At 38.5% G+C, this 61,336-nt stretch overlaps 1 protein-coding gene across 2 annotated transcripts; it reads right to left on the bottom strand.

The window, feature by feature from the left end:
* Positions 1-3,723: 3,723 nt before the first annotated feature.
* On the bottom strand, positions 3,724-54,271 carry SLC15A2 (solute carrier family 15 member 2). Of its 2 annotated transcripts, none has more exons than XM_046001986.1 (23): positions 54,235-54,271; positions 52,380-52,554; positions 50,273-50,360; positions 49,558-49,699; positions 35,699-35,791; positions 34,481-34,580; positions 32,623-32,713; positions 32,241-32,318; positions 27,034-27,116; positions 26,508-26,594; positions 26,251-26,340; positions 26,114-26,158; positions 24,725-24,757; positions 23,919-24,007; positions 22,601-22,682; positions 21,909-22,043; positions 20,380-20,544; positions 19,999-20,045; positions 18,366-18,476; positions 17,801-17,897; positions 5,695-5,841; positions 4,997-5,101; positions 3,724-4,654 (listed from the first exon to the last, which is right to left on the bottom strand). In XM_046001986.1, the coding sequence occupies exons 2-23, from the start codon at positions 52,515-52,517 to the stop codon at positions 4,478-4,480; spliced, it is 2,223 nt and encodes a 740-aa protein (XP_045857942.1). In that variant the 5' UTR covers positions 52,518-52,554; positions 54,235-54,271; the 3' UTR covers positions 3,724-4,477. The 2 variants fall into 2 exon arrangements, with proteins under 2 accessions (XP_045857942.1, XP_045857943.1); XM_046001987.1 differs by having other exon boundaries at positions 52,380-52,469; positions 54,235-54,269.
* Between the last annotated feature and the right edge of the window lie 7,065 nt (positions 54,272-61,336).

Below are 61,336 nucleotides of genomic sequence, written 5' to 3'. Positions count from 1 at the left end.
TTAAGCCACTGCCTTCGGCTCAGGTCATGATCTCAGGGTCCTGGGATCGAGCTCCGCATCGGGCTCTCTGCTCCGCAGGAAGCCTGCTTCCTCCTCTCTCTCTGCCTCTCTCTCTGCCTGCGTCTCTGCCTACTTGTGATCTCTCTCTCTGTCAAATAAATAAATAAAATCTAAAAAAAAAAACCAAAAAAAAAAAACAACAAAACCAGCTCTGGTCTCAATTCTGTTGAGTAAAATGTTATGCTTCTTGGGGGTAATTTCATGGAGGACAAAGTTCATTTTAAGTTCAGCTACATCAAGATATGAACTAGCCATAAGAGACTCAATCTCAGGAAACAAACTGAGGGTTGCTGTGGGGGAGGGATAGAGTGACTGGGTTATTGACGTTGGGGAGGGTATGTGCTATGGTGAGTGCTGTGAATTGTGCAAGACTGATGAATCACCGACCTGTACGCCAGAAGCAAATAATATATTATATGTTAATAAAAAAAGATATGAACTAGCCAGTCCTTCCCTCCTCACCACTTCCACCGATTGCTCAAACTCTCCTTCTAATAAATAAAATCTTTAAAAAAAGGAACCTCAAATTTACATATTTTATTTCTTATAGATGAGATATATTAGTTTGTTTAGGTAAATGTATATTTTATCATTTTAACATTTATTTTACAATCATAATTCTCATAATTAGCTTTGGTTTTTTATTTAATGCAGGTTCTCCATTCCCAAGTTATTTTTATTCATCTTTTCTTATCAGGACTTCATCATTGCATCGCTTTTGCAAGAGGTTCTCATAAAGGCAATTTTACTTGAGTTTGTTCATGTTTATAAAAGCTGTCAGGCCCCTACAATTTCAACCACATCGTGGTATAATTTTTTCTTTAGAATACGGTAGCAGTTGCCCCATTATCATTTGGTATTGAATTCTGATGTGGAAAAGACTGAAGACAGTCTGTGGGAATATTTTTTCTCTTCTCTGTAAATCAGTGGCTCTTAAAATATGGTCCCAGATCAGTAGCATCAACATCATATGGGATTTTGTTAAAATGCAAATTACTAAACCCCATTTTATGGCTACTGAATTAGGAACTTTGGTATAGAGTCCAGAAATGTTTTTAAAAACCATCCAGATGTTTCTCATGCCTACTAATGTTTGAGAACTATTTCTTCTTTTCTGCCTAGATACTTGAAGATATCTTACCTTGAAATTCAATGACCTACTCCACTAATCCAGGATATTTTAGAACTGAGAGTTCTCTGTCAAAATTTCCTGAATTCCTTTCAGTGTGCACTCTGACTGATCAAGGATACAAAGCAAACAAATTAATCACTTGGCTGCTATGACCAAGTGACTATACATCTCAGGTTAGTTTTAATTTATGCCTATTGTCCCAGTGTATTTACGACTAGGGCCTCCTTTCATTTTCAAGACTGTCCTAGTTTGGATGATAGATTATATGGTCATCCTATTTATGACCATTGAGCCCAGTGGCTTGCAACATATCTATGATCAAATGCATTATGATCTCTGGGAAGCTCTGAGAGGAGATTCAGCATACAGGCCCATAGTTTTGGAGCAAAAAGCTCTTTGCTTGCTATTGGGCTATGGTGGAGACTGAATACTCATTTACTATGGATCACCATTGCCCCACATGAATTGAGTGTTTTATCTACCAAGCCATAGAATCAGCCATTTCCAGCAATACTCCTTTATCATGTAGTATATTTGGGACTGGGCTTGAGCAATTGTAAATAGGATGAGCTGGTGGCTCTTAATCCTGGTGTGTCTATTCCCATTGCACTGCTATCCTGCTCTCATTCTTGACTTTAGCCACATGCAGTGTTCTTGATGGCCAGAAAAAATCTGAGTCTGTTTTGCAGAGGGTTTTGCATGACAGTTGGTGATGACTTCTGCAATGCAGCAGCCCCACCAAGTTTGTGACCCTGCAAAAAAAGAAAGGTAATTCCATCCAGTGGGCAGAACCCAAAACATGACATCTCATTGCTCATTTAGTCCAAAGGAAAGCTGGCCTGAGGAGAAGCTCTATCGTAATATATGAATAGAAGGCTAATGATTTGGCAGCACAGTCAGGGACATGAAAGGAACAATATGAGAATTGAGGGTGCCTGGGTGGCTCAGTTGGTTAAGTGTCTGCCTTCTGCTCATGTCATGATCCCAGGGTCCTCCTGGACTTTTCAAGGCATCTGCTTCTCCCTCTGACCCTCCCCCAATGTGTTCTCTCAACCTCTCACTCACTCTCTCTCTCAAATAAATAAATAAAATCTTTAGAGAATTGATAACAAGTTGGTCTGGAGAAAAAGGTATGTGAAGGGATCTCTCAGAATGAATTCAGAGTATTAGATTGTTTGTGTCCTATATAAATGCCCACCAAAGGGCCTTTACTCCATAGATTTTCTTTGCCTAGGTAAACATGATGACCTCCCTATTTCAGCACTAGGGACCCTATAATCAATTATTTAATTCCAAATATTCCTGTGAATCGAACCATTATGATTGTCCCACCAGCACTTCTGCCTAGTAAAGTAACCAGCTCAAGTTGTTCTTCTGATAATTTGGCACTACTTACTAGTCTCTGCCACCCTGAGATATCATATTCCTTACTGAAATCATAGAACCCATTTCAATATCAGTATTTGCCACCTTTGTCTCTGACCTACAGAAGCCAGCCACTATGGTTCTTTTCAAATATTTTGGTACTACCTTCATTAATGCAGTTCTCAATGTTATTGTGACTGGCATGTCCTCAGGGCTGGGATGGCTGAGTTGGTAGTACATGAGAGAGATCCAGTCTAATATACTTATCTCCCTAAATCTTTTTTTTTCTTTTAAAGATTCATTCATTTACCTCAGAGAGAGAGAGAGCATGTGAGTGAGAAGTGGGAAAAGGGCCAATGAAGAAGGTGAGAATCTCCAGCAGACTCCTCACTGCCAGGGAGCCTGATGCTGAGCTCAATTCCACGACTCTGAGACCATGACCTAAGCAGAAACCAACGGACAGAGCCACCCAGGCACCCCACTCTCTAAATCCTTCTTCTATAGAGGATTTCAGGCATTTCAACTGAGCATAAGCCAGGAATGAATCCAATTTTCTGCCTACCAAAAACAAAAAGAGAAAATAATACTAATATTATACTGTATGTTAACTAACTGGAGGTAAAATAAAAACTTGGAAAAAGAAATTAAATTTACGGTAAAAGTAAAACAGAAAAACTTATCAAAAACAGACCAACTACTTTGAGGCTAAAGAGGATAATAATTAAAAAAGGAAGTTGGATTCATAAAAATATTGTTGTTATTAAACATCTGTTATAATAAACAAGAAATGATGTAATAATAAGAAAAAGCTGACCCAACAACACTGAAAATGCATGGTTGGAAAATTATAATTAGTACCCATATAACTATCCTTAGAAAGGCATAATCCATCTGAAACATTGTAGTCCCTATGAAAAATGTGCACTAAAGAAGACTCAACAGAGGGGCGCCTGGGTGGCTCAGTGGGTTAAGCCTCTGCCTTCAGCTCAGGTCATGATCTCAGGGTCTCTGGGATCGAGCCCCGTATCGGGCTCTCTGCTTGGCAGGGAGCCTGCTTCCTCCCCTCTCTGGCTGCTGCTCTGCCTACTTGTAATCTCTCTCTCTCTCTCTCTCTCTATCTGTAAAAAAGAAAAAAAAAATTAAAAAAAAAAAAAAAAAAAAAAAAAGACTCAACAGAATTTCTACAATTTATACATGTTCTTGTTTTCCAGAACTATGCTTACCACATTTAATTTGGTTTCCAAAGATCTATTAGTATGAAGAAAGGGGGGTTCGGGTTAGTAGATAAAATACTGTAATTATCAGAGCGATATATTTCTTTTTTGTATTAATAAAATGTCATTTGTCTCCTACCACCTGGACTGAAAAATTTACTATGGTCTTATCAAACCTGGATAGCTGAGAGGCCAGGCTCTGTATCAGATCACACCATAAATACCAATTCTTGAAGTCCTAGTGAATAGTACAATTATGTTGCTTATGAAGAAACCTGAAATACCATTTCTGTTATTCTGCAATTTTACCCCTGAATCAATTCCTAAAAATGTGGAGTCATCGGTTCTAAATGGCAAGTAAAGGGATTCCCATATAACTTTACATAATCCCAGAAACTAATTCAATTACACATTTGTGCTTTTAATGGCCATTTAGAGATGCTAGGCCTTCTTCAGGAATACTACACAATGTTTACAGAGTTTAGTAACTGATGGGAAGATATAGAGTCTCAGGGGACTTGCTCTTTAATGTACTGGAATATCCAGTCCTAGAACTGCCTCTATCATGAGAGAAAAGTGGAGGAGCTCTGCTCAGATATGATGCTACTACCCTTCCCTAACAAGTAGGAGAAAAAAAATGCCTTAGGATGGGTGATAACCATGACCAAATCCCAGAACTGGGGTCTGAGAAGAGTCCAGGGAGCCATCAGAGCTTTGTCTTCTTGGTCTCCAGGTTGATCATGTTCCCTTGAGTATAGGGATTCTGCTTATCTGCTGGCTCCTGTAAATCCTCTGGCTTTATAGGAACATAATAGTAGCCCATGATGGAGAAGATCAGGCAGACCACCAGCAGGAGACAGGAAAACAAAATGAATTCAGCCCACTGCAGGAAGAAATGAATATAAGAGAAGAATATGAAGAAACTTTAAATGGATCTTCATAGGATGAGGACTATGGAACAAACTGACTCAGGGTTCCCAACGTAGGCAGAGGTTTGTTAAAAGAAGAATGGCTTCACTGGCCTCTCCTCATATGGTCTATGGTGGCCATTATTGCCACTCTTACATGTCCATTCTCCTGGCAAAGTCTGTTTATATCTTAACCGTCTTACACACAGCACTGAGTGAAGAATGTGGGAGGCAAAAGGGATGGAGGAAGAGGGAGGAAAGGAACTTGGAGGGGAAATCTTGGGTAAACACAAACCCCTGCTTCATCAGATCCATACCTGTACCAGGCCACTGAACTGTGCCACAACAAGCACGATGATATTCCCAACTGCGACTGTCAACAACCACGCTGCCTGGAGTACAGATTTCATACTAGTGGGAGCCTAAAGAAGACACAGGTTTGTGAGTAAACAAACTCCCCAAATCCACCCTATGACTCAAGCATCTATCCAGAAAACTTTTCCCACAAAAGTTTCCAAATTTGAACTCCTCCTCCTCAAACTTTAGCTATCATGTTGATTTAAGGGGTGATAATAATGTGAACAGTAATAATAAGATGGATCTCTTTACTGAATACTTCATTATATCATATAATCTTCATTATACCCTGAGATAAATTCTACCAGTATTCTTACTTTACACATAAAGAAAAATAGCATTAGAGAGATAATTAACTTGCTCAAGTTTACACGATAAGTTGTACAATCAAAATTTGAACATGGGCAATTTGACTCTGCTGTCATTATTCTTAAAATACCCTTTCCTAGATCCCAAACAGCATCAGTTACTATGCTGCACTGCCATGATCCTGGGAGTCAAGATGACTCCCTCTTCAGGGTCATATATAAGAAATCTAAGGCCAAAAAATACAGAGGTCTTGGCCAGGATCACATACTATTTAAAGCAGTGTTATGATTAAAATTCATCTTTCTCCAAGCAATATATCTGCCTCCACTTTTCACTTGCAAAAACCTACCTGAGAATAGGAAAACTCAAGTCCTGTGACAGAGAACATGACCTCCCCAGCTGTAACCAGGGCGTACTGTGGTAGCTGCCATACAATGGAGAGTTTGGTGGTAGGCATGTCTTCCATCTTCCAGGCCTGAGGATCCTGACTGGTGCGCTTAGTGAGGAAAAGAAGAAAGGGGTTCATCAGCAGTCTCAAGTAAATATTTCTGATCTACAGCATTCTATGACCTTATACCCATCCCCTCTTTGTATTTTCATCCTTTAAGAGACTCAGCAAATTCTATAAATTTCAGTTTTTTGAAATTCCTTTTGGTAACACTGCACTCACTTACCTGGGTTCAGTCATTATTGATAGAGTCCCTAAATGGCAGAATATTTTGATATTGTTGTTTGGATTTCCACCTTTTGACCTATAGGTATTCTGATCCTGGCCAACATTTTAAATATAAATGAAACAAGATGGGATTGGGAGGGAGACAAACTATAAATGACTCAATCTCACAAAACAAACTGGGGGTTGCTGGGGGGAGGTGGGATTGGGAGAGGGGGAGGGGGCTATGGACATTGGGGAGGGTATGTGCTATCGTGAGTGCTGTGAAGTGTGTAAACCTGGCGATTCACAGACCTGTACCCCTGGAGATAAAAATACATTATATGTTTATTAAAAAAAAAAAAAGATGGCATCTGAATTATACAAACACAATGAATTTTCAGAAAGCACATTCTCTCTCTTCTTTTTTGAAGATTTCTTTTATTTATTTGACAGAGAAAAACACAGTGAGAGAGGAAACACAAGCAGAGGGAGTGGGAGAGGGAGAAGCAGGCTTCTTGTTGAGCAGGGAGCCCAGTGTGGGTCTGGATTCCAAGATCTGAGCTGAAGGCAGATGCTTAACAACTGAGCTACCCAGGCACCCCCAGAAAGCTTATTCTTGAGAAAAGTTTAATTCCTTGTCCAGTTTTCTATGTTAAGTACAAAGTGTTTTTAACATTTTCCATTATTTTACTAAAATTACTTTTATCAAAATGAATTATTTTCTTGGTAAACATTACATTAAAGATTTTGTTGATCAATTTTGAAAAATCTATATCAAATACTGCCTGCTATTTTAAATTCTATTTATTGGCCATCATTTCTGAACTCAAATCTTACACATTTAAATTATGTCAAAAAGGCAGTTTTTCTGTAGAATTTTAGTCAAAAAGAACTCTTTCAGGGTCAATATTTTTGTTACTAATCTTACCAAATATACATGACTATTTAATCTTTATTTCTTTGTCTAGAAGTACTTTTACTATGCAGGTTTCTAACTATGGTTGGTTTTATTTTATATAGGTTATGTCTACTAATATTTGTTATGAACTGGATAAAAATTCTAAAATTGTATGTATTTCTTTTTTTTATTTTTTATTTATTTATTTATTTTATTTTTTATTTGTTTATTTACAGCATAACAGTGTTCATTGTTTTGGCATCACACCCAGTGCTCCATGCAGTACATGCCCTCCCTATTACCCACCACCTGGTTAAAATTGTATGTATTTCTTAAACTGAAACTATTATTAAGTAGTGGGTATAATATCTAAAATATAATATGATTAAAATGGCAGTTAAAACATCAAGATCAAAAGTCTTGAAATCAAAAGTCTCTAGTATCCAAATGTCCTTGATTCTCTGAGTCATAGGGCCATTGGGTTCAAAATAGTTGATTTATCAGTTGATATTGTGAACAATACATGGGCATATGTTTGCATTTTATTAGGCTAAGGGAAGACCATGACCTGAGCTTCTAAATTAAGGTCACATACTCAAATAGCCATGGGCAGATAATTAAGTAAGTGAAGCAGGCTGAGTGGGAATGATGGGAGCTGTGGTAAAGTGGATAGCACAGGCCCCATCTAAAGTGTAAAGTCTGTACAGCCCCAGTCAACTGACATGGTAATATCTGTTATTAAATCTTCTGATTTTGTTTTTAAGAAATGTTAAGAACCTAGCTTCTTAGGTAAAATCTCCTGAATTTTAAGTATTGTTAATTACTAAAGATTATCATTACTTTTGTCAGTAGTGTGCAGGCCAAACAAAACAGGACTATGGAAAAAACTGGGCCCCCGGGCTCCAATTTATGATCTCTACTCCAAATGATTATTAGATTCGGGCATTCAGAAACAATATATAAGACTTCAATCTTGAGTAGCACACAAAAGACAGAACAAATGATTAGTGGGATAACACCAGGAATACAAGTGTTACGGGTTGCATTGTGTCCCCTTAATATTCATATGTTGAAGTCCTAACCCTAACTGAGTCCTAACTGAGAATGTGACCTTATTTGGATATAGAGTTGTTGCAGATATAATTAGTTGTGTTAAAATGGGGGCATTAGGGTGGGCTCTAATCCAATATAACCAGTATCTTGGTAAAAAAAAGAAGAAAACTGTACTCAGACAAGCATATAAGAAGAATTCCATATGAAGATGAACGCAGAGATTGGGGTGATTCTTCTACATATCAAGGAATACCAAATGTTACCAGAAAACCACTAGAAGTAAGGGGAAAGCATGGAAAATATTCTTCTTCACAACCCTCAGAAGGACCAACACATTGGTCTTGGACTCCTTGCTTTCATGACTGTAAAACAATAAACTCCTGTATTTAAGCCGCTCTACTTGTGGAACCTGGTTACAGCAGCCCTGGAAAACTATCACTAGGTTGTTTTATCATCTGGACATTAATTAAGGTAATATACCATATCAATAGGATAAAGGACAAAAACCATGTAAGTCTCTCAATAGACATAGAACAAGCATTTAAAAAAACTCAACCCCCTTTCATGGTAAAAAACAAACAAACAAAAACCTCAACAAACTAAGAACAGAAGGAAACTTAACCTACTAACTGACTATGGGCATTAAGGAGGGCATGTGATATAACGAGCACTGGGTGTTATATGCAATTGATGAATAATTGAACTCTACATCTGAAACTAATGATATACTACATGTTGAATTTAAATAAAGTAAAAAAATAAGTGGCATCTATGAAAAACCCACAGCTAACATACATAATGATAAAAAACTGATTACTTTCCCACCCAGGAGAATGTCTGTTCTCACTACTTCTAGTTAACATTATATTGGAGCTTCAAATCCCAGCAATCAGTCAAGAAAAAGAGATAAAAGGCATTCATATTGAGAAGGAAGAAATAAAGCTATCTCTAGATAGATGACATAGTCTTGTATGTAAAAAGCCCTAAGGGATCCACTAGAAAAACTATTAAAACTAATAAATGAATTCAGTAAGGTTGCAGGATAAAAGATCAACATACAAAATCAATTGGTTTTTCTACAGGCGGTGTACAATCTGAAAATGAACAATCTGAAATTGAAATTAGAAGAATAACTCCATTAACAACAATATCATGGGGCACCTGGGTGGCTCAGTTGGTTAAGTGTTCAACTCTCAATTTTGGCTCAGGTCATGATCTCAGGGTTGTGAGATCCAGCCCCAAGTATGGCTCTGCATTGGACTGGGCATGGAGCCTGTTTAAGATTCTTTCTCTCTCTCTTTCCCTGCCCCTCCCAACTTCTCTCTCTCTCTCTCTAAAACCAAAACAACCAAAACCCCCAATAGCATCATAAAGAATAAATACTTACAAATATCCTTATGCCCCTCCCACTGCTCTCTCTCTCTCTAAAACAAAAACAACCAAAAAAATCCCAATAGCATCATAAAGAGTAAAATGCTTATGAATAAATTTAACAAAGTAAATGTAAAACTTATACTCTAAAAACTACACTGTTGAAAAAGTTAGATGTTAAGGAAGATCTAAAAAAAAATGGAAAGAGATCTCATGTTCACTGATCAGAAGACTTAATATTGTTAAGATAGCAATATTCCTCAAAATAACCTACAGATTAAATGCAATCCCTATCCAAATCCCAGCTAGCTTCTGATTCTAAACTGATCCAAAACTTTATATGGAAACCTGGGGGGCCCAGAATAGCCAAACCAATCTTGAAAACGAAGTATAAAGTTGGATGACCTATACTTTCTGATTTTAAAATTTTCTACAAAGTAACAACAATCAAAACAGTGTGGTACTGGCACAAGTACAAACATATAGATCAATGAAATAGAATTGAGAATCTAGAAATTAGCCCTCACATCTATGGTCAACTGATTTTTGACAAGAGTACCGAGGCCATTTAATGGGAGAAGAACAGTCTTTTCAACAAATTGTGCTGGGACAACTGAATATTCACATATAAAAGAATAAAGTTAGCCTCCTAATTCTCACCATATGCAAAAATTAACTCAAAATGGATTAAAGATCTAAGTATAAGAGCTAAAACTATAACGCTCTTAGAAGAAAACATAGGCAGGTGTGCCTGGGTGGCTCAGTGGGTTGGGCCCCTGCCTTCAGCTCAGATCATGATCTCAGGGTCCTGGGATCGAGTCCCGCTTTGGACTCTCTATTTGGCGGGGATCCTGCTTCCTCCTCTCTCTCTGCCTGCCTCTCTGCCTACTTGTGATGTCTCTCTGTCAAATAAATGAATAAAATCTTGGAAAAAAAAAGAAGAAAACATAGGCATAAATCCTCATAACTTTGGATTATGCAATGGTTTCTTTGATATGACTTCAAAAGCATAAGCAACCAAAGAAAAAGAGATAAACTGAACATCATAAAAATTCAAAATGCTTGTGCTTCAATGGACAACATCAAGAAGGTTAAAAAACGTACTGAACAGGGAAGTATTTTTAAATCATATATTTGATAACAGACATATCTAAAATATATAAAGAATGCTTACAACTCAATAATGAAGAACCTAATTAGAAATTTGACAAAGGATCTAAATAGACATTTCTCCAAATCAGGTATGCAAATCTCCAATAAGCACATGAAAAGATGCTCAGCAAGAGTAGCCACTAAGAAAATACATATCAAAACTACAATGAGGGGCGCCTAGGTGGCTCAGTGGGTTAAAGCCTCTGCCTTTGGCTCAGGTCATGATCCCAGGATTCTGGGATCGAGTCCTACATCAGGCTCTGTGCTTAGCAGAGAGCCTGCTTCCCCCTCTCTCTCTGTCTGTAGCTCTGCCTACTTGTGATCTCTCTCTGTCAAATGAATAAATAAAATATAAAAAAAAACTACAATGAGCTACCATTTCACACCTATGATAGCCTACTAGGATGGCTATAAAAAAAAAATGGGGAGGGAGGAGTCAAGATGGCGGAGAAGTAGCAGGCTAAGACTACATCAGGTACCAGGAGATCAGCTCGATAGCTTATCTAAACATTGCAAACACCTACAAATCCAATGGGAGATCGAAGAGAAGAAGAACAGCAATTCTAGAAACAGAAAATCAACCACTATCGGAAAGGCAGGACTGGCGGAGAAGTGAATCCAAAATGACTGGAAGATAGACCATGGGGGGGGGGGGCCGGTTCCCGGCAAGTGGCGGAGCAACGGAGCACAAAATCAGGACTTTTAAACGTCTGTTCCACTGAGAGACATTGCTCCAGAGGCTAAACCAGGGTGAAGCCCACGCGGGGTCAGCGTGGCCCCAGGTCCCGCAGGGTCACAGAAGGATCGGGGGTGTCGGAGTGTCGCAGAGCTTGCAGGTATTAGAATGGGGAAGCCGGCTACAGAGACAGAGCCGAGGACTGAGCTCTCAATTCGGGGTTACCTTGAACTGGTCGCAAGCTGGGTGAGCTTGGAGTGCGGCTGGAGGCCGGGGATACGGGAGTGATTGGGCGCTGTTCTCTGGGGGCGCACTGAGGAGTGGGGCCCCAGACTCTCGGCTCCTCTGGGCCAGAGACAGGGAGGCCGCCATTTTCATTCCCATCCTCCGGAACTCTATGGAAAGTGTTCAGGGAACAAAAGCTCCTGAAAGCGAACCCAAGTGGTTACTTAGTCCGGCCCCCGGTAAGGGCGGTGCAATAACGCCTCGGGCAAAGACACTTGAGAGTCACTACAACAGGCCCTCCCCAGAAGATCAACAAAAAATCCAGCCTGGACGAAGTTCATCTACCAAGGAAAGCAGGTTCAATACCTAGGCTAGCAGCGGAATTCCAGAGGAAGAGAAAGCAAAGCACGGAACTCATGGCTTTCTCCACATGATTCTTTTTTTTTTTTTAAGATTTTATTTATTTATTTGACAGAGAGAGATCACAAGTAGATAGGCAGGCAGAGAGAGAGAGAGAGAGAGGGAAAGAGGCTCCTTGCTGAGCAGAGAGCCCGACTCGGGACTCGATCCCGGACCCCGAGATCATGATCTCAGCCACCCAGGCGCCCCCTCCCCATGATTCTTTAGTCTTGTGGTTAATTTAATTTTTTTTCTTTCTTTTTTCTTCTTCTGCTAAATTTTTTAAAACTTTTACCCTTTTCTTTTTTAACTAGTTTATCTTATATATATTTTTTCTTTCTTTTTTATATTTTTTATTTGTTTTCTTTTTTAAAATTTTTTCTTTTTTTTTCTGAACCTCTTTTTATCCCCTTCCCCCCCCCCACGACTTGGGGTCTCTTCTGATTTGGTTAAAGTGCATTTTTAGGGGGTCTTTGCCACCCTTTTAGTATTTTACTTGCTCCTTCATGTACTTTTATCTGGACAAAATGACAAGGTGGAAAAAATCACCACAAAAAAAAAGAACAAGAGGCAGTACCGAAGGCTAGGGACCTAATCAATACAGACATTGGTAATATGTCAGATCTAGAGTTCAGAATGACAATTCTGAAGGTTCTAGCCAGGCTTGAGAAAGGCATGGAAGATATTAGAGAAACCCTCTCTGGAGATATAAAAGCCCTTTCTGGAGAAATAAAAGAACTAAAATCTAACCAAGTTGAAATCAAAAAAGCTATTAATGAGGTGCAATCAGAAATGGAGGCTCTCACTGCTAGGATAAATGAGGCAGAAGAAAGAATTAGTGATATAGAAGACCAAATGACAGAGAATAAAGAAGCTGAGCAAAAGAGGGACAAACAGCTACTGGACCATGAGGGGAGAATTCGAGAGATAAGTGACACCATAAGACGAAACAACATTAGAATAATTGGGATTCCAGAAGAAGAAGAAACAGAGAGGGGAGCAGAAGGTCTATTGGAGAGAATTATTGGAGAGAATTTCCCTAATATGGCAAAGGGAACAAGCATCAAAATCCAGGAGGTGCAGAGAACCCCCCTCAAAATCAACAAGAATAGGTCCACACCCCGTCACCTAATAGTAAAATTGACAAGTCTTAGTGACAAAGAGAAAATCCTGAAAGCAGCCCGGGAAAAGAAGTCTGCAACATACAATGGTAAAAATATTAGATTGGCAGCAGTCTTATCAACAGAGACCTGGCAGGCCAGAAAGAGCTGGCATGATATATTCAGAGCACTAAACGAGAAAAACATGCAGCCAAGAATACTCTATCCAGCTAGGCTATCATTGAAAATAGAAGGAGAGATAAAAAGCTTCCAGGACAAACAAAAACTGAAAGAATTTGCAAACACCAAACCAGCTCTACAGGAAATATTGAAAGGGGTCCTCTAAGCAAAGAGAGAGCCTAAAAGTAGTAGATCAGAAAGGTACAGAGACAATATACAGTAACAGTCACCTTACAGGCTAATAATGGCACTAAATTCATATCTCTCAATAGTTACCCTGAATGTTAATGGGCTAAATGCCCCAATCAAAAGACACAGGGTATCAGAATGGATAAAAAAAAAAAAAACCATCTATATGTTGCCTACAAGAAACTCATCTTAGACGCGAAGACACCTCCAGATTTAAAGTGGGGGAGGGAAACAATTTACCATGCTAATGGACATCAGAAGAAAGCTGGGGTGGCAATCCTTATATCAGATCAATTAGATTTTAAGCCAAAGACTATAATAAGAGATGAGGAAGGACACTATATCCTACTCAAAGGGTCTGTCCAACAAGAAGATCTAACAATTTTAAATATCTATGCCCCTAACGTGGGAGCAGCCAACTATATCAACCAATTAATAACAAAATCAAAGAAACACATCAATAATAATACAGTAATAGTAGGGGACTTAAACACTCCCCTCACTGAAATGGACAGATCATCCAAGCAAAAGATCAACAAGGAAATAAAGGCCTTAAATGACACACTGGACCAGATGGACATCACAGATATATTCAGAACATTTCATCCCAAAGCAACAGAATACACATTCTTCTCAAATGCACATGGAACATTCTCCAGAATAGATCACATCCTGGGTCACAAATCAGGTCTCAACCGGTATCAAAAGATTGGGATCATTCCCTGCATATTTTCAGACCACAATGCTCTGAGCTAGAACTCAATCACAAGAGGAAATTTGGAAAGAACCCAAATACATGGAGACTAAACAGCATCCTTCTAAAGAATGAATGGGTCAACCAGGAAATTAAAGAAGAATTGAAAAAATTAATGGAAACAAATGATAATGAAAACACAACAATTCAAAATCTGTGGGACACAACAAAGGCAGTCCTGAGAGGAAAATATATAGCAGTACAGGCCTTTCTCAAGAAACAAGAAAGGTCTCAAGTACACAACCTAACCCTAACCTAACTCCTCCTAAAGGAGCTAGAGAAAGAACAAGAAAGATACCCTAAACCCAGCAGGGGAAGAGAAATTATAAAGATCAGAGCAGAAATCAATGAAATAGAAACCAAAAAAAAAAAAAAAAAAAAATAGAACAAATCAACGAAACTAGGAGCTGGTTCTTTGAAAGAATTGATAAGATTGATAAACCCCTGGCCAGACTTATCAAAAAGAAAAGAGAAAGGACTCAAAGAAAAACTTCCAAACTCCTTTTATGAGGCCAGCATCATCTTGATCCCAAAACCAGATAAGGACCCCACCAAAAAAGAGAACTACAGACCAATATCCTTGATGAATACAGATGCAAAAATTCTCACCAAAATACTAGCCAATAGGATTCAACAGTACATTAAAAGGATTATTCACCACAACCAAGTGGGATTTATTCCAGGGCTGCAAGGTTTGGTTCAACATCTCCAAATCAATCAATGTGATACAACACATTAATAAAAGAAAGAATAAGAACCATATGATACTCTCAATAGATGCTGAGAAAGCATTTGACAAAGTACAGCATCCCTTCCTGATCAAAACTCTTCAAAGGGTAGGGATAGAGGGCACATACCTCAATATTATCAAAGCCATCTATGAAAAACCCACCACAAATATCATTCTTAATGCAGAAAAACTAAAAGTTTTTCCGTTAAGGTCAGGAACACGGCAGGGATGTCCATTATCACCACTGCTATTCAACATAGTACTAGAAGTCCTAGCCTCAGCAATCAGACAACAAAAAGAAATTAAAGGCATCCAAATCAGCAAAGAAGAAGTCAAACTATCACTCTTCGCAGATGATATGATACTATATGTGGAAAACCCAAAAGACTCCACTCCAAAACTGCTAGAACTTGTCCAGGAATTCAGTAAAGTGTCAGGATATAAAATCAATGCACAGAAATCAGTTGCATTTCTGTACACCAACAACAAGACAGAAGAAAGAGAAATTAAGGAGTCAATCCCATTTACAATTGCACCCAAAACTATAAGATACCTAGGAATAAACCTAACCAAAGAGGCTAAGAATCTATATGCAGAAAACTATAAAGTACTCATGAAAGAAATTGAGGAAGACACAAAGAAATGGGAAAATGTTCCATGCTCCTGGATTGGAAGAATAAATATCGTGAAAATGTCTATGCTACCTAAAGCAATCTACACATTTAATGCAATTCCTATCAAAATACCATCCATTTTTTTTTCAAAGAAATGGAACCAATAATCCTAAAATTTATATGGAACCAGAAAAGACCTTGAATAACCAAAGGCATATTGAAAAAGAAAGCCAAAGTGGGTGGCATCACAATTCTGGACTTCAAGCTCTATTACAAAGCTGTCATCATCAAGACAGCATGGTACTGGCACAAAAACAGACACATAGATCAATGGAACAGAATAGAGAGCCCAGAAATAGACCCTCAACTCTATGGTCAACTAATCTTCGACAAAGCAGGAAAGAATGTCCAATGGAAAAAAGACAGCCTCTTCAATAAATGGTGCTGGGAAAATTGGACAGCCACATGCAGAAAAATGAAATTGGACCACTTCCTTACACCACACATGAAAATAGACTCCAAATGGATGAAGGACCTCAATGTGAGAAAGGAATCCATCAAAATCCTTGAGGAGAACGCAGGCAGCACCCTCTTCGACCTCAGCTGCAGTAACATCTTCCTAGGAACATCGGCAAAGGCAAGGGAAGCAAGGGCAAAAATGAACTATTGGGACTTCATCAAGATCAAAAGCTTTTGCACAGCAAAGGAAACAGTTAACAAAACCAAAAGACAACTGACAGAATGGGAGAAGATATTTGCAAACAACATATTAGATAAAGGGCTAGTGTCCAAAATCTATAAGGAACATAGCAAACTCAACACCCAAAGAACAAACAATCCAATCAAGAAATGGGCAGAGGACATGAACAGACATTTCTGCAAAGAAGACATCCAGATGGCCAACAGACACATGAAAAAGTGCTCCACATCGCTTGGCATCAGGGAAATACAAATCAAAACCACAATGAGATATCACCTCACACCAGTCAGAATGGCTAAAATTAACAAGTCAGGAAATGACAGATGCTGGCGAGGATGCGGAGAAAGGGGAACCCTCCTCCACTGTTGGTGGGAATGCAAGCTGGTACAACCACTCTGGAAAACAGCATGGAGGTTCCTCAAAATGTTGAAAATTGATCTACCCTATGACCCAGCAATTGCACTACTGGGTATTTACCCTAAATATACAAACGTAGTGATCCAAAGGGGCACATGCACCCGAATGTTTATAGCAGCAATGTCTACAATAGCCAAACTATGGAAAGAACCTAGATGTCCATCAATAGATGAATGGATAAAGAAGAGGTGGTATATATACACAATGGAATACTATGCAGCCATCAAAAGAAATGAAATCATGCCATTTGCGACGACGTGGATGGAACTGGAGGGTATCATGCTTAGTGAAATAAGTCAATCGGAGAAAGACAACTATCATATGATCTCCCTGATATGAGGACGTGGAGATGCAACATGGGGGGTTAGGGGGATAGGAGAAGAAGAAATGAAACAAGATGGGATTGGGAGTGAGATAAACCATAAGTGACTCTTAATCTCACAAAACAAACTGAGGGTTGCCGGGGGGAGGTGGGATTGGGAGAGGGGGAGGGGGATTATGGACATTGGGGAGGGTATGTGCTATGGAAAGTTCTGTGAAGTTGTAAACCTAGCTATTCACAGACCTGTACCCCTGGGGATAAAAATACATTATATGTTTATAAAAAAATAAGAAATAAATAAAAAATTAAAAAAAAAGATTAACTATAAACAAATAAAAATAAAAAGAACACACACACACACATACACACACAAAACGGAAAAACAAGTATTGATGAAGAAGTGGAAAAATTGCAACCCTCATACACTATTGGTGGGAATGTAAAATGGAATTCATTATGGAAAATTTCCCAGTGGTTCCTCAAATGTTTAAACATGGAACCACTATGTGACCCAGCAATTCCACTCCCAGATATATACCCAAGAGATGTGAAAATATATGGCACACAAAAAGTTGTACATGATGTTCCTAACATCATTATTTATAATAGTGAAAAGGTAGGAAAAACCCAAATGTCCATTAACTGATGAACTGACAAATAAAATGTGTTACATCTATACAGTGGGATATTATTTGGTACTAACAAGAAATGAAGCACTGATACATGTCCCAATATGAATGAACCCTGAAAAATATGCCAAATGAAAGAATCCAGACACAAAGGGCCACATATTATATCATTCTGTATTTCTATTATATGCATGCTACCAAAGTTATCTCTTTTAACATCCCTTCTGGAGACCTTAGTAGGTTTTCTAAAGTCATGATAGAACCTATCACTTTACACTAGAAATAAGTATGTGATTGCAGGATAAATGCAGATCCAGACATAGATATATAGATACAAATATAGATACAGTTATATGAAAGGAGAGAGTAGCGGTGGCCATCAGCTACTTACATTAATAATAACAAACAGATAAGCTGCACCAGGGTCTAGTAGACCCATATTCAGTGAAAAGTTCTTATCTTCTGTTCTACAATGCACCGCAGGGTATCTGGAACAGGACAATTTTAGTTAGAACAAACACCACAGCCTAGAAAAGCACTCCCATCTCCAGGGGAAAGACTGATCTCATCTCTCTACTCAGGGTGAGTCAAGCAGAAAAGCCACCATTTTCTTTGAAGGCAAGTCTCTAGGAGTGAAATATTTCTATGCCAGGTTCTTCAGCCATTGATCTGAGCTCTTCATTCCTACCAGGTATTTTTTTTTTTAAACTTTACACCTAAGTAAAGAAAGCACAAACATCTTCTTTTGTGGGTTTCAGGCCCTGAGGTTTCTCACTGAATTCTTGTGAATTTTTCTCCTCCAAGACTTATGAATTAGTGGAACAGTGCAAAACGGTAAACCTGAGTATACTCAAAATTAGCTGAGATATATCTAATCCCCTCACATATATGCAAAGAAATCACTTAAAAAACAGCTGTTGATAAAAATAAAATGTCCACAAGGGTAATGCTCTTACTCTCCACTTTGTAGAGTTGTATAAGCAGACACACCATAGTCTTCACCAACAGTGAGGGAGATACCTGTACCCAGGGAGATGTTGACCTCTTTACGTAAAGTATTAACAAACCTAAGGGTAGAGACATTGTTACACATAAGACAAACCCTCACAAACAGGGACACCTGTTTACCACTATGTCCCCAGTGCCTAGAATAGTTTTTGGCACAAAAGGCCCTTGTTATGTATTATTAGGTGGATAAATAAATGAACTCACATGTAAGAAATAATCAATAGTCTTAGTTATCCTTAACTTTATCTTTCCTGAGGTATTAGTTTTCCATCTGTCACATTCTTACATCATCTCTAGCTGGGATGGACACAATCATGATCACCTATGGCAGTCTGAGTTGCCTCACTAACCCAGTTTAGGCGCATCCAATTTCTTTCCCTCTTATAATGGTGAGATTCATCAGTTGAGACTCCACTAAGAAAAATTAGTGGCTATATGTACACTAGAATATATATATATATCAATATTTATGTAAAACTGATACTGTATCTTTTTATAAATGAAGTCTGATTTGACTATACAAAACTCAGACTCCCAGGCATTAGTAGATTGAGCTTTCATTTTGGAATCTGCAGATAATCCTGGACCCTTCCAGAATGATCTTTTTAGTGTCCTGAACCTGGATTCCTAAACCGTTTCCTTAGTATGGGTTTTGGTATTTTGATAGCTTTTATACTAATCTCTGGCCCACCAGGTAAGAAGGGCAGTTTCCTCTAGAACCCCTATGTTGATTCCTGCACTGATCTAGAAATTTCCTTTTACCCCTTCTGGAGGTTCCCATGGCTCTCTCTCCCAGGGAAGTCCTATCCTCACTATCATCTTACTTATTTTGAGTTGTTTACTTTTTATAAAGCATATTCAAAAGGAAATTATTATGACGTTCCACCCTTCAGCAAAGTTCAGACATTTCATTACAAGTTCTCCTCTAAAGTGCTAGTCTCAACAGCAGCCACCTAATCTTGATGGACATAGGCATGTGCATCTGTCTATTTCATGCCTGATTTCCTGCTGCAGAGACAGGTGACCTCTTGGGTACTCCATTTCTGTAACTTTCATTGGCTGTCTGACATGATTTTTGGGCTTATCTGGATTCAAAAACAAGTCTTTTGACTCCAACGGTATTACCTTTACTCCACCGTCGTGCCTTTACAGGCTTATAATAAAACTATACTTTGCTTTAAAAACAAAGTAACAATAAGAGATATTCAACTACCAACCATGAAGAGAGGATTATTTGCTCACTCCTGAATTTTTTCTGGTGATCACAGAGATGAAAGTACTTAATTATTTTCCTGAGAGCAAAATAAGTAGATAAAATTCAACAGAAAGGGATGTATGCACCAGAGCACAGGGGGCACATACAGATACAGGGTCATTTTTTTAATACCACATGGAAAAGCAAGCTTATCTGCCTCTTATTGTTTTGGAAGATGTCTTTGAGACCAATGCCCTTGATATTATAGGACAGAGAATCCATGTACAAGACAAGTAAAATGTGAGGATGCTTTATCTGAAGCCCCATAGATCAGAAGAAACCAAGATTCAACACAGAGGGGCCTTGGGTCTCCTTGACAACCAAACCTTACAGCTGTCATCCCATTGGTTGTTTTGTTTTCTTCAACCTTCACCTATAATAGAGGGAAGTAAAAATCAGTTACGGCTGACAACAAGGAACTGATAATCAGAAAATCGGATCATACGACTTATCTTTGGTAAGACTTTTTTTTTTTCCCATTTTATTTATTTTTTCAGCGTAACAGTATTCATTGTTTTTGCACAACACCCAGTGCTCCATGCAAAACGTGCCCTCCCCATTACCCACCACCTGTTCCCCCAACCTCCCACCCCTGACCCTTCAAAACCCTCAGGTTGTTTTCCAGAGTTCATAGTCTCTTATGGTTCTCCTCCCCTTCCAAATATACTCTGATAACAATTTGGAACCTAAGCTACTCCTCAACTTACCATCATGCTGGAAATGTTTTTTCCATCTTCTAGAATGATCAGACTGTACCAGTTCTTCTCCTCCATAGAATGCTTAGTGTAGACAGACAGATTGTGATAGTTTAGGTAGAGATGGAAATCCTGGCTTTTTGCCTTTAGGTGGAGCTGGACATAGTGTGGCATCTTCTGTAGAATGAAGAAACTGTCACATTCACTTTATACCCTATCATAGGCATCACAATCTCATAATATCACAGGGTGGGTGAGCTCATCAAATACTTTCAACTTTGCCCTTTAACCTAGTAATTCTATCTTTAGGAAAATGTCATATGAGAGTAATTAGAGACATGCATAAGGATTTACGAGTAAGGATGTTCTTTGTAGAATTATGTATGTTACTTTTTTAAAAAGATTTTATTTATTTATTTGACAGAGAGAGATCACAAGTAGGCAGAGAGGCAAGCAGAGAGTGAGAGAGGAGGAAGCAGGCTCCCCGCTGAGTAGAAAGCCCAATGCGAGACTCAGTCTCAGGACCCTGAGATCATGACCTGAGCCGAAGGCAGAGGCTTAACCCACTGAGCCATCCAGGTGCCCCACAATTATGTATATTAATAATAAAAACTTAAATGCCTACAAGGGAATACTTTAATAAACTATGATATATCTATAAAATGGAATATCATGTGTCCATTAAAATCATATTCTCAAATTATCTAAGAATACAGAAGCCTGCTTATGACATGATTAATGTTAATAAAAAAATCAATGTTCAATACTATAGAGTTTGACTACCTTTTAGAAATTAGTTTATTTGTGTATACCAATATGCTGATTGATCATCTCTGGGTGATGCAATTATAGATGGTTTTTATGTCTTTCTATATACCCTCCAGTTTTCAATAATAGGTGTATATTAATTTCATTATTAAAAAGTAATATTTTAAAATAAATATTTCAGAGGCACCTGGGTAGTGCAATCGGTTAAGCAACTGATTCTTGCTTTCAGCTCAGGCTGTGACCTCAGGGTTGTGAGACTGAGCCCCGCATCAGGGTCTGCACTCGGCATGGAGTCTGCTTGAGATTCTCTCTCCCTCTCCCTCTGCCCCTCCCACTTGTGCTCTTGCTCTCTAAAATAAATAAATCAATCTTTAAAAAATATATTTCAGAATATGTATAGTAGTACTGGTGAAAATACGCAAGCCAAATCCTTCCAGAGGATGTGATATTAGGAGGCAGCTTGAAATAACAGTACAAATTACAACCTACTGAGACCTTACAATGTCCCTGACACTATGCTAAGTGCTTCACGTATAATACTTATCCTTACAACAGCTCATGGCACAAAAATTATTGCCATTTTATAGGTGCTGAAACTGAGGTTTAGAGATAAAATAACTTGTTCAGGGTCTTATAGCTAGGGAATGGCAGAACCAGGAATTGGACTGGGGACAGTTTGCCTCTACAAGTGCATGCTTCTAACTACTGTATCATGCTGTCACCTTGTTGCATCACCTGAATGTGTTTCTAATGTATTCCAGTCTATATCTTACCTGAAAGGATTTAATGGACTCTTCCAACAGAGGATTGTTTTCATCTCCCAGTACTGTCACCTTCACCTCATCATCCGCCAGATTCAAGGCTTGCAGGAAAATCTTTCGGGGACTGGGCTGCGGTGGGGTCATTCTCTTAGGACAGAGAACACAGGTCAGAATTACCAACAACCCTTGGAGGCACTTCTCAGTCCTACCTCCAACATCCTTTTCCATCCAGTCAGGAGGATGCAGTTTTCTCCCTATGGAGGGCATTTGGCTTAGAAAACTTTGAAGGCAGTCTGGAGGGGAGAAACACCAGCTCAGTACAGCAAGCACTGATGCTACATGACAAACTCCATGCTTTTTGACTCAGTTGTGACCTCATATGTCATTCTCCAATAATGGCTATTTGATCGGCCAACTATACAAAAGCCTGTCTTCCCAAAGAGATGAGAAGATAACTTGGATATTAGTGTTGGGGATTTCCTTGACAACATACTCTGAATCACTCAGGTGGGAGGAGGGCCTTGTTTCACATTGCTCTTCTACCCGTATCTACTCATTTACCACAGATAGTTATGATGCATCTTCTCCAAAACAGGTTCTGTGCTAGGTCCCGGGCAATCAGGATTGAACAAGTCAGAAGAGTGAACAACGATATGTTTGACTCAGTTTGACTCCTCATGGAGCTTAAAATTTATTGAACTCACATCAATTTTTATCTCCACAGCTGCTGCAACTGCAAATGCCAGGCTTGCTAGGATCATACCAACAGCCATTTTCCTAAGCGATCTGCAGAAGGAAGGGATAGACAATTACATGGAAACTTTAGACTCAAAAGGCTAAAATTGAAACCCTCTAAACCTACCATTAAAGACCTTTCCTGATTTGGTCTCGGCTACCTCTCCTCTTCACACAGCTTTCTTCCTCTACTCATCACACTGAATAGTTTTCTATTCAATCCATTTCCTCACCTCAACTTTTGTTTATGATGGCCTTTCTATTCATTATGTCATCATACCAAAAAATAATAGTAACGCAGCCAAATTTATTGGACATTTACCATATGCCAAGCACGATACATTATTATCCCATTTTCTTTTCCTCCACAAGTATTTCTTGACTCTAGCAGCAAGGACTCTCTCTTTTCTCCATAACTCCCTGGCACTTTGCTTCCCTTCTTACTGAACTTCATATATTTCACGTCGGGTAATAATTATCCTTGCATATGTTCTACCTCCCTTACTAAACAGGGAAATCTTTTAGCATTCATTTGTGCTGTTATATTTGCATGGCATTCATGCTTAACTCAGTAATATCTGCTCAACTAATGAGTAAATGACAAAAGGCCATTTGAATATTATAATGTGGTCATCAAAAAGAAATTGCTATTAAATCAGGAATTAGAGGAGACTTGAAACCCTCCTCTGTCAAATTTACAAAAAATAACACTTCTTTTTAAGCTTTTATTTATATTCCAGTTAGTTAGCATAGTGTAATATTAGTTTCAGGTGTATACTGAATCACATTATAGTGATTCAACAGTTCCATACAACATCTGATGTTTCTATTTAGAATGGGAGAAAAGCAGTAATTAGGGACAACCTATTTCGGCTCTTACCAGGTCCCTGCTTTGTTTCATATGGACTATAAAAGACTTAAAGGGATTAATTATCATCACAGGACTTAGACTTCTTTGAAGAGGCAACATTCAAGAACAAAGCAACAAGTTGCTTTAGGAGCCTATTCTCACATAATTTTGACTTTCTGTGAAGCTTAGATCTACCCCTTCAACATCATGCAGTTAAGTGTGCAGGAATGGCCTGGACTCTCTATAATGAAAATTAGCTAGATCTAATTCCCATCCTCCAGTACCAATAGGCATTTAGTTTAACTTAGGTACACAGAAACAGAAAAATGATATGCCAAAACAAATCATACTAAGTAGAAAGTACTGACATTGAATATTTTTTTAAGCTGAGCAAATATTAAGTCAGTTTGAGCAATAAAGGCATCGTGAGCACTTACGAGAAATTAATTCCACATTTGGAAACCAGACGATAAATGACAAGGTCAAACAATGGGATGAAGATAAGAACCAGGAGGGGATTTAGTACCTGTAATACCATGGTAAAAAGGATAGTTACAAAGTGTTCTTCGGTCTTGAGTGTAAGCATGTGTTCTCATTTGCTTGTGTGCACTCTTCCTAACATCCAAACATACTTTTATCATACTAAGTACAGAATGATTCCACATCTCTCAGTCACATTACACCAAGGACTCTAATTTCTCTCGCATAGCACCTCAGCTTCTAAACATCCTACAGAATCAGTTTCACTCTGAACCTGTTTTTCTGTCAATCAGTTAGGATTTCTTCCCTCTCATTTTCACTTATCTTCTCTGTTTCACAGCTGAAGGGAAAATGTCATGGAGAAAAGAAGAGAAGGAAGACTTGGGTATTAAACAAGGGTTAAAAAAAGAAATGGGAGTCACCGGTAAACTGAGATTCTGACTTTGTTACTCGCACAAAGCCTTATACTTTCTTGGACAATATTTCCAAGGTACTACCTTAACAGGGGAAAAAAATCCAATGCTTATATATCTCCTGTGAGCTCAAAATTCCCACTCCTTGGAGCTGGGCAGCACCTGCTTACTTAAAAGAGGATGTGAAAGAGAAGTGTGAGGCTTAAGGAAAGTATTTTCATCCTTATCTTTAAACCTCCTCAGCATATAAGGAAACAAATGTCTAGTTACAGTTGGTAATTCCATTACTTCAGATAGAAGTATGGATGAGGAAAGCCATAAATCCCCATGAGTATACAGAAATCTCCTACCTGCATCTGGTCTGGCTGAAGCACAAAAAAACCCTGAAACATTATAACAAATTACATTTATACAGTGGCAAAAGACAAGAAAAGCTTAGATCAAAAATACTGTTAATTATCTGCAATGAGGGTGGAGCCTGCTTGAGATTCTCTTTCTCCTTTTCCCTCTGCCCCGCCCCACCACTTCTGTTCTCTCTCTTAAAACAGAAAAAAATTTTAATTAGCAGGTGAGACACAAAAGATAAAATCTACCAAGTCATTAATTCAGGGCCACATGGTACTTTTAAGAGTATTTGGGGAAACAGACTGGGAATGGCTTCAGGCTATGTTTACTGAAGGCAAGTAGGCATAAGAGAGAATATTCTTTTTCTTGTGAGAGAATAGTGTCAGTGTGTTTTTGTTAATTTCAGTCACTGCAGTTGTATATGGTAATGTGCAGCACAAGACATCATGGTTAGGGTGAAGACTTCCACTAATGCATAGTGTTTCCAGAGTTGTTCTAGAGGGGTCAATAACAGAACAACCATAGTGAATCCTGGGCAATAAGAGAAGGGAGGGGCACCTGGGTGGCTCAGTGGGTCAAAGTCTCTGCCTTTGGCTCAGGTCATGGTCCCAGGGTCCTGGGATCCAGCCCTGCATCGAGCTCTCTGCTAAGCATGGAGCCTGCTTCCTCCTCTCTCTCTGCCTGCCTCTCTGCCTACTTGTGATCTCTATCCTTCAAATAAATAGATAAAATCTTTTAAAAAAGAGAGAGAGGGAGAGAAAGGGAAAATGTAACTTGTGTTTGACAGGCTCCAAAAAGACTGGTTAATGAAATCCTAGCATCATTCTCTCCTGCCTCCTTTACCACGGAGATGGTAGAAAAACATTATAATAATCTAAGCAGAACAATTGAGAGCACAGATGAAACTTTGAGTTGGCCAAAGAATGGAGAATAGAAAAACAGAAAATAATATTTGCAACTTTCTCATTCCTTATCCATGTACAAAATACTGCACTTCCAAGTCCTCCACATGATCTCAGCCCAGACACTGGGCTACATGTGCAGTAGCACCAGTCAAACCTGAGCCTGCTGTGCCCCAGGAAGGCTGAGAGGGGAGCAAACAATCTCTATCCCACATCTGGATCAGTTCATTGATTATCTTCTCAGTACTTCCCTGTACACACTGAAACCTTTCCATCCTTAGATCCCTGATTTCTAAAAATAAGATTCTGCTTTTTATTTCTAGAGTAGCTTTTTAAAATTTTGTGTACTCAGTACCTTCATGTTAAAGATAACCCTCGTCTGATCTTAAGTCAGTTTTCAGGCAAAAAATCCAAAGAAATCATTTTTCTTAAAAAAGGAAATTTATTTATTATGAAGAAAAGAATAGATTTCTCTGGAAAATCTTTTCTCACCAAATTCCCATTCATCCTGGTGGCTTGCAAGGTCCATCGTGAGCCCTAGGGCAGACAGATGTGATTATGAGAAATCTCTTTCTTGTGGGAGCAAAAGGGCTGGAAGAAGGGGTAGCTTTCAAAAGAACTATTCTTACCTGCTGATCCAAAAGAGTCCAGAACATGGGCAATGGGATGTAAAGGAATAGTACCCTGGTCAGTGCCTTCACATCCATAATGAGCTGCTTCTGCAAGAAAGAAGAAGAAGGAACAGGCTGAATTGCTAAATTTGGTTGTCTTGCTTAGAGTAAAAATGTGCCAGAACAGTAAGAGGAGAGGCCAAATGCAGCCTGAGGGAATCAGTTTGGACTTAGGAAAATCTCCATGGAGGCATATTTCCTCAGTTCCAACTTACAGGGTATTTCTCAGCTGCCCAGTCCAGCCAGTGTTGTCGCTTTGGAATGTCCCCAGAGCGGTTGTTGAAACGGTTGGAAATAGCAAACTAGGGCAGAGCATAGATAGCACATGAGAGACAAAAAGAAACCATTCCAATTCATTATCTCTTCCTCAGACATACATACTTTAAGTGACTTCCACCCTTTGCTTTCATCAGACATTGAATTTCAGAATATTTCCAATATAATTTTATCTATCCCTACATCCTGTTGGCAACATATATAACATACACATTTCAGATGATTTTTGCCAATTTAAAAAATGGTAACATCATCGTTGTTGTTGTTGTTGTTATATTATTATTACTTTACTTAATGGTTGAGTAGAGGTACAGAGGAAAATGGATTAATCTCAGCTTGCCAAAAGGTACAGAGGTAAAACAGCAGTCATTGGGGAAAATAAATACCTGTGTTTAAAGGCCTTTAAGCTCAGCATATAATTTTTTTCCCTTGATTGAAAAAGGCAGGTAAACAAGTCAGACTTACCCAGATACATTTGGCAACTTGAGTTACTATGTTTCCTTCAGGAGGTGGTTTTCTGTATATTTTGCTTCCCATTGAAAACACAACTGCAGTTGATACACAAACAAGGTTCTTAGCTTCTCTTTCAGCACATTCAGTATGTCAATGCTAACGAGAGGCTGCTGATATGTAGGAGTGACTGGCAAATCTTTTAAAGGGGGGTCTGACTTAAACTTCCCAACTTTCGGAATTATATAAATTATGGGACCCAAGAGAAGAATAAAGTGGTCAGTTGTTAAGAGAAGGAATCTGTTGATACTTCCCTGTATCACAGAAAGGGAAGTCATCTCTGGATTCTCTCTTCTTTCTCCATCTCTACATCTGATATTTTACCAAGTTTTCATTTAGACTCTTTCTTCAGTGTATTTCCCATTTGCCCTTCTTTTACTTTACTATTGCTACAATTCTTATTTAGGGCCTCACAACCTCTGCCCTGGATTATTAAAATGTCTAGCAACTACTTTCTCAATCCCTGGTATCTTCCTTCTCTTATCTGATGCCAAATTAAAACCTTCTTTCCAGGACCTACCTAAAAAGCCCAAACTTCTGTCAGGAAAGACCATCCCAAATTCATATTATCGTGATGATGATTATTATTATCATTAACATCTTTGAAGGTTTATTATTATATGTTAAGTCTTTTATATATATTAACTGATTTCATCTGAAAAAATATGTACTACTCTCTGCATTTTATTGAGGAAATTGAAGATAAAAGAAATTAAGTAATTTGTGCAGATTACATAGCTAGAAAATGCCAGAAACTGCATTTTTGACCTGAGGTCATTTTGACTCAGAAATCTACGCATTTAACCACCATAAAACATCTCATTCACTCATTCTTGCACTAAACACTGTGCTAGACACTATTGGTACTGACGATATAAAAAAGATGTAGCCCCATGGAGCTCACCTAAAGCTACTCCTTCCACTTTATGTTTCATTATTTTCCACTAAGTCTCTACACTCTAACCATTGATCATCATTCCTATAAAAAATTCTATTCTGTACCATTATTGTACTTGAGCTCATTCTCCTTTCCTTACCCCATATTCTTTAATCACATCTCCACAACTAATTATAAGTAGATTTTATTTTCATATTTTTCTTTCCATTCTCTAAATTACCAGCATTAGTTGATATTATTTTTATGATTATGGAATAGTAAACATTATTTTTTTCAAATTTATTAACTAACATCAGCAGGAAGGCTATCTTGGTATGATCCCAGATGTACTTCCCTCCTTAATGGATTTCCCAACTCCAGCAAGATGTCCCTCGAGTAGATCTTCTACCAAAGATGTCTTGTCAGTGACAAGTAGGACCTTCCAGTATCTTTGCACACCAGAATGCCTGAATCCCCTTACTTTTCCTTACCTTAACTTTCTAAATTCTCTATTCCACTCACATTCACATCACCATTTTCTTTATTCATCCTCTCAGTGTCTCCAAAACTTCTCCAAATAGCACCTTTTACCTACCACAGTCTTCTTATTGTTGACAGAAAAAAAAGTGTTAAAAGAAAGGATGCCAATCTTGAGAGACAAGTGAGCAGATAAAGAGGTATCTAGACAAGAGGAAGATTTTGGAGAGGAAATAGATTGGCCCTAAAACTAAGAATGGCCTGGAAATCTCAATAGTGGAGGGGACAGTGGAAGTGGAAAAGGAAGGCCAGGTGATGAACTGGATAAGACCACACTTAAATGTCAAGGCCACTTAACTAAAGAAGAGGAATGGGAACCTTAGTTTTCCCTACAAGTTCTTCCTTGTTGTAGAGGATATTGCTCCCTACTTCACAAAGAAAACAGAAGCTGTCAAACGGAAATTGTCTCAACTTCCTGCCACCAAATCTATTAACTCCTGTATCCACACCTATCCTCTCCTCCCTCTAGTTAGTTGAGGGCAATGTTCTTCCTCTGTACAAAGGTAATTCTGCCATTTGTGCTTTCATAGTGATTATACTGTCTTTTCCTTGCATCTTTCTCTACTGGAGTCTTCCTAATAATATTCAAGCATGTCTGCCATCCTCTCTTGACTCCATGTCACATTCAGCTATACATACCATTTTCCCTTTCTCACCTCTTAGTCACTTCCTATTCTACTCTAATCAGTCTTGAATCTTTGCCAATCTCCCGTAACTGACATTCTCCAAATCAATGACTTTCTTATTGCTCTATTCAATGGGCATTTTTCTCCTGATCTCACTTTCTGACTCAGTAACATTTGTTACTCTGAACAATTCCCTTAGAACTCCTACCAATTTGGCCATCCCTTCTTTGTCTCATTTGTGGGCTTTTCTCCTTTGCCTGTCTTTTCTTTTTAGTAGGCTCAATACCCAGCGTGGAGCCCAACATGGGGCCTCACCTCATGACCCTGAGATAAAGACCTGAGCTGAGATCAAGGGTTGGATGCTTAACTGACTGAGCCACCCAGGCACCCCCTTCTTGGGTATATTTTTAATGCTGGTATTCCTTAGGGTTCTATTCTAGCCCTCTTTTTTTTTTTTTTTTAAGATTTTATTTTATTTATTTGACAGAGAGAGAGATCACAAGTAGGCAGAGAGGCAGGCAGAGAGAGAGGAGGAAGCAGGCTCCCTGTGGAGCAGAGAGCCTGATGCGGGGCTCGATCCCAGGGTCCTGGGATCATGACCTGAGCTGAAGGCAGCGGCTTAATCCACTGAGCCACCCAGGCGCCCCTCTAGTCCTCTTTTTACTCTTATTATCTCTTAGTTATTTCATCTATTTTCATGGCTTAATTGTTATCCATATGCTAATAGCTCCAGATCTTTATCTACAGCCCAAACATTTATTCTGAGCTCAAAGCCTGTATTTCTAAACAACTGTTTGATAACTCCAATTAGATGTTTTGAAGACATCTAATATGTAATATGTCCAAAACTAAATTCATTACGATGATGAGCCCACTATTTACCTAGTTGCTCAAGTCAGACAGAATGCTACATTCAATGTAGACTTATTTTCTCAGTCACATAATTTATCCAATCATATCAAGTTTTTTCAACTCTACCAGGTCTGAGACTAGTCTGTGCTGAGTGAGGCACTCATCCTGAGTACAAAATTTTAAAGAATGCTAAAAATTCGATAATCAAGATAAATAATACCCTTGCCTCACCCTTAATCCATTCTTTCTCTGCATTACAGAGACACCAATGAAAAATAAAAATCTAACAATCAGCCCTCTGTTCAGAATCCTTTTGCAGCTCCCTACTCCAGCTAAAGTTCTAATTTGTTAATGACTTAAAAGTCCCTTCATTATCTGATTTCTGTTATTTTCTCCTTTTTATCTTTCTCATTTATACCTGGGGCAGCCTGAATTCCTTTAAGGCCTTCAGATATGTCACAATTATGTCTCACTTCCTTGATTTACAGATATCTGTCTTCTTTGATTAACTGCTGCTAATCCTTTAGATCTCATCTTAGATACCACTTCTCTCTCTCTCTTTTTAAAAGACTTATTTATTTGACAGAGAGAGAGAGAGCATAAGTAGGCAGAGTGGCAGGCAGAGGAAGAGGGAGAAGCAGGCTCCCCACTGAGCAGGGAGCCTGATGCTGGGCTCCATTCCAGGACCCCAGGATCATGACCCAAACTGAAGGCAGCCACTTAACTGACTGAGCCACCCAGGTGCCCCTAGGCAAAACTTTTCTGATCTTCACTGTTTTAGTCAGACATCTCCTCTATGTGCTCCCATAGCTTTCTCTGTACTTTCCCAGTTGTCCATTGATCATACTATATTGTAAATTCCTTTTTACTATATCTCTCTCTTTTTTCCTGCTGGACTATGTAATTTTTTGAAAGCATAGACTATGTGGTTCTCTAATTCACCAGTGTGACCCAATAGCTAGCACAGGATTTGACACATGAAATGTTCATTAAATAAATGTGTGTTGATCAATGAATGAAAAACATAGATGAATAAGTTAAATTATTGTGAAATGCCAGAGTATTGTTATTTATTGGTACCCAGAAAACTGAAGCAACTAATAATGACAACTAACACTTATTTAACATTTCATAACTTATAAAACATTTCACTTACAGCACCTCTTTTGATCTTCATAATTACTCCAATATGTTAATATTATTGTTGTGCCACGATCCAGAGGAAACATAGCACTAATAAGTACAAAACCAGAACAATATTTGGAAAAGTGTTTGTGGCTTCAATGGAAGGAGACAGGGAATGTATTAACACAGGTCTCCTGGAATAACACACAAACTAACTTGGAATTGGAATTAGAATCTGACTGTTACTATTAACCACCTCCTGATAGAAAATGTCAGGACTGAACATTGAATCTCTGGCTTCTTTCTTCCTCTATTGAGTCCTTTATGTGTTTGGGCTGGATAACTTCCAAGGGGGTGTCACCCAAAGTTTCAGAGTGAGAACACGTTTCCAGGTCAATGATTAGGAACAATCACGTCCAAGTTTCCCCTTAAACTATGAAAACTAAACAACACACACATCCTCTTTTCTCTTCCATTACTGTGTTGTCACTGGTAAACAGAACATACTTGATCTAAGCTGCATTGGTTTCCACTTACTTATCTAACTCCCCTTAGTCTCTTTGAGAGAAAACTCCTTGGGAGCACTGAAGAGCAGGGCAACAAAATAGCTAAACCTAAATGCTACTTTAGAAGAATTAAAAATGTCTTCCAATTACCAGATAAACAACTCTCAAATGAAGTAAGCTAGTTTGAGAGAAAGAATTAATTATCTTCCTTGCTTCCTTACATATTTTAGTGTAGAGCAGTAGATCTCAGCCTTGATTACACATTAGAATCACTTAGATATTTAAAAAATTATAGATACCTAGGCCCCATCCTGCAGAGATACTGACTTAATTGCTTCTGTATGGAGCCGAGGGATCGGTCTAGGAAAGTTCTTTGTTGTGTAACGTTGGGTATGTTTTTCTTTGCTTGTCTCTTTTTTCTCTTTTCTTTCCCACTCTTTTCCTTCCCCTTCCTTCCTTCCTTCCTTCCTTTGGTTTCTGATTTCATTCAGTTAATTTATCTCCAACGTCTAGAGAAAATTCCTACAATAACACTTACCTAATAGGGTTACTGTGAGGATTGAAATAAATGGCTTAGATGATGTTTTTAATGTAACAGGCATCAGTGGTTATTCATCTCCCCTGTCCCAGTGCACTTACCAAGAGCTATCACCATAAGTAATCCTGGAACTCCAAAAGCCAATGCATAGCAGTCTTCCCCAAAACACTTCACATCTCCTAAAAACAAAAACAAAAACAAAAACAACAACCAAAAAACCAGTAACCCTGAATCTTGGGTATTTGATGTTTGATATTCTATTCTGCAAGCTCAGGTTTGTAAAATCATAGATATAGCCATCTTCTTTCCTCCCATCACTTAGTTCATAATCCTTCTTTTGGGCCAGACAAATCAAGATATTTAAAAATTGTCCCGGTTTTTAACTCCTTGTAAAAGGAGAGGATGGTCATCAGGAAGCCTTGAAAAGGTTTGTGACTGGCCAGAGGAAAACCTTAGACAAGGGCTCTCAGAAAAGATTCTAACCTCTCAGCATGGGTGTGATAAATGTAGAAATCAGGCTTCCTGCATTGATGGAGAGGTAGAAGACAGAGAAGTATCTAGTCCGTTCCTCTGCCTGAAAACAAAACAAAACAAAACACAGGACAAATCATCAGTGCAATGTACCTCCTAGTTCCAGATCCACCCTATGTTCAGACTAAGCTGGAGGTACATACAAAGAAACAGATTCAGACATTGCCTCCATGATATCTGAAAATAATATTAGATATTTTAACAAATAACCCAAGCATTTACCCATCTTTCAAACCCCTTATATCCCTACTAGGCAAAATGGTCATCTTATACACTAAGCTACTTGTGCCCTATACATGTTTATTCTAATATTAATTTCTTTGCATTAAATATCTATTTCTTTCAGTAGTCTGAGAGTTCCTTTAGAGCAGAAATCATATCTTACTCATTTCTGAAATCCCTACTACCCAGCACAGCACCTGACATATATTATACTCAACACATGTTTATTGACTGAATTAATTAAGTGAATGACTGACTGAGTTAAATAGTAAACATTGTAGAATGTGTAGTAGAAATAGCACTAGAACTGTTTAAACTGTTGATTAAACTGTTGATTAAGCAAGGTAGTTCACCTACGGGAATTCTGCCAGGAAGTATAAAAGGAAACCCGGGGTTTAAAAGTAGTTGGTGGAAACTTGGTAGGGGGTTTGTCTTATTATTGAGATATCTTTGTGGAGCAGTTACCAAATGAAGCAACTTTAACATAAAGTTGCTGATGCTTTATTCATTTGTCTCATTCTGGCACCACAGGTCTTTTCCTGACACAACAGCATAATCTGTCCTTCCTTATTTACTATTCACAGGGTGTTTGCTTCCTCCTCTGGTCCCCTTTTCAACCTATTCCACTCACCTATTTGTACAGTTCATTGTGCATAGAATCCCAAAGGCTGCCAAAGGTTGGTATTTCTCCAAAGTCAGCAAGCAATTATGATCTATGGTACCCCAGACAAAGAATATAAAATAATAACTCAGATGGCCTGAAGGGTAGGAGAAACACAAGAAGCAGGGCACAGAGAAAGAACAGAGAGAGAAAAGCCAGAAACATGAGAAATGCTACAGATGAGGAAATAATACATGAAGACAGGCAAAAAAGAAAACTAAGAGCAAAAGAGCGGAAGCCAGAAATGTCACCTACTCAAGAACAGACTCTTTTCCTTGCTTACTTGTCACAGCTTCCTCATATGGGACCATTTTTAGCTTATTCATACTGCCCCCCACCCCCAATTAACAGGGGAGAGTATGTAGGAAAGAAGGAATGATCATCCAGACAAGTTCATCTATAAAAACTCAGCCTGTTTTATTCTGAATGATCATTTTCCCCTTTCACAGAATCTCAACCAGAGATGCTTAAATCATCTCTACACTGCTCATCACTCCTCATTCTCGAAGCACCTACCAAGTTTCTTCTGAAACACCTCAAGTGAGGATAAGCTCACTACTTCAAACTCTATTTGAAGTTTTCCCTTCCATTGAGCAAAAAACTTCTTATAGCTTTCACCCACTAGCTCTGGTTTAATTACTGACAGCCTTCCAATATCTAGACAGTTATAATATTCTCTTTAATTCTTATCTTATACAGGCCGACTTCTCCAATTTCTTCAATCTTTCTTCATAAGATGCTTTTTAGTCCATTCACCACCCTTGTTACTTTCCTTTGCATGTGTCTCTTTATTAATGACCAGTACCCAACACTGAATAGAACTCCTGACCTGTGGATTACTTTAATCTTAGCAAATAGCTACCTGCCAGGTACATTTTTAATGTCTGCTCTACATTCTTGAAATTACAGAAATAACAGGATTCTTACATGCTTTTCTTCAAACTGGTCTCCACCAAAAGCTGCCACGCAGGGTTTGATACCTCCTGTCCCCAAAGCTATTAGACTCAGGCCAACCAATGATAGGACTCTGAAATGGAGAGGGAAGGATACTAACCACACTGATGCTAAACACAACTGCAGAAATAAGATATAGATATCAGGAGAAAAAATGTGCATAATGTCAAAGACCCCCTTCATATTTCTTCACGTTTCTGTGGGCACTTTCCATCTTCCTTCACTCCTCAAAGAAACCCAGGGACACCTAACAATCCTTATGACCGTGGAGTCTCTGCCAGAAAGTATACATTGCATGGGAAAGTTTTGTACCTGATAGTCCATTTACCTTTTGTGTGTAATAGGGAGAAGCAGAAAATGAAGGAACTCCAAAGTTAAATCACTGGTTCTCAATCTTGTCTTAATTTAAGGGATATGCCAATAGAAGGACCTTACAACTACCTATCACACATACCCTTACTAACCACAAAGCAAAATGGCAAAATTCATTATAATTAATAGAAAACTTGTCACTAATTTTTGATGGGACACTGAGAAGGAGGCATCTAATATCTATTAAAATTGAAAATTCTTAACTCATTGGATAAATACTGTGTAGCCACATTATAAACATGAATATATATGATCTACATCTTGAACAACTGTAATCCTCTCTATTTACCAAATTAACTATCAGAATGTATCAAATGCCTCTGGCAAAATAAACATCAATAATTTAATTTAAGAGGGACAGAACAACTGGAATATATGGAACCACACATAAATGGAAATAATCCAAGCTTTGAATAAGACTTTTACAATGTGTTACATGGAAATATTATGTACCTTTTTTAATCCTAGCAAAGTATAGATGCATGGATAGGTGAATAGGTGAGAAAATATGGGGGACATGAGGTTTTAATAATTGTCCTCGAGCATACGATGAGTTTTTATGAAAAGGATACTAGCTAGGCATTCTATAAGTCTCCAAGTGTTTAAAAAAACAAATGAGGACAGATAAAGTAGGAAAGAGTTCAACTGGTCATAAAATACTTTTTTTTTTTTTTTGCAACCACTTTGGTAATAAAACAACAGGTTGGAAAATAAAGGGACATCTTTGGTAAGTAAATAGAAAATCACCTGTAATGAATGTGTGAGACATTTACTTGTCTAAAAGGACAGTGGTTCAGTTTATTTCATGATTCTACTCACGTGTGTACCATTTGTCCCCCTATTATTGGTAAAGCACCCAAGGACTTGACCACATGACCCAGCACATACACCAAGGAGAGATAGATGATTGTCCTGTTGAGAGAGTTAAATCAGTCAGTCTATAAACAGTTAAGAAATGGGCAGAAGACATGAGTAGACACTTTTCCAAAGAAGACATCCAGACATATGAAAAGATGGTCAACATCACTCATCATCAGGGAAATACAAATCAAAACCCCAATGATATACCACCTCACACCTGTCAGAATGGCTAAAATCATCAACACAAGCAACAACAGGTGTTGGTGAGGATTTGGGAACCCTCTTACACTGTTAGTGGGAATGCAAACTGGTGCAGCTACTCTGGAGAACAGTATGGAGGTTCCTCAAAAAGTTAAAAATAGAATGATCCTATGATCCAGCAATTTCACCACTAGGTATTTACCCAAAGGATAAAAAAATACAGATTCAAAGGGGTTAGCAATATCAACAATAGCCAAACCCAAATGTCCATCAACTGATGTACAGAAAAAGAAGATGTGATATGTGTTATATAATGGAATATTACTCAATCATCAAAAAGAATGAAATCTTGTCATTTGCAGTGAGTTGGATGGAGTGAGAGTGTATTATGCTAAGCAAAATAAGTCAGTCAAAGAGAGACAAATACCATATGATTTCACTCCTGTGTGGAATTTAAGAAACAAAACAGATGAACATACGGGAAGGGGGTAAAAGGAGAGAGGAAAAAAAACCACAAGAGACTCTTAATGATAGAGAACAAACTGAGGGTTGATGGAGAAATGTGGGTGGGGAATAGGCTAGAGGGGTCATGAGTATTGAAGAGGGCACTTGTGATGAGCACTGGGTGTTGTATGTAATTGATGAATCACTGAATTCTACTCCTGAACCCAATACTGCATTTTATGTCAACTAACTAAAATATAAATAAAAATTAAAAAAAAGAATTGAGAAGCTTGAGGAATAGTCTCAGAGTTCATACTGTTCTCAGTGCTAGGATAAATGGAACAGGAAGAGGAAGGAGTGGGGCAGGAAAGAACTGCCTGAGAAATGTACATAGAAATAGTAATGGTGAATGAACTCTTTACCTTTGTGGTGTTAGAGGTAATGGACTTTCCCTTCAAGCTCCTTTCTCATATGTGACCTGTCCTTTCCCCTCACTCACTGTACACATACACAGAGCATCCACAGGATGGATCTGCAGCAAGTGATTTTTTTTTTAAACTAGGAGAACCAGGACAACAGGATACTTTGACCCGTGGTGCTTTATCAAAGAATGTCTTTGGCTCTAGAAATCAATAGGAGTCAAGAAAAACTCCAGGTAAACAGGAAAAAGGGACGGCTAACACAAAGAACTTTCTTTAAACCCAACCACTGGGATATACAGAAAGATAAAGGGCTCTCAGTTTCGGCTTGGCCACTTGAACACTTGGTTTAATTGTAATCCCCACCACAGTTACCTCATGTTCAAGTTACCAAGGGTAACAAGGACTCAGGGACTATAAAGAGACTGCCCAGTGATAAAGATCATGCAGTTGGTAGGGACTTCTTGTTGTGTTATTTTTTCCAAGAAATCTGAATGACAATAGGAAGTGGAACAGTGAGAAATTCCAGAAAGAATGTATGTAGAGATTTACACACTGAAATATGGCACACCATGCAATATATTACTTATACGCATTACTATACCAGCATTCTCTTTGTATATAAGTGGAATGTTAGTACTAGAAGGAACCTTGGAAATTATATGGTTTACATCTGTGATTTTAAAGCTTTATATGCTGGAATATAAAGAATGAAATGAAGGTATCAGAAAGAGGCTAGAGATGCCAGCATTCTCAGGTTGTGGATTCCTCATTCTAAATGCCAAATCTCTCTAGGGTGGCTTTCCAGGGAAGGGACCTTAGGGGGTTTATAAGGGCAAGTAAGGTGTAAAAGAGGTTGGGTGACTAATCCATAGCATTAATTGCCCATGGCAATTAACATCAGAGGGAGGGGGCAAGCTTTCTCAAAAGGCCTTGTAGCATCTTCTAGAGGAAGTTTTCTTTGTTGGAATAAAAAGAATATGTAGAAAGGGAATAAAAAGGTACTGAAAAGACCCACTATCACGAACCCAAAAGAGATGATCTCTGCTGGATCGTTAAAGAGAAGAAACAAAAGGAGTGTGAGCTGATGTAATAGAGTCTGTGTAGGGAGATCAGAGCAATATCAGACTGTTGTACTAAACGTATGAGGAAAGAACAAATGGTTTAGAAAGAAAATAAGCAACCTCTTTGGAAGAAGGCTCAGGGAATTAGTCTAGGATATGAAGAATATAAGAGAGGAAGCTCATGGCAGGAAACTCTAACAGAAAGAGAAAGAAGTCAAAATAGATTTGGGCATTCTGCATTTGAAAGGGGGTCACTGAAATCCTAGCCATAGAAAACAGAACTTTTCTGGAGAGACTTGACTTATCTTCCATCTATAAATGAGGAAGGTAAAATTCAGAGAGATCAAAGGACATTCCTAAAGTGACATTCTTGGAGTGCCTGGGTGTCCAGGTCGGTTGAATGTCTGACTCTTGATTTCGACTCAGGTCATGATATTGGAGTTGAGGGGATTGATCCCTTTGACAGGTCCATGCTGAATGTGGAGTCTGTTTAGGGATTCTCTCTCTCTTCTCGCTCTGCCCCTCCTTGCTCACATGCTCAGTTTTGCTCTTCTCTTTCTTAAAAAGAAAAAAAAAATAAGTGACATTCTAATCAATTAATATCCGGGTTAGGTCTAGAATTTCTATGTCTTATTTATAGCCCAGTGTTTCTTTTGTTTTACTACATACAGGTTAATGTGGAAGAGAGGAAGAAGTTTTAGGTTTTATTTCACCACCAAAGCCATTGTTAATTAGAGCTTAGGAACTGAGAAGGAATACGTGTAGTGACGGCAGAGAAAGAGACCTAGCATGAAGAAGGTCAGCTCTGATGAGACAAAAAAGATAGGAGACAGAAAGGAAAGGACATGATCTAGACCTACTCAGAGAAAGAGTAAGGAGAAGCATAGAGATGATATCCAAAAGCATATTTAGCAATAAACAAATATAAGAGAGTGATTGTAAGCCTGAACCAATAGGAATGGGTCACAGGGTATAAAAACCACACTAGGGACTATGACTAAAAATGTTTGGCTCTCTTTAAAAGCAACTTGACGAGCTATACAGTCAAGATGGCGGAGAAGTAGCAGCCTGAGACTACATCAGGTAGCAGGAGATCAGCTCGATAGCTTATCTAAACATTGCAAACACCTACAAATCCAACGGGAGAGCGAAGAGAAGAAGAACAGCAACTCTAGAAACAGAAAATCAACCACTTTCTGAAAGGTAGGACTGGCGGAGAAGTGAATCTAAAACGACGGGAAGATAGACCGCGGGGGGAGGGGCCGGCTCCCGGCAAGCGGCGGAGGAACGGAGCACAAAATCAGGACTTTTAAAAGTCTGTTCCACTGAGGGACATTGCTCCAGGGGCTAAACCGGGGTGAAGCCCACGCGGGGCCAGCGTGGCCCCAGGCCCCGCAGGGTCACAGAAGGATCGGGGGTGTCGGAGTGTCAGAGAGCTCGCAGCTATTAGAACGGAGAAGCCGGCTGCCAAGACAGAGCCGAGGACTGAACTCTCAGCTCGGGGTTACCTTGAACTGGTCGCGGGCTGGGTGAGCTCGGAGCGCGGCTGGAGGCTGGGGATACGGGAGTGATTGGGTGCTGTCCTCTGGGGGCGCACTGAGGAGTGGGGCCCCAGGCTCTCGGCTCCTCCGGGCCGGAGACTGGGAGGCCGCCATTTTCATTCTCGTCCTCCGGAACTCTACGGAAAGCGTTCAGGGAACAGAAGCTCCCAAAAGCGAACCCGAGCCGATTACTTAGTCTGGCCGCCGGTAAGGGCGGTGCAATCCCGCCTGGGGCAAAGACACTTGAGAGTCACTACAACAGGCCCCTCCCCCAGAAGATCAACAAAATATCCAGCCAGGACGAAGTTCATCTATCAAGAAGAAAGCAGATTCAATTCCTAAGACAGCAGAGCAATTCCAGAGGAGGAGAAAGCAAAGCACGGAACTCATGGCTTTCTCCCCATGATTCTTTAGTCTTGCGGCTACTTCAATTTTTTTTTCTTTTTTCAATTTTTTTTTCTTTTTTCAATTTTTTTTTCTTTTTTCAATTTTTTTTTCTTTTTTCTTTTTTCTTCTTCTGCTAAATTTTTTAAAACTTTTACCCTTTTCTTTTTTAACATTTTTTGACTAGTTCATCTAAATATATATACTTTTTCTTTCTTTTTTGTATTTTTTTATTTGTTTTATTTTTTAAATTCTTTTCTTTCTTTTTTTTTTTTTTTCTTTTTTTTTCAGAAGCTGTTTTATCCCCTTTCTCCCCCCCACAATTTGGGGTCTCTTCTCATTTGGTTACAGCGCATTTTTCCGGGGTCTTTGCCACCCTTTTAGTAGTTTATTTGCTCCTTCATATCCTCTTATCTGGACAAAATGACAAGGCGGAAAAAATCACCACAAACAAAAGAACAAGAGACAGTACCGAAGGCTAGGGACCTAATCAACACAGACATGGGTAATATGTCAGATCAAGAGTTCAGAATGACGATTCTGAACATTCTAGCCGGGCTCGAAAAAGGCATGGAGGATATTAGAGAAACCCTCTCTGGAGATATTAAAGCCCTTTCTGGAGAAATTAAAGAACTAAAATCTAACCAAGTTGAAATCAAAAAAGCTATTAATGAGGTGCAATCAAAAATGGAGGCTCTCACTGCTAGGATCAATGAGGCAGAAGAAAGAATTAGTGATATAGAAGACCAAATGACAGAGAATAAGGAAGCCGAGCAAAAGAGGGACAAACAGCTACTGGACCATGAGGGGAGAATTCGAGAGATAAGTGACACCATAAGACGAAACAACATTAGAATAATTGGGATTCCAGAAGAAGAAGAAACAGAGAGGGGAGCAGAGGGTCTATTGGAGAGAATCATTGGAGAGAATTTCCCTAATATGGCAAAGGGAACAAGCATCAAAATCCAGGAGATGCAGAGAACCCCCCTCAAAGTCAACAAGAATAGATCCACACCCCGTCACCTAATAGTAAAATTTACAAGTCTTAGTGACAAAGAGAAAATCCTGAAAGCAGCCCGAGAAAAGAAGTCTGTAACATACAATGGTAAAAATATTAGATTGGCGGCAGACTTATCCACAGAGACCTGGCAGGCCAGAAAGAGCTGGCATGATATATTCAGAGCACTCAACGAGAAAAACATGCAGCCAAGAATACTCTATCCAGCTAGGCTATCATTGAAAATAGAAGGAGAGATAAAAAGCTTCCAGGACAAACAAAAACTGAAAGAATTTGCAAACACCAAACCAGCTCTACAGGAAATATTGAAAGGGGTCCTCTAAGCAAAGAGAGAGCCTAAAAGTAGTAGATCAGAAAGGTACAGAGACAATATACAGTAACAGTCACCTTACAGGCTAATAATGGCACTAAATTCATATCTCTCAATAGTTACCCTGAATGTTAATGGGCTAAATGCCCCAATCAAAAGACACAGGGTATCAGAATGGATAAAAAAACAAAACCCATCAGTATGTTGCCTACAAGAAACTCATTTTAGACGCGAAGACACCTCCAGATTTAAAGTGAGGGGGTGGAAAACAATTTACCATGCTAATGGGCATCAGAAGAAAGCTGGAGTGGCAATCCTTATATCAGATCAATTAGATTTTAAGCCAAAGACTATAATAAGAGATGAGGAAGGACACTATATCCTACTCAAAGGGTCTGTCCAACAAGAAGATCTAACCATTTTAAATATCTATGCCCCTAACGTGGGAGCAGCCAACTATATCAACCAATTAATAACAAAATCAAAGAAACACATCAATAATAATACAATAATAGTAGGGGACTTGAACACTCCCCTCACTGAAATGGACAGATCATCCAAGCAAAAGATCAACAAGGAAATAAAGGCCTTAAATGACACACTGGACCAGATGGACATCACAGATATATTCAGAACATTTCATCCCAAAGCAACAGAATACACATTCTTCTCTAGTGCACATGGAACCTTCTCCAGAATAGATCACATCCTGGGTCACAAATCAGGTCTCAACCGGTATCAAAAGATTGGGATCATTCCCTGCATATTTTCAGACCACAATGCTCTGAAGCTAGAACTCAATCACAAGAGGAAAGCTGGAAAGAACCCAAATACATGGAGACTAAACAGCATCCTTCTAAAGAATGAATGGGTTAACCAGGAAATTAAAGAAGAATTGAAAAAATTCATGGAAACAAATGATAATGAAAACACAACAGTTCAAAATCTGTGGGACACAGCAAAGGCAGTCCTGAGAGGAAAATATATAGCGGTACAAGCCTTTCTCAAGAAACAAGAAAGGTCTCAAGTACACAACCTAACCCTACACGTAAAGGAGCTGGAGAAAGAACAAGAAAGAAACCCTAAACCCAGCAGGAGAAGAGAAATCATAAAGATCAGAGCAGAAATCAATGAAGTAGAAACCAAAAAAACAATAGAAAAAATCAATGAAACTAGGAGCTGGTTCTTTGAAAGAATCAATAAGATTGATAAACCCCTGGCCAGACTCATCAAAAAGAAAAGAGAAAGGACCCAAATCAATAAAATCATGAATGAAAGAGGAGAGATCACAACTAACACCAAAGAAATACAGACAATTATAAGAACATACTATGAGCAACTTTACGCCAACAAATTGGACAATCTGGAAGAAATGGATGCATTCCTAGAGACATATAAACTACCACAACTGAACCAGGAAGAAATAGAAAACCTGAACAGGCCCATAACCAGTAAGGAGATTGAAACAGTCATCAAAAATCTCCAAACAAACAAAAGCCCAGGGCCAGACGGCTTCCCAGGGGAATTCTACCAAACATTTAAAGAAGAACTCATTCCTATTCTCCTGAAACTGTTCCAAAAAATAGAAATGGAAGGAAAACTTCCAAACTCATTTTATGAGGCCAGCATCACCTTGATCCCAAAACCAGACAAGGATCCCACCAAAAAAGAGAACTACAGACCAATATCCTTGATGAACACAGACGCAAAAATTCTCGCCAAAATACTAGCCAATAGGATTCAACAGTACATTAAAAGGATTATTCACCACGATCAAGTGGGATTTATTCCAGGGCTGCAGGGTTGGTTCAACATCCGCAAATCAATCAATGTGATAGAACACATTAATAAAAGAAAGAACAAGAACCATATGATACTCTCAATAGATGCTGAAAAAGCATTTGACAAAGTACAGCATCCCTTCCTGATCAAAACTCTTCAAAGTGTGGGGATAGAGGGCACATACCTCAATATTATCAAAGCCATCTATGAAAAACCCACCGCAAATATCATTCTCAATGGAGAAAATCTGAAAGCTTTTCCGTTAAGGTCAGGAACACGGCAGGGATGTCCATTATCACCACTGCTATTCAACATAGTACTAGAAGTCCTAGCCTCAGCAATCAGGCAACAAAAAGAAATTAAAGGCATCCAAATTGGTAAAGAAGAAGTCAAACTATCACTCTTCGCAGATGATATGATACTATATGTGGAAAACCCAAAAGACTCCACTCCAAAACTGCTAGAACTTGTTCAGGAATTCAGTAAAGTGTCAGGATATAAAATCAATGCACAGAAATCAGTTGCATTTCTGTACACCAACAACAAGACTGAAGAAAGAGAAATTAAGGAGTCAATCCCATTTACAATTGTACCCAAAACTATAAGATACCTAGGAATAAACCTAACCAAAGAGACTAAGAATCTATACACAGAAAATTATAAAGTACTCATGAAAGAAATTGAGGAAGACACAAAAAAATGGAAAAATGTTCCATGCTCCTGGATTGGAAGAATAAATATTGTGAAAATGTCTATGCTACCTAAAGCAATCTACACATTTAATGCAATCCCTATCAAAATACCATCCATTTTTTTCAAAGAAATGGAACAAATAATCCTCAAATTTATATGGAACCAGAAAAGACCTCGAATAGCCAAAGGAATATTGAAGAACAAAGCCAAAGTTGGTGGCATTACAATTCCGGACTTCAAGCTCTATTACAAAGCTGTCATCATCAAGACAGCATGGTACTGGCACAAAAACAGACACATAGATCAGTGGAACAGAATAGAGAGCCCAGAAATCGACCCTCAACTCTATGGTCAACTAATCTTCGACAAAGCAGGAAAGAATGTCCAATGGAAAAAAGACAGCCTCTTCAATAAATGGTGCTGGGAAAATTGGACAGCCACATGCAGAAAAATGAAATTGGACCACTTCCTTACACCACACACAAAAATAGACTCCAAATGGATGAAGGACCTCAATGTGAGAAAGGAATCCATCAAAATCCTTGAGGAGAATGCAGGCAGCAACCTCTTCGACCTCAGCCGTAGCAACATCTTCCTAGGAACAACGGCAAAGGCAAGGGAAGCAAGGGCAAAAATGAACTGTTGGGATTTCATCAAGATCAAAAGCTTTTGCACAGCAAAGGAAACAGTTAACAAAACCAAAAGACAACTGACAGAATGGGAGAAGATATTTGCAAACGACATATCAGATAAAGGGCTAGTATCCAAAATCTATAAGGAACTTAGCAAACTCAACACCCAAAGAACAAACAATCCAATCAAGAAATGGGCAGAGGACATGAACAGACATTTCTGCAAAGAAGACATCCAGATGGCCAACAGACACATGAAAAAATGCTCCACGTCACTCGCCATCAGGGAAATACAAATCAAAACCACAATGAGATATCACCTCACACCAGTCAGAATGGCTAAAATGAACAAGTCAGGAAATGACAGATGCTGGAGAGGATGTGGAGAAAGGGGAACCCTCCTCCACTGTTGGTGGGAATGCAAGCTGGTGCAACCACTCTGGAAAACAGCATGGAGGTTCCTCAAAATGTTGAAAATAGAACTACCCTATGACCCAGCAATTGCACTACTGGGTATTTACCCTAAAGATACAAACATAGTGATCCGAAGGGGCACGTGTACCCGAATGTTTATAGCAGCAATGTCTACAATAGCCAGACTATGGAAAGAACCTAGATGTCCATCAACAGATGAATGGATAAAGAAGATGTGGTATATATACACAATGGAATACTATGCAGCCATCAAAAGAAATGAAATCTTGCCATTTGCGACGACGTGGATGGAACTAGAGCGTATCATGCTTAGTGAAATAAGTCAATCGGAGAAAGACAACTATCATATGATCTCCCTGATATGAGGACATGGAGAAGCAACATGGGGGGGTAGGAGATAGGAGAAGAATAAATGAAACAAGATGGGATTGGGAGGGAGACAAACCATAAATGACTCTTAATCTCACAAAACAAACTGGGGGTTGCTGCGGGGAGGTGGGATTGGGGGAGGGGGAGCGGGCTATGGACATTGGGGAGGGGAAGCGAACCATAAGAGACTATGGACTCTGAAAAACAACCTGAGGGTTTTGAAGGGTCAGGGGTGGGAGGTTGGGGCAACCTGAGGGTTTTGAAGGGTCAGGGGTGGGAGGTTGGGGGAACAGGTGGTGGGTAATGGGGAGGGCACGTTTTGCATGGAGCACTGGGTGTTGCGCAAAAAGAATGAATACTGTTACGCTGAAAAAATAAATAAAATGAGAAAAAAAAAAAAATAAAAAAATAAAAGCAACTTGACATAAAAAATAGTGTTCTATGGTACTCTCACAATTTTGAGGATTTGTGAAAGAGCCTGCTTTTTCATGCCGCCATCAGGAGGCCCACAGCCCATGGTTGGGGCCCCTTTAGCCTGGCTTGTGTAACCCCACTTCATGCCTGTTGTGCAGGGGAGCCCCACGCCCCCCCCCCCCCCCGCAGCCACAGTGGTGAGGGCAGCTCATGATCTCAGGGTCCTGGGTTCGAGCCCCACGTCGGGCTCTCTGCTCAGCGGGGAGCCTGCTTCCTCCTCTCTCTCTCTGCCTGCCTCTCTGCCTACTTGTGATCTCTGTCAAATGAATAAATAAAAAAAAATCTAAAAAAAAAAAACAAAAAACAAAAAACAAAAAAAAAATAGTGTTCTAGCATGTAGTTAAGCCTCTCAGTAGATGTTTATAGACATCATGAAAAGCCATATCCATGCTTCAAATTTAGAGGAAGTCATTTTAAAAATAGCCCAGTGAGGGGTATTAAGGAGGGCATGTATTGCATGGAACACTGAGTGTTAGATACAAACAATGAATCATGGAACAGTAATTCAAATCTAATGAAGTACTATATGGTGACTAACATAACATAATAAAAAATAAATGAAAGTACTATGTCATGTTTGAGAGTCTTTTACTCTATAAGTATTTATTTATTGAATAAAGACCATGGTTTATACTTTTTATTTTGCATATAGTGCCAATCTCCTATCTGGAGGGAGTGGTGACCAATACTACATAAGCAGCAAACATAAATCTTAAACACCTTCTTACCATCCTTCTCTTAAATCAAGAAACTGTGTTTACTACCATGCTATGGTTGTAGCTATCTATTAAATGCTGATTAAACACTTTAGGACAATGAATATATATAGGCCAAGTGAGGTATAAACCAATGTTTACTAAATATGATTCCCTAGAACACCACATCCACAAATTATCCTGAAAAAATATTCCATGGTCAAATAAGTTTGGGAATCACTACATATGATAACCTTCTCTTGGAGAAGTGTTTATTACCATGTTAAAAGTTATAAGAAGTCTTGCAGTTAAAAAAAAACAAAACTTTTTAACTTAGTTTAACCTAGCATTTTCCAAACTTATTGGACCATGAGAACTTTATCTTTCTTTATTACACTCATTGTATCCTATCAACCAATTTCAAAAAAAATGCACTTTGAGAAATATTAATTAAAACAAATCCATAGATGATAAGACTATGGAAAATAACTTGGTGATGGATAGCCCAGATCCATCTCTAACCTATGAGGATAATGTTATAGGAGATAACAAAAACATTATCCCATAAATGTCTCTTATTGCTATTTTCAGAGACTTAAAAGATATGGAACTGAATAGACCATCAGTCTAACTCATGAAAATATTTATTATATTCTTAAGAAGGATACCACAGAGATAAGGGAAAAGAAACAGTAAAACAGCTGAGAAGAGGGACTCATAAGAATATACTAAAGATGATTCAACCAAAGATGAGATGGACAGTACGTGAAATAACTACATTGAGGTCTCTAAAATTATAAATTTTCAGCTGGGTAGCAATCTTTATTTTCCCTAAGATCAGAACAAGAATTGGTCTTAAACTACAGAGTGGAAGATTAAAATTAGATTGAGGGAAAATAAAAAAAAAATAATTCTTTGTGTCTTCCTCAATTTCTTTCATGAGTACTTTATAATTTTCTGTGTATAGATTCTTAGCCTCTTTGGTTAGGTTTATTCCTAGGTATCTTATAGTTTTGGGTACAATCGTAAATGGGATTGACTCCTTAATTTCTCTTTCTTCTGTCTTGTTGTTGGTGTACAGAAATCCAACTGATTTCTGTGCATTGATTTTATATCCTGACACTTTACTGAATTCCTGTACAAGTTCTAGCAGTTTTGGAGTGGAGTCTTCTGCTCGCTTCGGCAGCACATATACTAAAATTGGAGTGGAGTCTTTTGGGTTTTCCACATATAGTATCATATCATCTGTGAAGAGTGATAGTTTTACTTCCATGCTCCTGGATTGGAAGAATAAATATTATGAAAATGTCTATGCTACCTAAAGCAATCTACACATTTAATGCAATCCCTATCAAAATACCATCCATTTTTTTCAAAGAAATGGAACAAATAATCCTAAAATTTATATGGAACCAGAAAAGACCTCGAATAGCCAAAGGCATATTGAAAAAGAAAGCCAAAGTGGGTGGCATCACAATTCCGGACTTCAAGCTCTATTACAAAGCTGTCATCATCAAGACAGCATGGTACTGGCACAAAAACAGACACATAGATCAGTGGAACAGAATAGAGAGCCCAGAAATCGACCCTCAACTCTATGGTCAACTCATCTTCGACAAAGCAGGAAAGAATGTCCAATGGAAAAAAGACAGCCTCTTCAATAAATGGTGCTGGGAAAATTGGACAGCCACATGCAGAAAAATGAAATTGGACCACTTCCTTACACCACACACGAAAATAGACTCCAAATGGATGAAGGACCTCAATGTGAGAAAGGAATCCATCCAAATCCTTGAGGAGAATGCAGGCAGCAACCTCTTCGACCTCAGCCGTAGCAACATCTTCCTAGGAACAACGGCAAAGGCAAGGGAAGCAAGGGCAAAAATGAACTATTGGGATTTCATCAAGATCAAAAGCTTTTGCACAGCAAAGGAAACAGTTAACAAAACCAAAAGACAACTGACAGAATGGGAGAAGATATTTGCAAACGACATATCAGACAAAGGGCTAGTATCCAAAATCTATAAGGAACTTAGCAAACTCAACACCCAAAGAACAAACAATCCAATCAAGAAATGGGCAGAGGACATGAACAGACATTTCTGCAAAGAAGACATCCAGATGGCCAACAGACACATGAAAAAGTGCTCCACGTCACTCGGCATCAGGGAAATACAAATCAAAACCACAATGAGATATCACCTCACACCAGTCAGAATGGCTAAAATTAACAAGTCAGGAAATGACAGATGCTGGAGAGGATGTGGAGAAAGGGGAACCCTCCTCCACTGTTGGTGGGAATGCAAGCTGGTGCAACCACTCTGGAAAACAGCATGGAAGTTCCTCAAAATGTTGAAAATAGAACTACCCTATGACCCAGCAATTGCACTACCGGGTATTTACCCTAAAGATACAAACATAGTGATCCGAAGGGGCACGTGTACCCGAATGTTTATAGCAGCAATGTCTACAATAGCCAAACTATGGAAAGAACCTAGATGTCCATCAACAGATGAATGGATCAATAAGATGTGGTATATATACACAATGGAATACTATGCAGCCATCAAAAGAAATGAAATCTTGCCATTTGCGACGACGTGGATGGAACTAGAGCGTATGATGCTTAGTGAAATAAGTCAATCGGAGAAAGACAACTATCATATGATCTCCCTGATATGAGGACATGGAGAAGCAACATGGGGGGTTAGGGGGATAGGAGAAGAATAAATGAAACAAGATGGGATTGGGAGGAAGACAAACCATAAATGACTCTTAATCTCACAAAACAAACTGGGGGTTGCTGGGGGGAGGTGGGATTGGGAGAGGGGGAGGGGGCTATGGACATTGGGGAGGGTATGTGCTATCATGAGTGCTGTGAAGTGTGTAAACCTGGCGATTCACAGACCTGTACCCCTGGGGATAAAAATACATTATATGTTTATTAAAAAAAAAAAAATTTGGAAGGGGAGGCGAACCATAAGAGACTATGGACTCTGAAAAACAACCTGAGGGTTTTGAAGGGTCAGGGGTGGGAGGTTGGGGGAACAGGTGGTGGGTAATGGGGAGGGCACGTTTTGCATGGAGCACTGGGTGTTGTGCAAAAACAATGAATACTGTTACGCTGAAAAAATAAATAAAATGGAAAAAAATAATTCTTGACTGGAAAGGATGTAAACAATTAGAAAAACTGATAATGAAGAGAAATAGTCTTTCTGTGTTGTCAATCTTAGAGAGATGCTTATTTGTCAGGAATGACATAAGTATATTCTTGCTTGGAACCAAGAGGCTAGAAGTGACAAATTCTCAGCACAATTAGTCTGCGACATGGTGATGTGATCTCCCGTTTTCCTTACTTGAATTTTCCCAGCCATGAGTCAGCAATGGCTGCTCCCAGGATGGGAGTGAAATAACAGAGGCTGCTGAAGGCATGGTATATAGATGTGGAGGTGTCCTTGCTCCAGTGCAGGAAATACAGGAAATACAGGGTCAGCACAGCTGAGGATGAAAAGGGAAAACAAAACAAGATAGATGCATTAAAGTGATTTATGGAGAAGTACATTTCATCTCTGGTCTTTGAAGGTGATCTCGACCTTCAATTCTCTTATCGGTGAAGTGACTGAGGGGTGACAGCCAAGTAGTAGAAGCAAGAGCCATGGGAACTGTGGGTGTGGGTGGGGCTATGCTTAGTGTACAATTGGAATACTCCTCCCTTCAGTCCATGCGCTTACCCAGCAGCATTTAAGCCAGTTGCAAAGATCATACGGTGCTTCCAATGTCCCTACCTTCTCCCTCCCAACAATATAGTTCATACACCTGAGAAACAGATATGAAAATGGAAGTTGTCATACTTTTATTCTTATAGACTGTGTTCTTGTTTCTTGGCTTGTATTAGTTGCTAGGTGAAATCCCATGAGGTATTTATTGGCAGTGTTGGCCAAAGGGAAAGACCAATTTGGATAAAGGCAGAAAGTGTGGAAAAGAGAAATAAAGGCATAAAGAAGACCAGGTTGTTCCAAATATGGGGTGAGGATGAGTGGAGAAAAGAAAGACCTTGGGACACAAAATTACCTTTCATGCCATAATAGGAAAAGCGCTCACAGAATTCATTCACCACAATGAAGGCAATGCTCAGTGGATAGTTGGAGCCACAGATTTTCTATGAAACAAAAAGACAATGGTTCAAGCATGAACTTCCCCCCTCCATCATTTAAATCAGTAGATTGCTCTATAACAGAAAAATATATCTATTTTAAATCACTGTGATAGGTAAAGTGAAGCAACGGCTCCTACTCTTCATGAAATAACTATTATCACAGTGAAAGTGCCTGCAGTGCTGATAGAAGCTATTTGGAATATTACTTCACTTCTCATTCATTTAACATGGAAGTACTCAGACATTCCTTGATCTCAGACACCAGGAACTCCTTATCTCCCTACAACTCTTTACTGAAAAGCCTGGGGCTCTGAGGAGGAAAATAATCATACTTATTTCTAAGAACAGAACAAAGAGGGGCGCCTGGGTGGCTCAGTGGTTTAAGCTGCTGCCTTCAGCTCAGGTCATGATCTCAGGGTCCTGGGATCGAGTCCCGCATCGGGCTCTCTGCTTGGCAGGGAGCCTGCTTCCTCCTCTCTCTCTCTCTCTGCCTGCCTCTCTCCCTACTTGTGATCTCTATCTGTCAAATAAATAAATAAAATCTTTAAAAAAAAAAAAGAACAGAACAAAGAATTAGACTGTGGAACACTTGATGCCCGAGCAGTTACATTTAGAGGTCAATAACTTCCTTAGCTGCACTGTTCAAACTAACCTCTCTGGTCCCCACCTGCCATATTCATCATGCTAGGAGGAATCCTGACAATATGATGGCTTCCCATTCAGAGCCTGCAGGAGCCAGGCTCAGAGCCCAACCGAAAGGAAGCTGATTGATCACCTTAAACTTGGGCAGAGAGTTCTTAAATCTTGTAACATTAAATGTCCATTCTTCCTGTGAAAGACATTCTATAACATTTTCTTGTTAATCCTATTAGACATTAAAAGAACTATGCTATTACATGCACCATATCAGTCAGTATATAGGGAATGCCATGTTTATTTCAAATCCCTACCTATTATGATAGCCCAACTAACATGAGAGGGGATGGAGATAACTGTACTTGGGGCAGTCAAATCTCATCATGAAATTTCTATCGCCTCTTATTTCATAAGAAATACATGCATCTTTATAAACAGACTTAAATTGTTTAGGACCAGAAGATATATAATTAACTAAATAAAATCATAAGTTAATGATTTTATTTTTTACCCATATGGATAGATAGGAAGAACCCTCCTAAATATTAATATATGTTAATATATTAATTTACTTGAAAGACACAATAAACTGGCTTCTTACCTTCCCAGCTCACATCTTGAGAATTATGCAACCTGTTGTTTAGTCAACACACTTTACCGGCTATGTACTACCGGTATTGGCTGTGTTAATCTACTGACCCTGCGTGTGCCACTGCATCTGTCTTTATGTTCAATCCTCTTATTCCAAAGAAATGAGAAGACTACCACCTCTTGGTCCATAGTGAGAACTCCATAAATATTGGCTATTATTCCTATACCCTCTCCACTTTTAAGATTTTGATATAAAGATTTAATGAGATGATAGATTTGGAAGTGTTTAACAAGTATGTAATACAAACATCATTATTGATTCTCTGTCCTGTCTTCCAATGTAAACTGGCATACATCATAAAAGAGACTGGATCTATTCTAAAACTTTCCTTGGTGTCTGGCATAAGATTCTGAATACAGGGGGAGTTAAGGGCTGAGCTTTTATATTGGTTTAGAAAGAACAATCACACACAGTTCTCCGGGCAAGAATGCTCGCCAAGTTTCCCTGGATATTCAAATTGCTTCTTTTTTCACCCCAGAGAAACTCAGAATATGCAATGAGATACAGCAAAGTCCTGGATTCCAACCGAAGAACTCCTAACTACCTCTTCTTGCTGCTTCTTCTCCTAAGTAAAGGAAACTTCTGTTTAAATTTGGTTTTCAGGTTAATTCTAAGTCCAAGTGAGAATAGTTTTTAATACCCTAATACAGCTCAGCCTGACACTCCAGAGACCAAGTAGAACCAAAAGAGCAATTCTGTTCCTGTCAGAAGGAGACTGGAATTTAGGGACTCACCGGAGTTGGCTTCTCTGGAAGGCTGAGAAGTCGAGGTGGTACCTCTTCAGTGGAGACAGGTGAAAAAAGAGTTTCCTTGGACTCATTTTTCTGGAAAGGATTCATAGCTGGTTCCTTACTCTCACTCTCCTCAAGCATTTGGCTTCGGTAGGCAGTTGGGACAGCTGCCAGCCTACTGTAAAAACGGGCACTGGGAGTGGACTAGGTTTAACCCTCTGTGTGTCAGCTTTTAGCAGCTGCCTGACCCAAAGCAAAGCACAAAGCTATAGGAAAAGAAAGGGTTAGGTCTCAGAGACTAGTCAAAATAATGATTAAGTAAAAGGTTAAGCATGAGGAAGTAAGAGTAACAAAGCACAAGATGGGGCAAGACAATGCTGGAGAATTACAGAAGAGTACAAAATAGCTGAGAATACAATGCCTCAAGTATAGATTTAAAAACTGATTACAGGAAAAAAAAAACCTGATTTCAGAGTCACAGGAGTTGCCATTTATTGAACATCTATTATGGCCAACAAAAATGGATATGTAATACATACATATTATTTATATATATATATCATATCTACCTATCTACATTCTAATTCTTAGCACAATCCCCATTTTGTAGGAACTAATATCTTAAGAGGTTGAGCAATTTGTCTAAAGTTACGTGGCCAGCAAGCAGCAAGTCTGGAATTTTAACTGCTGTGATTGATGGGAGATTTGTATCAGTAATGCCTATGGTCATTATTCAGGAATGGAGGGTATGCAAACGGGAATGTAGGAATATTGAGGAATTGAAATGCATTGAAGAGGGAAAGTCATCACAAAATTGAATTTGCAAAGATAGGATAGATGTTGATTTTGGTTTTCAACAAAATAAAGTTCAACTAGAAATAGCCTACAAACAGTTAAAGAGGTAGAGCTAAAGAAAATGAGAAAAAAGGTTTGAAGATGTACATTTGAGAATCATTCTTCTTTGCTAAATTCGTTCCTTGTGTTTTCATCACTTCAAGATGAATCCATAATTTAATTGATAAATAAAATTCAATTTGAGCAAAAATTATGAACTACTTTCTTTTTTAGAAAAATATTTTATTTTGAGAGAGAGAGAGTATGCATGCACCTGAGTGGGGCAGGGAGGGGCCGAGGGAGAGGAAATCTCAAGATTTCCTGCTGAGCACGGAGCCCTATGCGGGGCTCCGTCCCATGACCCTGAGATCATGACCTGAGCCAAAATCAAGAGTTGAATGCTTAACCAATGGAGCCATCCATTAACTAGTTACTTTCTAGAAACTATCACAAACATAATTTTCATTAATACTTAGTAGATGAGCTCCCAAATGACTCCAGAATATAATATTTAGCCTTTATCAGAGGAGGAATAAAAACGGGTATGATGGGGCGCCTGGGTGGCTCAGTGGGTTAAGCCTCTGCCTTCGGCTCAGGTCATGGTCTCAGGGTCCTGGGATCGAGCCCTGCATCGGGCTCTCTGCTCAGCAGGGAACCTGCTTCTTCCTCTCTCTCTGCCTGCCTCTCTGCCTATCTGTGATCTCTGTCTATCAAATAAATAAATAAAATCTTAAAAAAAAATTAAAAAAAGGGTATGATGATGATAGATGCATTTAATACAGTAAGTTGATGGAAAAGAAGAACAAGAGTATGATGCCTTTCCAGTTGTCAGTGAGAAGAAAAACGAAAAGAAATGCCAGAGAGTTATAAGAAAAAATGAGGGTTAAACAAACAAGGAGATCATAAAACAGGAGAATTAATTATTTTATTTGAGAATATGAGAAAGAACTATAAATTTATGCCTTGAAAAATTCTTAAACTACTTATTTTACTTGTTGATGAATAAGGCCAGAACAAACTTTACCTCAGACTTTGACCATGTCTTCTCACTCTTCATTGCCCCTCTCTTCTGCCAACCTTTAACCAAAGAAGAGTCCAGCTTCATTTCTGACTGTGGCATTAATGATTAAGCTGTAGTTATTCTTTCCAAAGGTATTATTCATTCTGACTTAGTGCGGTTATAACTTTAAATGCAAAACAAATAAATAGTCATGATTTACTAATCAAATTAACCTCAAGATGCCTTGAAGATCTAATTATATCAATGGTTCCCCCTGCTCTGACCTATACTTCTAGAATAGCATTTAACCTGGCAGAGCACCTGTAGATACAATGCATCTGTAGAGGCATTGCACCAATTCCTTTGCGCTCAAAGGTACCCCTAATACCAAACTTTAGAGTATTGGCATTGGTTCTCTGGTACTCTTTTAGATGAAATTCTCCTTTTGATTATGGCAGTATAATGCTAGCATTCATAGAATCAAATAATATAAAAGATGGAGGGAATCTTAATCTTGTCCTATGTAAACTAAACTTCCCTGATGGTGAGAGTGATATAGGGTAATTCATTCACATATATATCTATTAATTCATATATATAATGTTTTTATATATTCCAGAACAATTCATATATATATATATACACACACACATATATATGTATGTATGTAGGCATATGTACACACACACATGTACATACACATATACATACAGATTTGCAGGCCTTTTTCTTGAAAATACTTATTCAATAGATTTAAGTAGGGATCCAAGAACCTCTGTTTTTAAGAAGCACCTCTAGTGATTCTTATGACAGGAATTTAGGGAGCACTGGTTTGCCTAGTCTAGCTTACAGAATACTATAGGAGAGCTCAAAGCTCGGAAGGGACAGAGCAAGGGCTAGAACTCTAACCTGCCATGGCCTATTCTAGATCTCTATCATACATCAAGATGTCTCTTACCTGCTATCATTTTTGCGAAGTTGAAATCAGACAGAAGAATAAAAGGGAAGAAATCAAAGAGAAAAGCAACTCCTGGACAGAAATTAGCACAAACTCTTCAGAGACAAAAGGGGTAATAAAAGTGGAAGAATCTAAAATATCAGTAATAAGAGTAAAAAATATTTATGGCCTCAGTGAGTGTATCAGCAGATTGATATTTTACACTCATATTCAGAAAGGAGACTAAGGCTCTAAAATAAGAGATACTAATATAATCAAAGAGAAGAGAAATAAGAAATTAAAAGAAAACATGTTTAATAAGGTATATGAATACAGAATCAGCACACAAAGGGCACCTGGGTAGCTCAGTCAGTTAAGCACCTGACTTTGGCTCAGGTGGTGATCCCAGAGTCCTGGAATCAAGCCCTGCATCGCGCTCCCTGCTCAGTGGGGAGTCTGTTTCTTCTTCTCCCTCTGCCCCTCCACCCGCTTGTGCTCTCTCTCTCTCTCAAATAAATACATACAATCTTAAAAAAAAAAATCAGGGGCGCCTGGGTGGCTCAGTGGTTTAAAGCCTTTGCTTTCGGCTCAGGTCATGATCCCAGGGTTCTGGGATCAAGCCCCACATCGGGCTCTCTGCTCAGCAGGGAGCCTGCCTCCCTCCTCTCTCTCTCTGCCTGCCTCTCTGTCTACTTGTGAGCTCTGTCAAATAAATAAATAAAATCTTAAAAAAAAATCAGCATGCAAAAATAAGTTGTACTTAAATATGACCAAAAAACAAAAAGAAAAGGGAATTTTAAAAGTGATACCAGCTATAATTGCATAAAAATACCTAGGAATAAATCTAATAAAAGATAGCCAAGACCTCAACATTAAACACTATAAAATATTATTGAAAGAAATTAAAGATCTAAATAAATGAAGAGAAATACCATGCTCATGATTTAGAAATTTCGTATTATAAAGTTGTAAATCTTCCAAATCAACCTGTTGTTTTAATACAAACTCCCAGTAGGTTTTGTGAGTGTATAAAATGACAAGATGATTTTTAAAATTCATATGGAGATGCATAAGCCAAGAATAGCAAAGGCAATCTTGAATAACAATAGTGAAGGACTACTCAGTGTAAGACTTACTATAAAACTATTGTAATTAGGGGCGCCTAGGTGGCTCAGTGGGTTAAGCCTCTGCTTTGGGCTCTGGTCATGATCTCAGGATCCTGGGATTGAGTTCCACATTGGGCTCTCTGCTCAGCAGGGAGCCTGCTTCCTCCTCTCTCTCTCTGCCTGCCTCTCTGCCTACTTGTGATCTCTGTCAAATAAATTAATAAAATCTTTAAAAAAAACTATTGTAATTATAACAGAGTGGAATCAACACAACAATAAGGCAACAAATGGAACAAAAGAGACTTCAGAGACATACACAAATGCCGAGGTATCATTAATGGTAAAGCTGACCCTGCAGTGCAGTGGGGGAAATAATGGTGCTTTCAATAAATAAACACCATCTGTATATCCACATGGAAAAAATAATTTTGGCCCTTATACCATATGTAAATAAAAATACATTATATGTTTATTAAAAAAAAAATTTGGAAGGGGAGGCGAACCATAAGAGACTATGGACTCTGAAAAACAACCTGAGGGTTTTGAAGGGTCAGGGGTGGGAGGTTGGGGGAACAGGTGGTGGGTAATGGGGAGGGCACGTTTTGCATGGAGCACTGGGTGTTGTGCAAAAACAATGAATACTGTTACGCTGAAAAAATAAATAAAATGGGAAAAAAATAATAATTCTATATAGATTGTGATCTGTTTTTTTAAAAATAAAACTTTTAGAGAAAAACATCTTCATGCTCCGTGTACAGACATATTCTAAGATTTTTCAAATAAGAAATAAAATATGATTACCATAAAAGAAAAACAATTGATATTTTGGACTACATTGGATATTGATTTTGGATTATAAAATTATTATAAATTTATAATATTACAAAATTAAGAACTTTTGTTCACCAAAATACATGTTAAGAGTGAAAAGACAACTTACAGAGTGGGAGAAAATATTCATATATCTGTCAAAGGGTTTGTGTCCAGACTATATAAATAACTACAAAAAATCAGTACCAAAAAGATGCATGTCCAGGTTGTTTAGTTTCCTATTATAAATGACACTATCATAATAACTTTATATATAAGTCAAATATATCTGATGGATAAATACCATCACAAAGAAGTGAGAAGGATAAAGAAGTGAGATTGCTAAGACAAAGTATGTCTTTATAATTTTTAGAACTGCTTATTCATTTCCTTTGCTCATTTTCTTAGTGAGTTGTTTCTTCCCTTCTTGTAAGTTTACAAAATCTATATTATTGATATTAATGCTGTCATTGTCTGCATTGCAAATATTGTTTTCTATTGACCTTGTATTCGGATTTTTTAAAAAATTAAATATAACTTAAAATGCACAAATCTTAGACGTAAAACTCCATTTTTTTTGTATTTGTGTAACATAACAACCATCACCTGGATAAGATAAAAAAAAATGTATTTCTAGTACCTCTGTGCTGAAAGTTCTTCAGAGAATAATACTTGCTGCTTCCCTCTGTCTCCCAAACTGTCGTCCCCCAAGGTAATCACTTTTCTGACTTCTATTACCATAGATTTGTTTTGTTTTGAATTTCATATAAATGAAATAATACTGTTTGTATTCTTTGTGTTTGATTTTTTTTTCCTCAACACTATGTCTGTAGGACTCAACCATTTTGTTGTCTGTAACAAAATTTCTTTTTCCTGTTGTTCAGTAGAATTCACTATACTAATATGACACAATTTATTTCCCCATTCTTTTGCTGATGGACATTTGGGTTGTTTCCAGTTTTAGGGTTTTTTTTATTGTCAGCTTGGTTTAAGCTAGGAACTGTTTCTAAGAACATCTTTTCTGGTTGGGTCTAGGCCAGAAAAACTTGGGTGAGATTTAAAAGTGGAAGTGAAGCAGTATGTATAACATGGAGCAGTCAAAGACTGGGCAGAGGTCAAGGTTAAACACCTTGAACCACAAAGGCTTTGTCTTTTGCTGATGGAACTGTGTGTGTAGGGGAGTGAGTTTAAAGTTCAGGCTATTTCCAAGTCTTCCCAGATTTTACTTTTTATCAGGCCCTTTTTCAGTGTCCTGCACACAAGCATATAGCCCCAGGGTTAGTCAGGAATGTATGAATAACTTGGGGCATCTCTGGTCCCTGCTGTGCATATGCACAGCCTTAGTTAGAATGTCATCTCCCCGGTAAGGATTGCAACCTCAGGCTGCTAGGGCTAAGCTCTTGCCTCTTCTCCACTGGCCAGCATCTGAGAGGTCACTTCCATGTAAAATGTTGCAGGGCATGAACGTCACCTACTCTTATAAATTGAGAGAGACTTCTTCATGAAGGTAGGGTAGGAGAACTATCAACCTTTCTAGAACATACTTTTTACGATATTTTTTCCATTCTTGAGTTCTTAATTTTGACTCATCACTTACTAAACTGGAAATTACTGAAGTAATTATTACAGGAATGGTATGTGAAAGATATAATTCCTGAATTCTGACATGTCTAAGAATGTCTTCTTACCAAACTATGGATGACTGTTAACGTATACACTACAGGTCACACTCATATCCTTGCGCAAATGCAGCTTTCCTAACTTCAGTGCTTTAGTGCAGTGTTATGCAATGATTCAAACCCATTGATTTTTGTTCTTTGGAGCCAACTTACTTTTCCTACTTGCAAGCATATATCATCTTCATTTTCATCAAACCATTCAGAACAGGCAAAATAAAATGATATTGTGCTTATGTCAATAACCTTATTAATCATTCCATAATAAATATGTGGATCAAATCATCACACGGTACATCTTAAATTTATACAGTGTCATATGTCAATTACATTTCAATAAAGTTGGGGAAAAGGATAATTGCTTGGCATCATGTCAGGATCATCAGATGATTCTGGCAGAGAACCTCATATCTGGTAATCTGTCTCATCCATAGCTCCCTGCATTTCAGTGTCTGAAAAAACATCAAGTGAGGAGGTACAGAGGCATGGAAAATATTATTTCATTCCTCTCTAAACCACTTATATTTATACTTAAAGGGTATAAAGAATGATACTCTAGGTATTCAGACCATAAAAAAGAACATGTCTTTAAGAACATGTTTCATTTATGGGGGAAATAAGAAGGCGGAGAAAGGAGGAGGTGTTTTGACTGTAAAAGGTATAGTTTGAGAACATAATGTTATGTAGCTGGCATTATCAACTCAGACCACCATGTTCTCATTCCTGGTATAGTAATCACTAATCAAGACAAACCATAAATGACTCTTAATCTCACAAAACAAACTGGGGGTTGCTGGGGGGAGGTGGGATTGGGAGAGGGGGAGCGGGCTATGGACATTGGGGAGGGGAGGCGAACCGTAAGAGACTATGGACTCTGAAAAACAACCTGAGGGTTTTGAAGGGTCAGGGGTGGGAGGTTGGGGCAACCTGAGGGTTTTGAAGGGTCAGGGGTGGGAGGTTGGGGGAACAGGTGGTGGGTAATGGGGAGGGCACGTTTTGCATGGAGCACTGGGTGTTGTGCAAAAAGAATGAATACTGTTACGCTGAAAAAATAAATAAAATGGAAAAATAAAAAGTAATCACTAATCAAAGAAATCTTAGCATAATAAGTTTCAGTAAAAATCATTATAATTTGTATTACTACGTTAAAATGATAAGCATGTTTTATTAGCTACATTAAATATTTGAGCTTGTTTTAGTTAAGTAGTAAATGACATAGCTGTGGTTCTCAGATAACGGTTGATGAATAGAATAGATATAAAAATGAAGTTAAAAATAGATTAGCTGAGGGTAGGCCAAAGAGAGGAAGGGAGAGAGAAGAAAGTAAGAGAGATTAAAACCAAAATTTAAAGATTTAAAAAAATAAACACAGAAATTCCTATGGTAAAAGGCAATTATGACAAAATTTTTTATTGAAGTTCAACTGCCGAAACTTGGAAACAGCCAAAATTCTTTCAGCAGGTTAGAGAATAAGTAAACTTTGGTACCTCCAGACAATGTAATGCTATTCAGTGACAAAATGAAATGAGCTATGAAGCCATGTAAAGACATGGAGGAAGCTTAAATGCATATTTAAGTTAAAGAATTCAGTCTGAAAAGGCAGCGTACAGTATGATTCTAACTATATGACATGCTATAAAAGGCAAAACCAAGGAGACAGTAAAAGATCAGTGGCTGCCAGTGGTTGGGGGTGGGGAAGAAGGAATAAATGAATAGGCAGAGCAAAGGATTTTCAGGGCTGTGAAACTATTCTGTATGATATTACAGAGGTGGATACATACCACTATATGTTTGTCAAAACCCACAAATTGTATAATACAAAGAGCGAACTCTAATGCAAATATGGACTTTAGGTGATGACATATCAATGTAAGATTCATCAATTGTAAAAATGTACCACTCTGGTGCAGATGTTTATAGTGGGTGAGGTGGTGAGAGGAGGGGAACAGGGAGTATATGAGAATTTTCTGTACTTCCTGCTCAATTTTGCTATGAACCAAAAACTGCTTTAGAAAATGCAGTTTATTAAAAGAAAAAAAGAACTTAAAAAAGGAAAAAAGAACTTGCTGCTGGTCAGTGGCTCTCAACTATAATCTAATATTTATCATTTTCTCCATATTCAAAAGTACTGTAGATAAAAATATTAATTATCTACTTAACACAATTAATTGCTTATTTTTTCTCAAAAGCAAAATATTAAAATGACAAAAAATATTATAAGATATACAAGAACAGTTTTTTCATTAAAATGATTATCTAGCTTTACTTTTACCCTAAATTATAGCTTAATTTTGGCAAGAATTAAAGTATTCTCAACCAAAACTTAAGGACTATCAGATATAAAAGGCTCAGAGATATAATTAAAACCATGGGCATTTATTATAAATCAATTGTTTTGACATTTCACAATTGTGTAACATCAGTATTTTAAAACAGAGTATTAAACTTGTACTCTAGAACACCTGATCTGCCACTTGTTAACAAGCTGTGGGCAAGTTACCTAATGTCTGTTTTCTCATCTGTACAGCCTAATAAACAGAAAGCATACGAAAATGCTAGTACTTTAAAAAGGTCAAAAATATAACAGCAACCAAATT

The sequence above is a fragment of the Meles meles genome, chromosome 4 (assembly GCF_922984935.1).
Source record: "Meles meles chromosome 4, mMelMel3.1 paternal haplotype, whole genome shotgun sequence".
In the NCBI taxonomy this organism is placed as follows: Eukaryota; Metazoa; Chordata; class Mammalia; order Carnivora; family Mustelidae; genus Meles; species Meles meles.
The sequence above is the reverse complement of the archived record's forward strand: the minus strand, read 5'-3'. Positions and strand labels throughout refer to the sequence as shown.

Coding starts and splice junctions, on each gene's coding strand:
- SLC15A2 (XM_046001986.1), bottom strand. CDS start 52,517: ATGCTTGAGGAGAGTGAGAGTAAGGAACCAGCTATGAATCCTTTCCAG. Junction 20,545..21,908: donor AGTCCATTAAATCCTTTCAG/GTAAGATATAGA, acceptor TTCATTCTACAG/AAGATGCCACACTATGTCCA. Junction 20,046..20,379: donor AAAACATTTCCAGCATGATG/GTAAGTTGAGGA, acceptor CCTCTATTATAG/GTGAAGGTTGAAGAAAACAA.